Here is a 70,151-nt window from a genome sequence, read left to right on the forward strand (position 1 = left end):
AGGTTGATGTGACCCACTTCTATATACTATTGAATTTGATAGAGAACTGTTGTGACAAACACTCTTCTTTATAATAAGACTTGTAGTTCAAAATCCAGAAGAAGTATTACTGCCATAAAAAACACTTGTAATTGCTGTCAGCTGCGTAATTCTAGTATTAACATACTGCGGAATTGAATTTATTGCTGTTGCTTCAAGTGCAAATGCCCCATAAATTCTCACAAATTATTTGCCCCTGTGTGTGGCTTGGTAGTATACACTTTTTTGTTCAGTATATTTATAAATCTTTTTTTTCTTGCACCACTTTCTTCTGTGTTGTGACACATCTTGGGAGGTTTTATAGTTATGGTGCGGCAAATATTTCATAAGAATGAAAGAACACAAATTCTGGCTTGGCTGTTGTGCTTTTGTTGGTAAATGTGTTAAAAAATGAAAAACAATCATGTGATGTAACAACCCAGTGTGCCTCAAACCTGCTTTTATATGATCCCCAAATAAGGACGGCTTTATTGCACCGGGGATTTGTGGCAAACTTTAGTAGAGTACAGAATAAATTAAAATGGTACAAAGTATTGCAAAAGACTGCTGGATTGGAAAGGATCATGCACAGTGTGAGTGTGTTTTCAGTGTGTAGATTTGGGTGGTGACTTTGTTTTGAGAGGGTTTATATTCAAACAGCAGAGGAAGAAGCACCTACCTCACATTCTTTGGTAAAATAAGAATACAGCAATAATAAGTAAATAAATAAGTATCCAAAATAATGTTTGGTACAGAGCAAGAACAAGCTTTGCTTGTCCATGTGTCTGAGTCAGTGTGGGAAAGGCAGTTTGCCTTTGCACATTACACATATATATATATAACAATGGTGAACTGTCGTATTAAACATTAAATAATGAGGTCATACAAGTAGGAGCAGTGTTAGTTAAGTTACTTGAAAAAAGTAATTAGTTACTAAATACTGATTACTTCTCAAAAAAGTAATCCCGTTACCATCTTGAAATATTAGAGAAGCCAGCTCCATGAGCCTTTAACCACTGCCCCTAAATTTCAATAGCTGATCTAGTCTGAGGGAGTAACAAGGCTACTGTAGAAGTGCAGCCTGAGCAGCTGATGGATTTAGAACCAACTCTACAGTTAAGTTATTTATTCTCCAGGGTATAGTTATATATATATAGTTAGAGTTATTTGATACTATGTCTTGCACTATCCTACTGTATATTACTGTATACTACTATTCTTATTGTATATATTGTATATCTTATTCATCTGTTCCTCTGTCTCTCCTGCTGCTTTGAGCATGTACATGACAAAAGAATTTCCCTCGGGATAAATAAAGTTATTATTCTTATTCTTACAGTGGCTGAGGTGGCTATAGAACAGGTATGATAAACTGATTATATCATTATCAATGCTATGATTGTTGTACCTACCCTATAGGAGTTTTGCATAGACTAATGTAATGACACTAATAATCCAAGTCATGGTGTTTTCATTATTCTGTCTAAAGGGACTAAAACCAGTGTAGCTAAAGCCAGAGAGATGAGCTCCTGGTGATACGTTTAGTTAACCTCTTATCTCAACTGATCTAGCATTAGGCTTTTGTTTTAGCCACGTGTTAAACAGGACATGTTTGAAGAATAAGATTCTACATTTAAATGAAGTCTGATGATTTGTTTTGGAATTTCTGCAATTCCAGATTTTTCATCTGGGTGTTCCAAACAGACTGAGGGACTCTAAAACTAAATCCTAATCCTGACCCTACATTTGAAATGAGAGATGTTAAGAGCTTAATAACCATGCAGTAAAGCACAAATTAGAGAGCATACAGTGGGGTCAACTCCAGGACTGTTAAATTCTGATTTGATCCTTGTCATCGTAGTTTCCTAACTCACTGTGCATGCTGGTGAAGGCTGGAGAGAAAGGTTAGTGATATAGTTGTGCTGTTTACGATCTCTAACTGTAACTTTAACTCTTTCTCTCTCTGTCTTGTGTTACGTGGTTTTATACTTTTATGTTTGGATGTTTTTCATTTGTCTATTTTCCAGCTTGGCTTTTTTCCTAAGAGCTTGAATTGATAATATGTGGGTCTATAAAGCTCTTTGAACTAATCCAAAAAAACTGACTCAACTTTAGCAGTCTAAACATTCGAATTATCCTGAGTTTGAGTTTGATAGAGTTTTTATTTCCTTTGCAGACACAAGTCTTTTATATGTTAACTCCTAAACATTCAATTCCCAAAATGCAGGTCATCAGGTTTTGCTTAGGGTTACATTTTTTAGAAGCAAGAGTGTGGTACATTTCAATAACCTCTCATGCATTTTGCTATTAGCGTTTCATTTTCGGAAAACTGTAAATTTTTTATATAGAACTTGGATGTTGGAGGTTAAGCGGCTCTGAGGCTTTGCTTTTGTTGTGTTGTAATTGTTCTTGTAAATCAGCATGTGTGTTGACCACATGAAAAAAAGATCTGTATAGTAAACACGGATCCTGATTAGATGCACTCTCTCTCACCTCTGCCTTTGATAAAACTGTGGATCTGCAGTCTGACTCGGCCTTCCCCCACAGTCCTGGCGCGTTGTCTGCTTTGATTCCTCTGTTCTCCTCCTCTCCCGTCACCCCACCGTCACCTCGCTCTCCCAGGCATTGGTGGTTTTTCTCTTCAGCCCCTTGGCTCTGCTTCTGCTTCCAGTCTGTGCTGTCTGGCTGCCCAGGAGTCCTTGCATGTTCCTGCATCTGCAGCTCCTTCTGGGCTGCACACCTCGCCAGGGAGGATCCCTCCATAAGCCCTCCAGGAAGAAAAACAAATGAAAAAGCAGTTGCTTTCTTTAGGGTGCTGAATCCACAGTTTTACTGCATATCAGTCATTCTCAAACATTTGTATTTTTTTCAAGCAGTAGTCAGCCACACATGAACACTGAAGCGGATTTTGTTCGCTGTAATTCTTCATATTATTCATGCTGGTTGTTGAAAGAAGCTTTTACTCTGATCTTTCTTCTGGTAGGTATTTAAGTTTATCTGGAGCACACATGAGGCTTCAGACAAAATATGTATCTGCAGTGGTGAGGCAGTAAACAACAGTGGGATTTTATAGAATTTTGGAGGATAACAACATGGGTCTGCTACAGCCTGAATTACATCAGGATAAACTTTGAATGGAATACTGCTTGGAACGATTTTTCCCTTTTACTTATACTACACAAAAAATGCACAACAAAACATTCTCAAACATTCTTCTTCGACGGGTCAGAAGGGACCTAATTTGCAGATACTGTTCTGGCTGCATGCTAATCAGCCACATTAACTGATTTTCTATTAAAAACAAGTTATATAAAACCAGCTGGACATAAAGAGGTCACTGTTCAACATGAAGGGGAAGAAGGGTTACAGCAAGTGAAAGCTGGTTCATAAGGGCACCTGAGATTTTACGATGTGAGAAGAAGCGTGAATGTGGAAACCAAAGCTGTTTATTCCAGCTAAGTAAAAGCAATAAAACAAGAATTCACTGGGCGATAAAAAGATATTTTTCCAGTGGGCGTGCCCATTCTTGTGCCACACACAGATAAATGTGCACAGCTGTTATATGAATTTGAGGATATAACTACAATTGAAATGAAAATGTCTTCAATCTGGCAAGCTCTGTGGTCCACAGCTACTTTTCTATCAGTGCCACTAGCCTGGTAGAGATGATAACAAACTACAGGAAAATCATATTAGCGGTAAACAGATGCAGACAGCTACCATGTGTCTGAACCTCTGTGTCAGCGACACAGGACAGGTACAAACCCTTTTACCCAGGAGGCAGTAGCTGGAGGTCAGTGAGTGGCAGGCATTTTGTTTATCCTCTGCTCTCTGGGGTGACCTTTAACCCTGTAGCTGTCTGAAATCCCTCAGTCCTTTCATTTAAAAAGCAGGAAAGTATGTGATCCATGCTGCGATGGGGATCAAATGACACTTTCAAACACTGTGGGACACACTAGAGTTCTGCATGAAAGCCGGAGAACAGCTCACATGTCACAGCGAAAAAGGACAAAGATGATCAAAAACTGAAGTTTTTGTGTTCTGCCACAGAAACATTTACAGATGAAACTCCACTGGATTGTTTTCCCTACAATTCAAATCCCTGCTTGCCTAAACATTTCATTCCCAGTAAGTTGTAGGTCTGGGTAATTGTGCGAGCACAGATGAGAGCTCCATATTGCAAATCTGTGAATCTTTAGTGCCACCTAGTGTTGAAAGAGAAAACATGCAACAACTCCAATAAAGCATGTGTAATGTTTAGTATTTGCATTTCACCGTATCAGTTCACCTTGTTTTAAAACAATTTGTCAGTTTAAGACTATGTAGACCTATACATAACAGAATGAAGTGGAATATTTTAACAGAATCTTCATTAAATATGACTGCCAAATAAAACATACTAGTTATACTATATCTTAATGCTAGATGTTTATCATTTACTGTTTATCATTTACTGAGTGCACGTCTGTCAGCTAACCTAACATTGACTGACATGTCAGTGTCAGCACATTACTTTAAGTTGATTTTAAAAAGATGGGGACAGGTGCAGTTTGGGGACAGCAGGGCACTCCTTTCTCATTCCATGTTGTATTTAAATCCACTGTACTGCAGTGCAGAGCCAAAAATGATGTCATATTCTTAAACTGCACTGTAGGAAGCAATAATAACATATATGTTAGGTAATACATTTAAATGATGAATTGTACCTGCTGTCTGGCTCTGAATACTTGCACACACAGATGTGGTGTCTTTGCATCTTTCCACCTGGATGTTCGAGGACGCTGAAGCAAAGTGAGCTGGTCTTTTTTCTGAGTGGCGTGAGCTGATTACATCCTGTGAACCATGAGGGGTGATGTCCAATAAAATTTTGGAATCACCTACAGATCCGACTCTGTCACATCCCATGTTTGTATCTTTGGATGGATTGAAAGTCTCAGATATTGTGGGCTCCACTTGATTACTGCAGTAGATGGATGCTTGTGGGTTTGGCTGTCCCACAGCTTTGCTTTTATTGATAGAAAGTGAAGAGACCGACCCAGAGACTTTATCAGAGCATGCAGGAGAGGGAGAGTGGCTCCAGTGCTCTCCACTTTCTAACCTGCTGCCTTTGTATTCGGAGGCTTCGCCCTTAGTTTTCATTATGCTGACATTACATGAGTCGCCCTGATTATTAAGCTTATGTTGGCCTTCTTTGCACAGCAGTTCACTTTTCAAGTTATTCTGATTTTCTGTGCTGGAAGAGGGAGAGCTCCTGCTGAGCTTGTGTTGGCCAGAGAGAGCTTGCAAGACGGTTGCACCTTGGCTGACCCTCCGATCCAGCAAAACCTGCTCCTCAGCACAGCGGTTCAGAGAGAGAGTCTGTTCCTCCACTGAAGTTTGTCTTCCTCCTGACTTTACACCTCCGAGCGGAGCAGGAGTTGACATTACATTACCCGCAGTGCTCTGAGTCTCTGTGACCATGTTTACATGACTGTTTTTGTGTGGGTGTAGTGGCGGAGGGAGAGATTCAGCTGATGCTGCAGCCTGAGTGGAACTGCTTTGCTGAGCCAGGTGGGAACTTGGCTCTGTTTTCCCAAATTGCAAAGGCACAGAAGTCATTATTCTCTCAGTGGTAAGTGCAGGGAAAGACTCATTTTTGCCCTTTTGTTGTCTGGGTTGTGTACTCTCTTTTGCCTCACTGTTGCTTTCAGCAGCAAAAAAGCCCCGAGTTTTGCTCTGGACACCTTCTAAGGTCCCACCCTCAGTGTCCTGTCTCTGGGAGACACTGGTACCCGATAGACGCTCTATCTGGGGTTCGATGAGGGCTAACTGCTCATCAGATATGATCTGGAGGCAGATCTGGAGGTCTGCTGTGTGCACATGGAACACGTTCTGAGCAGCTGGTTGTACCTGGTCAAAAGGTACAATGTGACAAGGCACCACTGGGGTGTTTGTGCTAACGTGTGGTACGCTAACAGGATTCAGCACGTTTGATTGTGCTGAGAGTTGTATGTGAGAGAGTGGAGGGTTAGACTGATCATATGACGCAGCTTTAACGGCAGCAGCAGATGTCTGACTGCTCGCTGTGGTTACGGTAAGTGTAGCAACAGCAGGTGCAACAGGTCTGGGTTGCTGTGCAGATGTCGTACATTTCGAAGGCTGGATCAAAGTGCTGCATAATCCTGCCTGATAATCTTGCAGGCAGCTTGTGGTTATTGTGGTTGCTGCAAATTGTTTGTGCACTACAGCTACGCTACACGGCAAATTCTGACTGAGTCGTGATGTTGCAGCATGACAAACTGTTGAGACAAGCTGGTCCTGCGCGGAGCTGAAAGCATTCGTCTTCTTAAGATCACAAGTTAGCCCCAGCTGTGAAGCTGTGGGGTCTTTGCAGTTCTTTACACTCGTTGTGACCGAGGTCAAGCTGCGCTCAATGTGAGGAGATGACAGAACAGAGGTGAAAGTGTGGGCTTCAGTTCCTGGTGGTTTATCCACAACTTGCGGTGAAAAAGTTAAATCAGGTTCAGCAACATTGGGTAACTTGAGTTGGTACTTGGGCAGGAAGCTGTTCTTTGCAGCAGGGGGACTGGAAGCAGTTGCTGAGGTGCTAACAGAGGTTGTGTTTGCATTGATTATGCCCGACTTGAATAGAGGCCCTTTGAGCGGAGTATGTTGTGGATTGTTGTTAAGATTGATGTAAGTGAGGTTCGCTTCCTGCTGAGTGACAGAGGGTGTGGGATGAGCAAGCATTGTGTTTGGGTCAGTCTCCATCTGCAGAGGGCAAATTATTTTGTCATCAGTTCTCAGCTTTTTCCTGTCTGAAGGAATATGGGCTCCGCACAGCTGCGATGTGGAAACACTATGTTTTTTGTCTTCATTCATCAGTCTCCCAGCTTCTGATCTGTTCACACAGTCTGTTTTGTGACTAACCAGCGAGCCGATAGAAGGTAACGGCAGTACTGACAAAGACAGATTCCTCCGGAGTGGAGCTTTGAGAGCGAGGCATGATGAATTAAGCGAGCTAGTTTGTAGATTAAAATCCACAGCAGGGACAAAGGAGAGATTGGCAGGAGGGCCAACTGTGGTACCGTTGCTTGTCAAACATGTTGTCGTTACTGCCAGCGGTGCCCTTTTCTGCAGACCCTGAACAAGCTCATGCTCAGGGTTTGCTGAACATTTCCTGCCTTTGATAACACTGTTATCGCCACTTTTCTCAGCATTGTATAGCTTTTTAAATGTTCCACCCCCGTACATGTACCACTTGTTGTAGGCGAACTTCTGCGCTTTCTTCCTCCGGAACTTTCTGTTGCTCGATTCTCCACAAATGTCACCGCCATCCCCGTCACAACTGAGGCTGCTGCTCCACGCCTCCTCCACAGATGAATTCCTGATGAGACCGTCTGTTGCGTGGTTGCAGTCTACGGCTGTCTGCCGGACCAGTGGGCGGTGGGTGGATGATTGCTGGTTCGCAGGCTTGATCGCGAAACCTGTTGGGTTGATCTGGCCAGAGCTTCCCCTTCGGACTAGCGTTACATAATCCCTCTGATTGGAGGAGGTCGGGCTGCTTCTCTCGGGCTGCAGGAGGGTGACACTGAAGGGGAGGGAATTGCTGCGAGTCAAGGGGGCATGGTCCATGGTGGAGGAGCGCTGAGTGGGCACAGAACTGTAAATCCCTGGCTTCTTGTTTCTTTGTGACAAAACATTCTGAGTCTGACCTAATTTCATGTCAAAGTGAAACGAATCCTTGTACGTGTACGGCATGGGAAGGTCAATGCTTCCCTGCTTTGATAAAACGGTCTTCCGTGGTCTCACATTCTCCAGCTGTTTGTCCTCCACAACAGCTGTATTATCAGATATCAGCTTAGATATGCGCTCCTCTAGGGCCTTCTGCTCCTGCTCTCTGGCAGAGTCTTTGGACTCCTGTCTGCCGTGATCTGATTCTGTAGGTGTGCGCCTGGTGGCGGGTTCTTCAAGATGCTCTTTGGTGGATTCTGCGACTGAATCCATACTGTGATCGAGCAAAACACTGCCAGGGCTTGGATAGTGGTCACTAGTCTCGCTGAAGCCAGAGTCTGTGCTCTCGTGACTCTGCGATTTCCCTCTTGACACCGAGCTTTCCCACTGTTTGGAAAACAGTGTGGCCTCTTGTCTCTGAAGGGGAAGGTGTCTACTAACACTCGGTGGAAGTTTTTCACTTTCCTTTATTACCATTTCGCTTCCATTTGGTTTTGAGTTTTGAACTGTGAGGCTCAGCTCGTTGTCTTCCTGGACACAGCGTTGTGTCTTCACAGAGCAGACCTTTGGAGCACTGGCTGGACCAGTGCTTTCAGCAGCAGATAGTGAAGAGTCCTTCTCTGTGCTGCCTGGCTCTTCACCGCATTCCTCGAGAGACAAACTGGAAGTGCAAGTCTCTCTTGAGCCAGACATGCTGTCTAAGCTGCTCTGCTCTGACTCCAGTGAAAGGCGTGCATGTGCCTGGGTACGTCTGTGTTTGTAGAGGTTACTCTGAGTCTTAAATGAAACTCCACAAGTGGTGCAGGGGTAGGGCCGCTCCCCCGTGTGGCAGCGCAGATGCTTCTCCAGCACGCTGGGCTTCATGCAGTCCCGTCCGCAGTGAGGACACACGTGCTTTCCTGCAGACTTGGGTCTGGCTGCGGGAGCAGCAGCTGCCAGGCTCAATCCCGGCTGAGACTGCAACCCACCAGCAATATGGAGCGTGAGGATGGGAAATGTCTCCTTGGTGTAGAGCGGTGGCATGCCCAGATGGAGTGTGGCTGCTTCTGGAGCAGCTGCAGGCGGCTGAGGGTAAGGCTGCGTGGCCAGAGCAGGCACTGTGTGGATGTAAACAGCCGTCAGGGGAGCCTGGACATCCATCCTTTTCTCTGCCTGCGCTGTGACGGAGCTGATGTGCACCGGAGCACTCGCCAATCCTGGCTTGCCAGTCTCCATGGTAACGCTGCTGCTGTCGTGATGTACCAGTGGCAGGTCTCTAATTACCTGTAAGATAAGAACAGTTTGCATTAGACCTCCGCTTTGCGTTAAATTAAAAGGGGGCAGGAATTTTGCTACAGCTCACTTAAACAGGAAAATGTGATTACTCCTGGAGTACGTTTTGTTCTTTAACTGGTGACCAGCCCCAAGAAATGAGCACAGTACTGATGACAGATATGCAATATTCTCCAGGACAGATGGCTTATAAAGCAATTAATCCAGTCTGGATTTTGCCTGATAAAAATCCAGGGAGATGTGTTTTGCAATATAAAAAAAATGAAAACACACTTGGTTCTGAGTAATATCATTGTGGTAATGAGCAATAATATCCACAGTGGGAAGCAAAGGCATTTCAAGCTCTCCTTTTTCATTTCAGTGGCAGGTTAAGATGTGCTCTGCGTGTGGAAATGAGAGTCGAAACCATGGAGAGAAATGTGCACATACGTGCATGCAGTATCACAGTGGGGTGTGTGTGTGTGTGTGTGTGTGTGTGTTGGGGCGGGCTTTTATCTCGCCAAATCAAGTATGTCTGCTGGCATTAGCTGTTACCTCTGTCACCAGTCTGCATCAATTATAAGGCATACCCTTGATGTTCAGAGTATCATGTGGCAGCGTTCGGTCCTGACTGACTGTCATATTGGTGCAATAATCAGATCAAATCAAATCAAAGGGGAGCTGTGCATTAGAGTGAGAAAATTTCATTTCCTGTTGCTGTGATGGTGATTTTGCATAATTCACCCACAGAAGTACAGTTGGCACTCGACACGCTCTTTTGTTGGTTGTACAGCATGAGCACGCCCACGTCAGAGACTTTTTCTGGTGCTGTGAACTGAGGAAAGTTGGTCTCTGTTCACGTTCGGCTGAGTGAGTGAAGAGCACCTTGTGAGTGTGTCTTACTTTTACAACATTATTCATGGAGCTCGACCCTCCTGCTGTAATGTGCTTTCACTTCCTTGCCGTTATGTAAATATGTCATATGGTGCACATGCTGCAACTTCATGTAGGAAGAAAAATGAAGGGAGCTTTCATTCTATAAGCACACTTAGTCTAAGTGAGAGATAAAGGTTAGGGTTTAGTGAACATACACCTTTCTCATATCTGGAACACCAAGTGGAAAAGCTTGCAACAGCCGACTTAAAACTTGAAAAGTAACAACTTGTAATTTTTGGATATTTCTGTATTTATTATGATGTGTCAAAAAAAAAAATTAAATTCCAGCCCTAACTCTGGATGGGTTGTTACTGACCAGATGGTTGTTAAGAAGTTAAAGATGTGTGAGTTAGGTTTAAGAAGAAGTTGCACTGTGCTGAAACACCAGCCTGTGCTTGCACTAAGAACAAAACATCACAAAAATCTCTCGACATGGGGACATAAAGAAGACCTATTAAATGTTTCTGTGGAAAGTGAAAATGTCATTTCCAGTTATGGATGTGACTTTATAAAATGAAAGTTTGAAAAGAGGAAATATCTGACAGTGTTGCCAGCCATCATAGTGTTTAGGTAAGAACAGCACTGCCAGAAACCAGAACTTAGTGTGTTTAACTAGGCCAAAACTCAGGCGCAACAACTGAGAGAAGAAAAAACTGCAGAAGACAATAAAGCAGAAGTCACTTACCGTCTCGCTTTACACTCCAATCAGTGATAATTATCCAGTCTAAACAGCCGTTCACAGTGAACCGGTGCATCCTCTGTGTACCTGCTCATTTCGTGTTGCTCTGCCATCTAGCACCTCTCCAATCTGATCTTCTCTCACGGCTCTTTGACATGAACTGTTTCTTGTCACGAGGAAGCGGAAGAAATGCAAATGAGAGAGAAGATGCACTCTGAAAGTGGTGAGGCAGAGAGGAGGGGAGTGAGGGAAGGAGAAGGGCTGGCTGGCTGGGTGGGTGTGTGTGACTGTCAAACAAAGACTTCCGGAGGACAAGTTGAAAACATAGATTATACAGAAAGAGATCAGCGGGAGTGAATGAGCGGTGAGGCCCTAAGCACAGATGGAAGGATACGAGGCTAACACAGTTGGACAGAAAAAAACAAAGTGAAAGCAACGGGCTAGGACAGAGGAAGTGCAGTGACAAAGGCAAGCTTACCTTCAGCGGCTGAATGACTGACTTTACCGTCAACAGTTTGAGGCAGTACCTGACTCCTGGTTCACTTATATGCTCGCTGCCCCCCACCTACTTCCTCCCACACATCGTATTTCATACACCCACATACACAAGGGTGCAGCAAAGCTAATGTTGATGTGGCTGCTTGGCTGCACGTGTGCTGCTCTCACTCTCTCAAGCATAGAACAAATGGATGAGTTGTGAGAGGTTGGAGTGAATTTCCCTCCTCCAACAACAGCCCCCGTCAGACAGCATGTATTATTGTGCAGAAGTACATGAGTTCACATGCACGTGCTTGTAAAGCAATGCTCGTTTATTCCTTTTGGACTCCATAGGTTTGCTCCATATATTGTTACTGGTTTGGTGAGACTGACTGCATATTAAGAGACAGATTGTTGACTGTATTGATCTGTTTCAGACAGAAAATAGTGAGGACATAGGAGTTATTTTTGGCAGTAGCTCTCCTTAGCTTGAACCAGAGTAAACTGGCAAAGATAGGATGTGGTGAGTTTGTTCTCAAACAATGCAGTGGAAAACAAGTAGAAATATCTAATGGTGAAATTTTCTACCATCGTTAAAGACTCAGACAACAAGCAACACATTAGATCATAGCTCTTTTCCTGTGGCTGCACACCGACCCTTCAAATTCCTACATAAGTATGGAAGACTAACAATGCCAAAACTATGACTTAACACATCCATCCGCTTCCGCTTATCCTTTTCAGGGTCGTGGGGGGCGCTGGAGCCTATCCCAGCAGTCATAGGGCGAGAGGCGGGGTACACCCTGGACAGGTCGCCAGTCTGTCGCAGGGCCAACACACAGGGACAGACAACCATTCACGCTCACATTCACTCGCACATTCACACCTAGTGACAATTTCGATTATCCAATTAACCTATCCCCACAAGCTGCATGTCTTTGGACGGTGGGAGGAAGCCGGAGTACCCGGAGGGAACCCACGCAAACACGGGGAGAACATGCAAACTCCACACAGAAAGACCTGATGGTGGAATTGAACTCAGGCAACAGTGCTAACCACCGTGCCACCGTGCTGCCCTGCCCTTAACACATGCATCCTTAATTTCTATTAATTTTCATTTGGGATGCATCACTTTTATACATTTATTTATTTATATTTATTTCTGCATTTCGAATAATTAATTTCAGGGTTGGTGACAAAATGCATCGCAGGTGGCTTCACACTACCGTACCTATGCTAACAGCAAGAAAATGTCGTTACCATAGCTACGGCACCAGATGATGGAGATGATTGGATGCTTACTACATTTTAAAGGAGCAGTCCAACATGATGTTAACACAACCTTCAGTATTCCCACACTCCCTAACAAAGCTGATATGACAGTGGTAGACTACGGACCAGTCATCATTTGGACCAAATCAAACATTTGACCTAACAATAAATAATTTATACTTTTTAACATTAGTATTTATTTAGACATATATATATATTGCCTTAAAAATGTTTATGGCCAGCTTATGTGTTCACACTGTACATGCAAGTATTTACTAGTTCTGCCAGTGCTCTGCAACTGGGCTAACCACAAAAAACATGGGTAAAAAAATAGATGCAAGGAATTTTGCAATTGTGGGTAAAAACAAACTAAATGTGGACAGGTGAGAACAAAATCAGAGTAACGTGTAGTATTTTTTAACATCCAGATATCAGATATCAGATATCAACAACCTTTTTTGTATTGTGAATGCTGACAGCACAAACATCTGAATTCACTTCCCACTAAATAACAGGGTGCAACTGACCAGACTGATACATGTGATTTGAATTCATGGTTTTATATTGTTTAAACAGTATCGGATGCTGTGATCGGATAAGTCCTTAAATCCTTAAATACTGTCCTTTATTAAAGATTGTTCACTTGTCCTCTTTTGTTTTATTCTGTCTTCACTTTACAGTTCTGTATCTTTGGTTAGGTTTAGTTAAACCAGTTCAGTATAAAAATACAAACTAATGTTGTTTTGTATTTTTAAGTTGTTCTCAGGCATTAGATTTTTATGAGTCTACTGGCCAGTTTTACAAAAAGTACTTTAAAGTGACTATGCAGTCCATGTATTTAATTACAGGCCGTGTTGGGCCTTTTATGAATTTGTTACTATGACGATGAATACACACAAGCAAATCAATCCACTGTTAACACAAAACTATTGACTACACATATATATTCAGTTTCTCTATGTGTATCTTAATATATATTTAAGCAACCAAAAACATCTCTAATGTTGCCAGTTCGGGCCCCGCCCACCAGCTACTCAAACATTCTGTTTGCAAGAAGCAGCCAACCAGAACAAAGTTGGCTTAAACAAAGTGGGAAGGGAAACTAAAATGGCGTGTTTCATAATATATAACATAATATAAACTACATTAAGGCCTGCTATAAGACACATGCGACACATGCAGGTCGCCCCCTGAGCCACAGTCGCCCCGTGGCTCAAGGGGGTTGGGATGCGTATCTGCAACCGGAAGGTCGCCGGTTCGATCCCTGGGCTGTCTGTCCTGGTCGTTGTGTCCTTGGGCAAGACACTTTACCCTACCGCCTACTGGTGTTGGCCAGAGGGGCCGATGGCGCGATATGGCAGCCTCGCCTCTGTCAGTCTGCCCCAGGGCAGCTGTGGCTACAACTGTAGCTGCCTCCACCAGTGTGTGAATGAATAGTGGCATTGTAAAGCGCTATATGAAATCCAATCCATTATTATTATTATTTTAAATGGGAGTCTTATACAGTCCAAGAACAGAAAGATGGAGTTGGAAATTAGCAGAACAGGTCCCCTTTAATGAAAATCTTTCTTTAAATGCATTAATATTGCTGTCAAATCCTTGCTGCTGATATTCTGAACATGATGTCATCACGTGGGATCAGCCGTGTAATTATCAGATGACATCTGCTGTTAAAAAACAAAGTGTTTTTCTATCATTCCACCGCCACAGACTCTAGCCAGTCTCCAAGGCAACTGGAGGCTGGTCTGCTAAGAGCATGGTTTGTGTCGACATGGCAACAAGACACCTCCTACCACGCATGTTTTCTACAGTCTGCACACTGCCCTGTAGGGCGGAAGCACAGTTTTAGTGCATGGTTTTAAAGCCCCAGTCAGATGAAACAAAATCACAGTGTGTGGATGTGTGCAGGAGTCTGCTGAAAAAAAGTCAGCAGAGGTCTGATGATGTTGATAAATTGTTATTTGGCTGTGTTGTTCAGGTTACTAGGATACAAGGTTGAGTCGAGTTTTACAGCTGATGGTCAGCAGTGACAAGAGACAAACAACGTGTTCCTTCTGCTCCTGCTGGCCTCTCAGCTGCCGACGCACAACATAGTTTAAGAGAGATGGTTGTTTTGTTGCAATGTAGACTTTTATCCATGTGCGTACAGCTGCTCTTGGGAGTGTCTGACACATGCTGAGTCACACCGTGGATGTTGGCATAACCACAGTAGTACCAAATACTTCTAGAAACAACAGCAATAACAAAAAATGTTGTTGTGCAACAAAACGTTAAATAGACATTTTCAGCCCCACTCCCCCTTCAAGCCAGCTTAATTCTAAGTGGTTGTAAACGGAAGATCTGAACAACAGGTAGGTGGGGCTTTTGTGCTCACAGCATGACCTTTGTGCCTAAGTTGACAATATCAGGGATATCTCCTCTCACAGCATACAGAGAGTAAAAAACCGTCAGAAAGTGTTTCGATCAGTGTGAAGCTCAGACTTCACTCTGAGCTTTATTATACATGCACCGATTTCATTATTTCAAGCTCTTACCCTGTTAAATATGAGCATCCACCACTGGAGCAATACAAGAAATGACAGAAAACAATCGGCTTCCTTCAAAATGTACCTACATTGCAAGATATTCAGCCTATTTCATCGGTGTTTGATGGGGGTCATTTGAAAAGGTCTACCTTTTCCATAACAGGTTTCCACCATCATCCGTGTAATCTGTATGTATTACACTGCATTTTTGGCTCTTTGTTTTTGGCCAGCACTAGCGGTGATGAACCACATTACAGGAAGTGGTAACTGAGCATTAATGTGTGTGCATGTGTACGTGGGTGGGAGTCGCTGCAGGCCTATAACCAATTACATGTTCATCTTCTCAGTAGCTAAAGCACAGCAGCCTCATGTCCCACTCTTGTTCACAACCAGCTGCCAAACACTGACACTCCTGTCAGTGTAAAAACTGCAAACCAGCATTAATCAAAGAATCAGAAAGTGATCCGAAATTTGACTCTTTTCTTTCCCTTTGTGTCTGAGATGGTGCTCTTTTGCACCCTCTGCTGGATCAGGGGTGACAAAAAGTCTTGAATGCATAAATAGAACGTATTTGCATTAAAAGTGTTAGAATTGTGTTAATAATATTGTTGTTGTTGTTGTTGTTTTTATTATAGTGGTGCAGAGGGCGGCCAGAATTAGCCATGATGGATAACCTCTTCTCCACCACGGCCAGCCAATCACAGAGCCAGTTTTTCTAATCAGTTTATCCAGTTTCCTGGTGTCACCAGCTTTGATCTTGCTCTCCAGCACACCAGCACAGCATACCAGCACAAATTAGAGACAGAAAATCTCATCTCACTGCAAATTTGGAAGAATCTCACCTTCCTTAGAAAATACAGCCTGCTCACCCGTTTCTTGTATAAAACATCTGTGTTGATGGTCCAGTTCAGCCTGGTGCCTGAGTGGATCACCAGGTACTTGCATCACATCAACATCCTGTCCCAGAATAGAAACAGACATGTTATAAACGTGCTTCTGAAGCCTATCACCATCTCTCTGGTCTTCACTTGCACATTCAGAAGCAATATAAGTACTATAACTTTTGATTGCCTTTTAAAATTCTGCTTTGTTGTTTTTGCAATATTTCATTTTACTTACCAATTTTGCTATTGGTTGTAATGATATTTTCTCCTCTGGCTGCTCCCTTTCTCACACCAACCCTCTGAATGTCCTCCTTCACTACATCCATTAAACTCCTCTCAGGTCTTCCTCTTTTCATCCGATATCCATTATCCCTCCTCTGCACATGTCCAAACCGTCTGTCTTGCTTCTCTAACTTTGCCCCCAGACTGCTCAACCTGAGCCGTCCCTTTGATATACCCAACTCTGCCACCTCCACCTCCTGTCCTGCTGTTAGTGTAACTGTCTCCAAACCACACATAACAGCAGCTAATCTTGTAAATATTTCCTTTCAGTCTTGCTGCTATTCCTCTGTCACAAATCACCTCTGACACTCGTCTCTACTGACTCCACCCTGCCTACACTCTTTTTTTCTTCACCTCACTTGTGTACTGTCTGTTGCTTTGGATGGTTGAACCCAGGTATTTAAACTCATCAAAATTCACTACCTCTACCCTTTGTATGCTCATCTTTCTATCTGTCTCCCCCTCATTCATACACATGTATTCTGTCTTGTTTCTACTGACTTTCAATCCTCTTCTCTCCAGAAGAGCTCTTCAGGCTCTCTTCCACCTGCTCTCACTATAGATCATGATGTCATCTGCAAACATCATAATCCACTGAGACTCCTGCCTGACCTCATCTGTCAGCCTGTCCATCAGCACTTCAAACAGTTAGGATGTGGATCAATCCCTGATATAATCCCACCCCACCTTGAAACCATCTGTCACTATTACCCCCGTCTTACTGTCTTAAAATATTTGTGTAAACTGGTGGTGGTCAGAGGGCCCGGTGGCGCCAGTGTCCGGCAGCCTCGCCTCTGTCAGTGCGCCCCAGGGTGGCTGTGACTACAATGTAGCTTGCCATCACCAGTGTGTGAATGTGTGCGTGAATGGGTGGATGACTGGATATGTAAAGCGCTTTGGGGTCCTTAGGGACTAGTAAAGCGCTATATAAATACAGGCCATTTACCATTTATAATGTTTAAAATGTATCAGTTCTGCAGATGAATTTGTGAAATTCTGCTGTACAAACTGACTTTAAAATGCAAGATTACTGTCAGACTTAAAATGACCCATTGTTTGGCATAAACTTTTTTTTTCACTGGCTTCTATCCACAAATGTCTTCTTTGAGAATCGTCACACAAGTCCATCTAAAACCTATACCACGACTTTCTGATGCAACCCCAAAAGGATCTTTGTCTATTAAAAACGGGGTTTGGGGTATAAATAACTGTTAATGTATAAGGCATTAGTGAAATGAGAAATATTTTACAATGTGCTGATTTAAATAATTTAGGGCACAATGTCAGATATAGTAAACTGACAAACTTAATTTTCAACATCTTTTCAATACATTACATGTTCTTTTTTATTTAACTTATTCTAATCAGCATTACCTTCATTTGGTTTCAGGGGTCAATAAACCATTAGCTTAAAAGGATTTCTAACTGTGATGTATCAGATTAAACGGCTTTGACTAGCTAAACGTTATTCTATTATTATTTTCATTTGAACAACAAAAAGCGGCATAAAGGGTGGCATTTTGTATCGGAATAGGCCAAAACCTTAGCCAGAGCCCCTGAGCAAGATGGCGGCTCCAGAAACGCATCACGCGGATATTACGTTTTTCTGTATGGTGACGTAGTGCGTAAAATACGCAGTACGTAACGGACGTTCGGATCAAGAAGCGCACTTGGAACTTTTAAGAGGGTTGGATGTTTCATGTGTTTCAGTGTTAAAAACAGAAAATTTTTAAAGTTATGTTGTTAAGTAGCATATACCGCTTCTTTTGGACAATGCACACGCTCATGGTTCCCAATTAACACATTGTTCTTTTTTAGTTCTGTAATTGCTGTAGCAACAAAGCTAACGTTGTTAGCTGCAAGGCTAACACATTCATTCATTCCTTATAACTGCCACACTGTTAGCATACCTACAGCTAACGGTGTTCGCTAGTATTGTGATTTGACATTAACCTAATCCGCTAATATAGACCTGGGGCAGGTTGTTGACATTTTGTTTTCCACTTTAGTTCACACAGTTGTCACTATTTACGACCCGGTTTAGGTGACAGTGACCCAACATGTTTCGTCCCAAACCGACTCTGAAGGACCGACAGCACCTGTACAAGCTTATCATCAGCCAGCTGCTCTACGATGGATACACTAGCATCGCCAACAGTCTCATCAATGAGGTGAAGCCACAGAGCGTTGTGTCTCCCTCTGAGCAGCTCATGCAGCTGGCAAAGATAGGTAAGAGTTGAGACCTTCTTCTGATCTTGAAAAACAGCATCTTGGGGTGGAGGATACCTAAAAGTATTTTGTGCAATTAAAACAAACAGCCGACACCGACTTCATAGCTTTTGCTTCAATTATAAGACGAGCTGTTTTTGAAGTGAAACAAATAATGCTAAATTCTGTCTTGCTTGAAGAATGCACTCTTTCACTTCACCTCAGTAAGACTTTTGGGATCATCTATCAGTCACACTCTTCTCTACTTCTCTGCTATGCATGTGTTGCTTGTTTGCACTGGTCTTATTTGACTGAAAGTGAGAGTCATTAGTGTGCGCCATACTGCAGCATCATTTACAGTTGAAGAATTTTCTTTTGCATCCTCACAAACACTCATGTGGCATAACCACAGTTTCCAGCTAAGTTAAAGCTTTTGCAAACATATGAAAAGAGGCTGACGTAGTAGACGTGGCAGTGTGAAACGCCTCCAAACTGCTGACCTTTTGCTTTTAGCTTCCTCCTATTTTTCCTGCTAGGCTAGGCTAGGTTAGCTCCAGTCTGCCACCTCTGACTGACATATGCACAAAACATGTGCTAAAAAGTCAGCTGTGTCGTAATGGCTGCAGTTCGCCCTGGACACCGTCTTTTCCCCCTCTGCCCTTAGGACAAAAATTCAGGACTATAAAGCTCAGACCGAACACACTAAAACAGCTTTAAAAAGAAAAACATAACTGATTATAGAGTGAATGACTTTCTTTTAGGGCAGATTTTTTAAGTCTTCTACTGGTGCTACTTTTACTGGTTTTATTTATTCTGTCTATCTAGTTATCTAATCTCCTCTATCTGGGGTTAAAATCTCAGATTCTCAGGCCTTTGTCCCAGTTGTTTCATCCACATCTTGGTTTTGGTACTGTATGTCTTCAGATCCTAACTACAACCTACAATCCATTACAGGGATGGAAAATGACGATAGTGCCGTTCAGTATGCGATCGGTCGCTCAGATACTGTAGCCCCGGGTGTTGGCATCGATCTGGAATTTGACGCAGACGTCCAGACCATGTCTCCAGAGGCGTCAGAGTATGAGACCTGCTACGTCACATCTCACAAGGGCCCTTGCCGCGTTGCTACATACAGTCGAGATGGTCAGCTGATCGCTACAGGCTCCGCTGACGCCTCCATCAAGATCCTGGATACTGAGCGCATGCTGGCGAAGAGTGCCATGCCCATTGAGGTGAGGCAGCTCAAACAGCACAGGCATGCTGGATGTTTTTAAGCCAGTGCACTGACATTTTTTTTCATTTCCACATACATCAGGTGATGATGAATGAGACGGCGCAGCAAAACATGGAGAATCACCCTGTGATTCGGACGCTGTACGACCACGTCGATGAAGTCACCTGCCTCGCCTTCCATCCCACCGAACAGATTCTGGCATCTGGCTCCAGAGATTACACCCTCAAACTGTTTGACTACTCCAAGCCCTCTGCAAAAAGAGCCTTTAAATATATACAGGTCAGATGAATTGTTTACAATCCAAAGTGACAAAGCTGATGTATATAAATGCAAATCTTTGTAATCCAGTTGTCGCCTTATCGATTTACCCACAGGAAGCAGAAATGCTGCGTTCAATCTCCTTCCACCCCTCAGGTGACTTCCTGCTAGTGGGGACGCAGCACCCCACCCTGCGCCTCTATGACGTCAACACTTTCCAGTGCTTTGTGTCTTGCAACCCACTGGACCAGCACACAGACACCATCAGCGGGGTCAGCTACAACCCCACAGCTAATAGCTATGTCACCTGCAGCAAGGACGGCAGCATCAAACTGTGGGACGGTGTCTCTAACCGCTGCGTGACGACCTTCGAGAAGGCACACGACGGAGCGGAGGTGTGCTCCGCCATCTTCTCCAAGAACTCCAAGTACATCCTGTCCAGTGGGAAAGACTCGGTGGTCAAACTTTGGGAGATCTCAACAGGCCGGACTCTGGTCAAGTACACAGGTAGGGAGGATTTGCTGTTATTCTAAACTATGACAGTTGAAGCATTCACAGTCACAGGTTTGCTGACGCAGAACTTACCTACAGTGAGCTACTTGCAACATTTAAAATCTATACAAAATAAATGTTATAACAAGTTTATGGCATATTCATATTTAAAATTCCAACACCATAATGATAACATGACTCAAGCATTACATTTATCTAGTGTGCATATTAGCTGTTCATGCTGAGACATATGACCAGAAATGTAGTTTATAGAAATGTATTGTTTCTGTCACGAGTGTAAAGAATATTAAAAGAGAAAAAAAATGCAAGAAATAAAGTAAAACAACACAAACTAACCAACTAAAAAAATCTGCTCTTTGGCTGTTTTAACAAAAGTTTATTTGGCACGAGGAGTCAGACCTCTACAACCTTCAGCATGGACGTCATTTCTTTTTTTAGTCCAGCGCAGAAATAAAACTTAAAAAAAACAAAACTGAAAGCATCCACACAGCACACACAGCTCCTGACTGAAGCCCAGCTGTTAACACATTGCGATGTTACTCAGCATGTATATTTCTATATTTCACACACGATTGTGTATCATATTGGCACTATTGAACAGGATTTCATGTGGATCATGTGTTTGCCGTCCCTGTGTTGTTTTTTTCTAATGATTTTTAATTTTTAGTTTCATAACTGTGCTGTGGATGGAAGCAGTGGCAAAGCTTACTGTTCTCCAGCTACTGAACGGGTGGTTTGATTAAAAATTCTTATTAGGATTTAAATTACAGAGGTTGGATCGCACTTACAGTAAGGAGCTTTAAAATGCGCTTTCTCCCACATTGTGTGTGTGTGCGTGTGCGCGTGTGTGGAGGAGAACATCCAGAGTGTTATGTTTTGCATTTTTCCCTTAAGATACCTAAATGGATATATGCAGTGTTTCATCTTGATAAATCATGTGTTAGTGTGCCATGCTTGAGTAAAAATGTTTTTTACTCCTATTTATCAGCTTTTAGGCACTGTATTGTAACGTCTCCATCAAGCATGATCATAATGCAGTGGTAGTAAGGATCCTATTTGTCAGTCAGCACTAGAGGTCGCCTTAGTTTAAAAAAAATCACTTATGATGCCATTTTGTCCGTCTTTTAATTTTTTTATGATAATGAAACACATTTAATAGTGTTTAATTAAACAAATCAGAAGGAAATAATACACAGAAAAAAAGAGACGTGGTGCTCACTTCTCAGCTCAACACTGTAAAAACCAGAGGAATGAGCTGCAGTTACAGGAGAGCCACTAAAATGACACAAATATGAGCTGAATGGACTTAACCTGGGTGCTCGTTTGTCACTTTGTCACATGGTCCACATCGCTTTGTAAATTTCACGTGTTATTCTACAGTTTTATGACGTGTGTAATGCTCTGAAAGAGACAAACCACTTATGGTAGCAGTATTGTAGCATGGGAACTATATAATGTTACAGTAGAGCCACAGTCAGTGGAAGTGAGCAAGTGTGCATGGACTTTCAAATCAATAAAAATGGCAGATTAGGGAAGAAAAAACTAAATAGTTTTTTAGAAGTGGCGTCTCAAACTCTTAATATGTGTAAAACTCTTCCATATGTGCAACAGTTCATGCTGCAACACTGCTATCTGCACACACGACCCTTTATATTTCTGCATCTCCTCACTGTACTTGTCATTTCTCTCGTCTCAACACACTCTGCAGATACCATCTGCACGATGTTATAAATATCTCATCTATAGAGGTTTTGCAGGCACGTGACCCCTTATCACTTCCCAACCATTTTAGATATGTAACATGTCAAGCGAGTACTAAACGTCATGGAGATGAGATAAACTATGGCAGTTATAAGTAAACAAACAAATGTATATTCTCGTTATGTGGAAAAATCAGGAAAGGGAGGGCTGAAGATGGATGTTAACTTACTCCCTCTGAGTGTGTTTATTGATGCTGTGAAGTGCAACCCTGGCACTCTCTCTGACTTCACGCCACACACTTTATATCGTTATGTTATCAACAGTTATACTGGATGAGATCCAAAGGCCTTGGATGCTCACTGCTATTCACAGCTGTTACTGAAACTATATATTTATTCTCCAAATGGTCATTTTGTAAAAATGTCAATTAAAACTTCAAGTATTTTTTTAAAAAATTTCTAAGAGATTTCAAAAAAACGCGCCTTCTTGTAAGTGTCTCCATTTCAACAGCTTAGTAGGAAGTGTGTCAGCATCCTCGTGGCTTAGTGCTGATCCTGTTGCTGTGACAGTGTAACATCGCCTATGGCAGGCTGTAACATTCTCCCTCTGATAGAGTCACAGGCTGCATGCAGCTTTATTTGGACACTTTAAAATCATGGAATGTTACAAGCATTCTGCTCCTGATGAAAATCATCAGGATTTTCATCAATCAGGAAAGAGAAGTTTATGATAAGTTTGTGTGGTTAAGTGCGTTTAGTTGAAAGTGCTACAAGCACAGTAAAAAGTGCATGAGGTCCTCCTGGATGTGATTTATGTTGGTCATGAAAACCATTTCTGTAGAACAGAAGTGATCAGTGCTGTCATCAAGGAGTTTTTATCACGAGATAAGTTATGCTTTATTTACATTCACCAGTATCTGTTTCAAGTAATATTTGGCCATTTAACATTGAACATTTTGAGAATAAATATATAGTTTCAGTAAAAGCAGTGAAAAGGAGCTAACGGAGGCAAAAACAGCAGTGCTTGCTGATGGAAAATCAAAAAAATCCTCAATAACTCACGAGAGAAATGACAAGTACAGTGAGGAGATAGAAATAAAAGTGTGTGTGCAGATGGTGGTGTAGCAGCATGAACTGTTCAAGATTGTTTATTTGATACGTGCGTAGTTATACAAGTACAACACACAGTGAAGTGTGTGTGTTATTTATTTTTTATTCTTCTAAGCTGCCATTGTTAATGATTTGAAAGTCCATGCCACACGTGCTCCCTCGCAGCCTGTATCGCTTTGATGCTCTTTGGCTTGTGAAGACTACACTGCCCCCTAGCAGAGCAATGCTGAATTAATTTTTCTAACTGCAGCGAAGCAGTGAAGAACTTGTTGTCAGCTGCTCGGATTGCGTTTTACTTTATTGCAATAACCAGGTCATCGTGTCTTCACTGGTTTATTTTCTGTGATGCTACATATTACCTGCTGTTAGGACATCAGTGTGATTGAGGTGTTTTAAATATACAGTAGCTTTCAGCTGCCAGTGCTGGATCTCAGTAAAAATAAAAACATTTCACTCCCTTTCCTTACAAAGTACAAGCTTCATCACACTGAATCAGATTATGAGGAATCGTGACTGTTGCGTCTTCGACTGCTGTTCTGATAAATGTTGCAAAAACTCCTGCCAAATCAAGAGCCTGATGACGCTGTGTTGGAGGGTCTGCAGACATGTGTTGCATTGCCACTTCCTTCCTTCTTTGTACAAATGATCATAGTTTCAGATTTTCTTGTGAATGTTTATCTGATAAGAAAACACTTGTGGCGTGCTTTGAGAATTCGGGGGTGGGGGTTGCAGACACAGTGATGTAGTAATGCGTTGTGCTCAAAGACTGGAGGGATTTTTTTTAGTGGTTGGAATTTCTTCAAAATTGTTAATGTGGTTTTGATTCCTTTCTTAAGGAACATGTGGGCTTCAATGCCCTGCTTATTTAACAGTAATTAATAACTATAGATAAATGTGTGGCCTATACACAGGCTACACATTTAAAAAAGTGTAAATGTAAAAATAAACCCCACACATTTAAAAAAGGGTTACCCAGGAAACCAGAGCCTAATTGTATAATTTAGTCTACTAAGCATCAACTAATTGGAAGGTTTCTGTTCGATCCTCGGACAAGATAATGACCCCAAGTAGTTTTCTGATGCATCCAGTGCTAGATTTAGGTGCAGAAAAACATGCTTGTGTGAATAGTTGTGAATGAGGTGAGTTCAGTTAGACTAGACAAGTGCTGTAAAAGAAGCAGCAGTCCCAACTACACAGCTGCCCATCCATATGCTGGTAGTTATATTTTTGCTATCATATAACAAGTATATTATCTACAATGCTGCGTGCTAACATTCAGCACTTATGCATTTGATATTAGCAGGGAATCGGCAACAAATGATTAATAATTACACCAGCAACACTGCCGTGATCGCTCTCTGTGAATGTCCTAAGTCTACAAAATGGAGAAAACTGGGTAACCTGTATCTCAGTAGGAGTCAGGACTCAGTAGAGTTTGGACAAGTCATCACTGCTGGAGATCTTAGTGTTATAGAGATCACATTGATTTCTACTGGTAACGCTCTAGGTCGGAGATGTGTCTGCATCTGTAATGAGATCTGCAACACACATCATCCCTGCAACTTCTATCCTGACCCATAAACACGCTGTCATTTAGCCTGTGGAGAATATTTCTCCATCTTTGTGCTGTTCTTACGGGAACGGGGACAAACCAATAGCATTCATGCATGCACAAGATTGCAATGTGGTTCATTTAGAGTTATGCAATCACCATTCTTATGGTGGCAAATTAACATACATCAGGCAGCTGTAGGTACACAATCAAATGCTGTACTACATGAATAGTTCCTGCAGTCACCACGTCATCTCCATGTCCACTTCCATCAGTCACTGGAGACAAGAAGAAAAAAAGTTCCCGGCTGCTCAAAGACAACCAGCAGCTAAGTCAAAGTAAACTTTATTGCCATGTCAGTACACAGTGTACACACAGTGCAAATAACAAAACATGCTCAGATGCCAAAATTTACAAATATGAATGCAAAATAGGAATATGTAATCCATATACCGATTGGAAAATATAAACTATGCAAAACATTTATGCAACATATAAATTAGATTAGGAAAACGTGCAATAAAGAAGAAACAGCTGATTAAGCTGAATATAATGCCTTGACTTTAGAGGTATGACCACGGCAGGTGTCACGTGCATTCTTCAAGGTCAGTATAAGACTGGCAGTCTATGTCCTTTGGATAAAGTGTCTGTGCATTAGTGAGTGTTTCTATCAGTCGGTTATTGGAGGGGTGTGGCAGTAAGGAGGACTCTGGTAGGCAGCGTGGGCTTGAGAAGCCTTTCGGCCTTGGGATAAAAGCTGTTGCACAGCCGCTTGTTAACTTTTGCCTTCTCAGGAATTGTAGTTTCTGCAGCGATTTTTTTGTTGAGGAAATGGTGTTGTTTGTGTGAGACATCTTCAGTTATATGGACACTGACGAACATGATCCTCCTAACAATCTCAGTTTATGATGAGTGGGTCAGTTCTTCCTGAAATCCAACATTAGCTCTTTAGTTGTGTTGACGTTGAGAGATTGTTGTCTGTGCACCAGTTTGACAGCTACTGGCTCGTCTTTATCTGCGGACTCATCGTTGTTGCTTATCAGTGCTAACGCAGTCGAGTTAGCAACAAACATGATAATGTGGTTGGTGTTATGTGTTGCTGTGCAGTTGTGAGTCAGCCGAGTGAAGAGCAGAGGAATGGGTACACAGCCCTGTGGAGCTTCTGTGCTCAGTGTGATGATAATAGAGGTGTTGCAGCTCATCTGTACTGCCTTTTTTGCGAATGGCAGTCAATGTGACAGAATCATGTGTTGATCACATAAATAACATGTCTACTTTACAAGCCACAGCTGATATTTTGGTGTATCAGTGCAAGCTTAATTCAGTCAGGGCCACTGTAGTCAGAGGTGATTATTAGAGAGTCGTAAAACCCACTATTCTATGTCCGCAGTGGAAAAGCAACGGTGAAGTAGTGGCAGCAGCACAGAACAGAGCAGGCATCATGAAAGGAGGAGCTACGTTTGAGGTGGGTTGCAAAGTGGCTTACAGTTAATAGTCGGCACTTTTGGTTATTATTGTGCAAACTGTGTTGTCATCATAGTTTACACAACTTGAGGCAAGCTTGACTTGCTGCTCTCTTCTCCTGTAAAAGATTTAAAACGCTTGCTGAAAAGTTTTCTCTAACTATTGCAGCTCTCTTGCTCCACTTCTGGAGTGAGTCATCGTAGAAACACCTGTAGGGTCCAACCTGTTCAGTCTCAACAGTTTAGCGACAACCAACCAAAATGATAACAAAACACACCACCCACCAGCACTCACAGAATCACTTTTGACACTCGCCACATGCGTGAGGGCAATAACAGTGAGCATAGACTGGCTGGAATCCAGCTCAACTGGCATAAACTATACAATTTATCAATTGCATGTGTTTTGTGGTAGCATGTCTCTGAGAGCTGCCTACTCTCAGGAAGGGATGTGCAGTGCATCTAAAAAGATACATACTACAGTGTGTTACACAGATACCACACATGCACAGAGATGCTCATTATTAAAGGCCCAAAGGAAAACCTGTTTGGAGTCAGTGTCTGTGATTTTAGGCAGTAATAATGTTGTTTCTGTCCTCAGTTCACTTTGTTTCACCATGACATCATTTCACCAATGAGACAGTTTTTGTTATGTGAAAGTACTGAATTGATTCACATCCATCTCTCTGTTCTAACGGACAGAAGCTAAAGTGAGCCCACACAGCAAATATCTTGTTTCTCTGTGAGCGCTTCCTCATCGGTGGTCAGGCCCTGGCTGGCATCTCTCCAACCCTTGACTTATTTTCTGTGTTTGAGTTGGACTGGCTGTACTTGGATGTTTATAGAGTAACTCGGTAAAACACAATCTGGCCTTCACTGTTATAATTTGAGCACTTTAGTTTTTGGGTATCGGTTGTTCGTACTCATGATAGCTGATAAGCTTGGGAAGTGAGGACAGTATTTATCAGTATATCAGCTGATATTTACTTAAAGTACAGCGAAAATGATTGCAGCAGTATTTAAAGTGGAAGTGTTTTGTTTTTGTTTTTTTTTCTTTAATGCTCGGTTACTTAGAGTGACCTGTCGGGCTCATCTGTTGCAGGCGCGGGGCTGAGCGGGCGTCAGATGCACCGTACGCAGGGCGTGTTCAACCACACGGAGGACTACGTGCTGCTGCCCGACGAGCGCACCATCAGCCTCTGCTGCTGGGACTCCCGCACAGCCGAGAGGAAAAACCTGCTGTCTCTGGGTCACAATAACATTGTCCGCTGCATCGTCCACTCACCAACCAACCCGGGCTTCATGACCTGCAGTGACGACTTCAGGGCCCGCTTCTGGTACCGCCGCACCACCACAGACTGAGCCACCAAAACAAGAGGGTGTCTGACTCTTGTGAAGCCTTCCCTGACCTCAGCAAACACTCGCAGTCTTCTTCAATCATTTTCAGTTCAATGGAAAGAGGACAGTGGAATCAGAGGAACAGTGCGTAGGAAGAAAAATAAGTCATGTGGTTTTCTTTTTTATGACCTATTAAAGAGTGTAGAAACTTCAGTGGTAACACTCTTCTCACATTTCTTAGATATCATTCTGCAGGTTTGATTTATTTTCCGCTTTTATATTTTGTGTATGTCCTTATGTTGTAATTCAGATTTTTAATAAACAATTCAAAGGAAAAAAGTGTGTTCTATGAATTTGATGGTGTAACGTCTCTCACTCAGAGCTTATAACACAGTCTCAGTGATATCCTGTCGATATTTTAAGAACACAGTTGTTGCTGCAAAAAGTGAGCGGCAACCTGTCAGGAGCACCAAATGGACACAACGCGCAAACAGCCAGAGCCACTTTGCACTTTCTGTCACAGTTAAGCTTAAGAGATCCCTCTAAACTTTCTTGGTCTTATCTTCAAAAACAGGAAAGAGGGGAAAAAGAAGCAAACTTCTCAAAGCTCCTGTTTTCCCTTCTCTAGTGTGGCCTTTGCCCTCTGCCTGGAAGGTCAGGCTGCCCCATCGCCCCTCTGCATTCCCCACCTCTCCCCGACCCCGCCGTATGTCGTTCAGACAACAATAAGGAAAGTCCCAAGAATTTGTGCTTTCAACAGTCACTACCCCCATTTTCTTGGCAAACCCGACCAAACCAATCAGTCACAAATATAGAGAAATGTTCCATATTTAAAGCTAAAGAGGAAACACAATAAAAGGCAATGAGAAAAATTCCCTCAGTTAGTTGGAAGGGCAGACGAGTGGTGAGCTGGGTACTTCTGCTTTACAAGAAAAGTGGAGGGGAAAGGAAGTGCAGAGTGCTATGAAGATGGGTTAAAACATAAAGAAAAGCAGTGGGTGGGGCACATGTTTGTGTGAGTGTGTGCAGGAGTGTCTCTCTGACCAATGGGGCTGCGGGAAAGCGGCTGAGTTTCTCCGCCCTGTGTAAAACAGCCGGGCTCACTGTGACAGCTCAGACAATATGCTTGTGAGGCACGGAGGAAGAGGACAGCCCGGAGACTTTCCACACACACACACATGCTTCACTGGAACTGCGACTCTCGGCAGACGGATTTATTTCTCTGTGTGGATGCAGCTACTTCCTTAACGATCATGGTGAGTGTTGCAGCTGCTTCTGTGCTTCAACAGTTACTCAGCTTTTACTTTGTAATGCAGCATCCACCCTGTTGTGTCCTGCCATCCAGAGGAATGTGCCCGCAGACCACCTGCTTGTCTTTCGCTTCAAGTCGCGGTGTCGGCTACCACCACCTATTTCTACACACACCCCTGTGACCTGCTCTACTGTAGGCTGTAACCTGAGTCCATCCTGACACAGAGCTGAGAGGGAAACTCTAAGAGCCTCATTAACACAAAAGCCTTTAGAATACAATAGAACAGAACAGAATGCCTTTATTGTCACTATACAGTTGCACAGTGAGATACAGAGCATCTCCTACTCAGTGCAAACATGCTGGGGGGGGGTACAGTTCTGCAGCGCTATATACATATGGACAGTATTAACAGAGGGAAAAAGATATATATATATATAAAATGTACAAATATACAAGAAGTTGCTCAGCCGCAGAAACTGGGGATGTGAAGCTGGATATTTTCAGAATGATAAACCCAACAGACACAAGCTCTCATTATTCAAACTATCATCTGATCGCTGAAACTTCACGCACTGTGGAAAATCAACTTTCGTGGCTTGATTGCATTGCAACCTCAGCTCACTCATCGACTACATGTTACAAAAATAGTTACTGCAGCAACTAATGCAGTGGTTTCTAGATATGTTTGTGGTTTTCAAGCCCAGACACTATGATTGTTTTGAGTAGGGCTGATGCAACGTCAGATTCTAACTTAATGATTATCTTCATTTTTAAAAAATCCCTATAATATTATCCTAATATCGATAGAAAATTACAGAAATAAGTGTTAGTCAAGTTATTGATTTGTTTGTTGTCTTTTTTGGAAACTGATTAAACTCCAAATACAAGTGAATGGTGAGTCAGTAACCAGAACTCTCATACGCACAAAAAGAACAATTACACAGTCATTTATTATTGTAACAGCTCAGGCTGAACAATTTGGAGGCAAAGTTAGAGGGAAGGCTGAGATGGGTGAAGAGGAGGAGGAGGAGGTTCATGATGTAGTGAAGGAGGCGATGCTGAGACAGGGTGAGATGGACGCGGACTTTCTCCTGTAGTGAGGATCATATGTGCGTAATTGACACTGTGTCCTCCATTATCATTTTATTGGAGCCTTTATTTTGTGTGCCTTTATTGTGAAAGGAGGTCAATGTGACATTTGGGAATATGCTGAAGAAGTTCCAGTCCACAAAAATCAGACTTGGTGGAGGGCTTATGCACACTTTAACGCTTTAATTTGTTAGAAAAGCTATATATCTTTTCTAACACACACTGTTTTCACACCTTGGCTCATGTGATTAGGTAGAGGATCAGTAGGGGGTCCATGACCCTCTTGGGGACACTCCCATAGGGCTTAAAATCTGGGACTCTCCACCAGTTGCTCTTAGAACTGAAGAAACTTCTCGGATGAGAGGTGAAACGTCTTCAAGGAAACTTAAAGAATTCCAGACACTTTTCTTTCCAAGCTCCGTAGACTACGATGACCTGGATGACTGAGAATCTTCACAGTCATTAATATAGGCCACACCAGGTGGGTAATGAATCCTACCATTTCACACCGTATCACGGTTGTCATCGTGTATTTTCACCATTCTGTCTCCAGAAACGAGTGTTTGTTGAAGCACTCTGAGAGTTGCAGATCAGGGGAGCACTGCGGCCAACAGCAGATGTGGAAAGCATTAAAGTGAGCTGAGAATTCTGATCCAGTTCCTGCGTTGGACAGTTCTCAGGCCAGTCGGTGTGTTAGGTTGGGTGGTAGAAAAAGTTTAAAAACCTCTATATGATGAATGAAACAGCAGAGCGCAATCTTCCCAAACCCTATCTGGAGTTAACAGTGGTGGGAAAGGATATGCATCATTCTGACAATCCCTGAGCGAAGCAACCAGTTTGACTGTGCTCATCTTATTCATCTTCCCTTTAAAAATACTGTCTGGCTTGGCTGATGACTAACTCTGTTTAAGCAATCGAACTTCCCTTACATAAGGGTTGTTTTATATCCGATCCACGCCTTTATCAGGCTGCAAAAAGCTATTTTGGGCTGCCTTGTGTTTTGCTTAGTGCCTGTTTTTATCATCTGAGAACAGTAGTCAGTGCACAGTCACAGAGGTTTACACAGCAGGACGCTGGTGTGGAGAAGTGGCAACAACATCACCCACAAAAGGAAGCTGATCTAAGTTTCTTGAGCTAATTTAACCCCTGTGATCTCCAGTCATGCGTTTAACTCCTGAGGACTTTTGAGGTACTTTGGGAAATCATTAATAAACTGGGTAACTGGATCCTCCTCAAACAGACTACAGTACTTACTAATTACTACAGTAATGATAAATGAGTGGATCCAGCTCATTTAGTGGGAGGTTTAGCTGAAAACCATAACTAACAGTTCAAGCTGTTCAAGTTTGTAATAGCAAAAAGGTAGTTGCGAAATAAAAAATTAAAAAACAAACCCATCAGCTACAAACACGAGGAGAATGCTCATGGTTGCTCATGCCTTTCAAGCCTTTTTTTCATATGTGAGGGAATTTTATGATGTCTTCCCGCTTATTGCTTTGGTTTCTACTCCCATCAGTGAGGAGCAATAAATAAAACTGAGCCCACAGTGTGTTACTGTTTGAGCTAAAGAGTTAGATGTGTTTATGAAGTCGTTTGAGGCCAAATTAAGTTTCTCTCCCAGCTTGCTGAGCTCCCCCAAGTGACCAAAAAACAACTTATGCCACTACCAAAGAAGTATTATAGTAGCCAAAGCAATAGCCCTACCGAGATGCACGTACTGTAAATTGTAATGTTAAAAAATAATTTAAAACTTTCTGAAATGAAGTGAAACACAAAAGAATGTGAAGAAAAGGACGCTAAAGCAAACGCTCTGACAGATATCAGATGTATTAGTGCCGGGCGGTACTTTCATGTAATGGAAATTTATACCACAAGAGCGTGACTGAAGCATCCTACGTCAGACAACAAATAGTGGTTTATATAGAGCCTGACTGATATAGAATTTTTCAAGGCCAATACCAATATTTGGTGATTTCAATATTCAAATATACTGCCCTACATTTCATTTATCTTTAAGACACAGAGAGTATAAATATCTGCTGTCATAAATGTCAGCAGATCAGCCAACATGCAGCCTGCCGATAAAACAGCAGATTTTATTTTTTTTAATCAGACCTTTGAGTTTCTCTTCAAAAGTTTGTTTTGGCTTATTGAAACATTATCATCTAATACAGCGGTCTCCAACCCCGCGGGCCAAGGACCGGTACCGGTCCGTGAGTCGTTTGGTACCGGGCCGCGAGAGTTGAGGCTCGGGCGTGAAATTTATGGTTTTCAGGATTTTTATCGGTTTTTATCGTTAACTCGGTTTCCCTGGGTCTTTTTCTGCGTGCTATGAATAAATCTTCTTCTTTTGGTACCGGTACTAGTTTTATTTTGTTGTATTTAAGCGACACCTCAAAGGCCGGTCTGTGAAAATATTGTCTGACATAAACCGGTCCGTGGCGCAAAAAAGGTTGGGGACCGCTGTTCTAATAAACTGAATATAATGTTAATTTCATAGAACACGCTCACACAGGTCTCATGAACTCAAGATTGTATAACCTTTGAGGTAAGTATGTCAGTAGTATAGTAGCGCCCCCCACCTGCCCTAAACTCTGTGGCTTCTGTGGTATAAAGCTCATGTTAAAGATATATTCTGTCATTTAAGTCCCCCGGTGGGGATTTTTGTAAATAAACTGAGCTATGTTTACTTCCCAGTGGCCACACTTGAGCTCATGAGATCATTCTTGATTTAGGAAACAATATTTTAGTTCCTCAGTTATCAGTGAAGTCACATATGAAGTTTACTACATTTCTGCAAATTTCACCACCAAAGAACATTTAAGTAATCCCTCTGTTTGCATGCAAGTCTCTCCCTTTTTGTACTTGAGCGCGAAAAGTAAAGAAAATACATCGATAACATGAAATGTGAGTGTTTGACACCGGAGGGCTACTGCAAAAATGAGCTGATACGGTCACCTTGCTCTTCACTACTGCAACTGTACTAATGTATTAAAATGATCCCAAAGCAAAAATATGTTGAGCAATCCCGTAGTGAATATCTTTAGTGAGAGAAAATGCAGAAGATGAGCATGAGGAAGTGTGACTATAAATAAAACCAGAGTGCAAGCAATGAGATAAGTTCCTGTCAGGGAAACAGTGGGCCTGCAGCCTGAGTGTTATCTGTATAAATACTCCTCACTTTGACCAGCCTGTCAACCACTGTTTATGCTACACCTCTGCAGATGAAAGATGCATCTCACCGTAGTGCATTTGTAGTCTGTATCACAGAGGCGCCCCCGCTGATTTTGAACACAGCCCCGCTATTAACGTTTTGGTCATTTTAGCACTTTGGTTTTTCAGATCCACAAGTGGTTTGGACATGAACTGCTAAGTTATCAGGGTTTAACTTTAAGCTTTCTAATTAGAACATTTGGTTTGCAAGGTACATCTAAAAACTGTGTCTCTAGACACAGATTGGAAACAGCTGTTTGGTCACAAGTCAGGAAAGCACTGCTGGAGAAGCATGACATTCTTGATAACTTTGAATCGCGTTTTAGGAAGTTGCACTCCACAGAAACGGCTCTCCTTAAAGTCACAAATGACCTTTCGATGGCCGCAGATAGCGGTGACTGCTCAGTCCTTGTTCTATTGTCCATATGAGGCTTACTGTTTTACAGCATATTCTTGTGTAGACGGTAGCTCGTCGCGAATAGAACACTTTTGGTGTCAGTGGAAACATTTTGGTCAGATGTAGCTGAATTTTCATGCAGTGTTCTGCAAGGATCTGTTTTAAGCCCCTTGTTATTCTCGTTACATATCCTGTCATTAGGCCTTATTATTATTAGTTTTATAATAATTTCCTATCATTTGCATGCAGATGATATCCAATTGCACCTCTCTTTTAAACCTTGTAAATTGGATAAACTATTTGTTCTAATGGACTGACGAACAGTTTTCTGCAGCTTAACACAGACAACACCGAGCGTTGCTGCAGAGAGCATTAAGCCCCAAATTAGACAACGTCTGGGTTCTTACTCATCCACAGTAAAAGCTACTGCTCGCAAACTTGGGTCAATTTTTGATCAGTCTTTGACTTTTGATGTTCATATCAAGTCTGTGACCCACTCTTGCTTTTTCTATTTAGGTTTTTTTTTTTTTTTGCTAAACTCACGACTGACGTCTCCAAAGGTGAATTGGAGATGCTTGTTTGTGCATTTTTCTCCTCCCAACTTATTATTGTTATTGCTCTTTTCTCTTGTCTGTCAAAGACTTCTGTAAATCACCTTCAAGCTGTCCAAAATGCTGCAGCAGGGCTTTTAACTCACACTCATAAATTCACGCTCACTCTTACATTTACAGCCTTACGAGGAGAGGCCCCCACTCATATCATTAAGCTACTTTACCCTCATTCTCCAAACCAGATCCTTAGATCCAATATTAGTGGTCTTCTGGAAACAAAGTGGGATCGTGCTTTCTAAACCTTATCGCCAAAACTGTGGAACAGTTTCCCTCCCCCTCTACGCACCATTGACTCTGCAGCTTCTTTTAAAAAACAGCTGAAAACACAACACTTTGCAAATGATTCTTGTCTTAAAAGTGCTATCTGAATACATTTTACTTAAATCTTTTAATAAGTAGTGAATTAAGTTCAACCATGTATCTTAATGTAACAAAAGGACTTTTTTTTGACAAAACTCACTGACCAATACTCAGATCAATGGAAAAATCCAATGAACACAGTGAAGATCTCAGAGGGAGAACTGCTGATTTACACAAGTCTGAAAGATCTCTTGAGCCATTTCTAAACTGCATATTTTAAGATCAAACAACAAATAAATAAACAGATACAAGTTGTTCGGATGCGTCACCGCTTTATTGAAGACTCACACCTGCCCACGCTTAAAGTGAGTCCAAAACAAATTCAAGGTTGAGCACTCAAATTCTTGTTTAGAGTCATTTAAAGGTTTATGCTGTACAAACAGTAAGCCTCATATGGACAATAGAGAAACTGCAGTTTTTAACACTCTGCAGTTGGCTTCAATTTTCAGCCACAGACGCTGCGCTTGTCAAGTGAAGTTGTAGCAGAAAAACCACATCGGCAGCATCGAATTTCCAAATGGTGTAGTAAACGCTTCTAATTTGTAAAAGGAAATATTTTGTTTCTTACTAGTTTTAATCCTGGGATCAGGTTTAACAAAAGAATCCAATAGTTATTCCATCAGTAAATTTTTCTGTCGAGTATTGAAACTTTAAATGTCTAATACTTTTCTTTAGTTTAGTCATAGATCAGTCCACCAAAAGCTGCTTGGAAGTTTTCATTAGTTGAGTTTTTGACATAGTTCTCACCAGTTCCCATACAGGAAATACCAGGGCAGCTGCAGCGAGTCAGTGTCACTGCCACAGAGTCTGTGTTAACCTCCTCTTGGATTTGTTTGGGTTGGGGGAAGGTTGACAAAAGAGATTTTCCACAAAGCACATCTGAAGATCATCTAAGATTTGAAAAAGTGATTGACCAGAGACAGATTCCACACGTGTCAAATGATAATTTATGAGGATATTACACTTTGCTTTTTCCTCCATCTGTCTGCGTCTGCACACACACACACAAACACACACACCGCCCCCACCAACACTGTCCTTGTTTCTGTGGGAAATTCTAATATGTCATATTTACAAGCTGACTTCCTGTACACATTAAAGACAGGAGTTGATCTCAGCTATGTCTCATCTCCAACACTCCGCTCCCACCACTCTGCCTGGGAAAAGAATTTTTGTTTCTTAAATCCTAGTGCATCTCTGGTCCTGTGTAACAGATTTGCATTGAAGGTATAATGGACGAGGCTCTGACCTGACCCCGAGGTCGTGTCTTGGTCAACCAAAAGGGGGATGTTCCCACACTAGGAACTGATCCTAAGCTTGTTCATGTTCCACCGGCTCTAAAGGTACATAATACTACATAAATACTACTTGCACGATGCTCTTTGGCTATACAGGAAGAAAAGTTCCAGTTACCTTTCCAGTGTGTAGTACAGTTACAAAATACCCGCTGAATGTGCGTCACTGGTTACAAAATACTTGGGCAGTAGAATTATGAATAAACACAAGAGGCAACAAGTTTCTATATGAACTCTCTCACAGCCTGTGAGGGACTGCATTTTGACCACTGTGACCTCACTAACAGTTTCTAATAGTAATGAAGATTTGTATCTTCATTTGTAGAAAACTGAAGAAACCCTTTTACAAAAAGTAAATGAATCAAATGAAAACGCTGGCCTTGTTAGAGTTTCGAAGAGTCCAGTAATGGGGCATTGGAGAGCTCTGAGACAGGTTGGTCTGTCGACCTACGTGCCTGTTTCTGAAATCCCCTCACTACTGCAGATAACTGGCCTTCCTTGACTTAGTTTTGCAAAAGACCTCTTCCTGTTAAAAAAGAGTTTGTCCTTCCCACAGTCACCATGTGCTTGGTAGTCAAAGACTCAAAGGCCCAATCGACGTGACTACAAAAATAGGCCCCTCCCTCCACATGGCACAGCTTTAAGTTAAAGTTGGAAAAGTTGGACACATAAGAGTTTTTTATATTTGTGTAACTCATGGTTGTACTTTGTGAACCTAAGCCTAACTTTATTGTGCAGTCAAAATTTTCGCTATGAACCAAATTTTTACCCAGTTGTTTTATACTCTGTTGATTAAAAATAGGTTTGGGGTTCAGAGGAGCATCCTGGCAAATATATGACCTGTATTTTTGGACCTAGCTGTCTGTCATTTGTGATTAATAATGCTAAACCTGGTAGCATCAGCTATGCAGCGAGTTGTTTTTCAGCATGTATTATAGAGTACTTCAATGGTGCAATGGCAGTACAAATTATGTTTAGCAAGCCAAACAAAAAAACATAAGGGTGCTAAAAAGAGGAAGGAAAGAACAGAGCTGTGTACCGCCAAGACTTTTAGCAGTGTTGTCACCGACTTTGCAGAGTGCAGGGTCTGAATGATGACGTTATGATAACCGGGCAGTCTGTGTTTTCGTTGTTAGAAACGACTGAATTGTTACCACCTATGCTGAAAATATGCACTCACATTGTAATACGTGTGTGTACTACATGCATACATGTAGAAGCTGGTCGATTATAAATAATTGACTGTGAAATTCTATAACTGAATGTTCTGCTTGTGAGGACCTGTGGTTAATGAGCTTCTCTCTTTTGTTCCATACATGCAGTTGTCTTTGTTACATTAGCAAGGCTACATCTGTTTTGGGCTTTTGATGGCATAGTTGAAGAAGAGTTTATAGCGCAAGCTAAGATCAATGTCCCTTCCCTGACCTCTGACGCCGGTTGTTGTCTGAGTGCTGTGTCCGTCCTCAGGCCCATCACAGAGATGTGAGCATGTACCATTTGTGTCATATATCTGTGGAATAACATCAAGAAGTTTCCTTTCCTTGAACTACCAATCCTGGACACCAGGCTGTTTGCTTAAATAAATCTAACATGTTACCATTTTGAGACAGTGGCAGTGTTTCACATTTAGTCACGATGCTTCCTGGCATGACAGTGACTAAAATAAATGCGTCATTTTTGTGCATTGGTATTGTTGTTGTTGACCTTTTAAAAGAGGTACAATGACATCAGTGTTACCAATTCAGTTTCACTTTTTTAACAACACTTTAATCTATGCAATCTATACAACAGAAATAAATGCATCATTCGAAACGTGTCAGATTTATTTTTAATCCAGGACGCTCCGTGGGGGGAGGTTTGGAACAAGATTGTGACATTTTATCTTTAGAGTGCACAATGTACAACCGCTACAACTCGTTGGCTTCTACACCTGACTTTTAGTAGCCACTGCTTGCGTTGGTGAGCCAGTGAGCTGAAGTTAATTTGTGAACAGGACAGAGAAGAGATGGGAGAGGCAGAGGCAGCTGTCCAGCTGAAGTGCTGAAGCCCAGCTGTCCACGGGCATGATCTGCACAAGCAGGCGCGTGCAGGAATCCAAAAGAGTCACAGCTGAATCTGACTTTGTCACTATATTCGGGGATCACCACACAGACACAGAACCAGGGCCACAAGGCAAGGACGGACGAGTGCATGTGCCCCCCGAGGACGAGCGACCTATAAATGTCAGACAGCGTGTCATTCAGATAATGGCTATATATGAAATTTGGCCACCGACAACTAGGTCAGTCTTTTTACATGCATTCATGGGTTATGGGTTTTAAATATACAGAGTTTGGATAGTTTATAATGAAGCTCAGCAGTAGTCCTCTCAGGATAATGTGCACATGATTATTATAAGGAGAAAGTACAAAGTAGATCGCAGTGCCACGGTGCCTGACTGTCATCTGACCCTGTGTATTTCACTTGCATGTCTGTAGCATGACCCCGAGGATTAGGGAGTTTGCTGAGGCTTGCTGCATGTGTCTGTGTGTGTGTGTTGACAGGGGGCCGTGGTCTGCTGTGGTCAGTGTGCAACACAGGCCTGCATCCCAACAGGTGCTGAGCGTGTTGGTCTCTGATGTTGAATGGGCTCTTTGTTTCAGAAGATTCCCCCTCAGAGAGAGGGCAGAGCCAGCAGAGCACCCCTGCCCCAACCTCTCCCCGCACACAGAGTTATCAGCGGGAGGTGATGTCGGTGTTTGTTTATCCCAACGTCTATGCAACTGTGTTTGAGTAACCCAGCTATCCTTCATTAAACGTATTAGCTTTAAAGATTAGGAGTAGGTGTGAGCAAACAATTTAATAGCATAATCTGTAATCCTCAAAGCTTTTCAGAAGATTTTCAGTCACAAGCTAGTGGGAAATGTCTGATGCTGAGAAATTACACCACCAGAAAGACCCAAAAACTGCACTTCCTCTAGCGGTCATCTGACTCTCAAAAAGCGAGTCGATTCCCATAGATTCTAATGTTTAAACAGCTTTAAAAAGGAGGTTACAGCAGTGGAAGTGGTAGTTTGTGATTTTTGCAAAAGGTATGAAAAATGTTCCTAATCAGTGTTAAAAGGATTAATTTTACTGCTGCCTATGTTTCAGATCATAAGCTCATTTTAAATACTTTATATTCTGTTTAGTGTCCAGCATTATATTCAGTAAATCATCTGTTTGTAATGGCTGATGTGTGGGCATCATGTATCTCTGAAAATAAACAGAAACACAGGCCTGCATCTTGGTTTAAAAACAGTAAATTCAAATATATAAATAAAAAAATAAAATCAGCTTTTTATTATGAATATTATTGAAAAATGAAGGTAAAGTGTGAGCTGGTTAAACGTGTTACATTCAGTCAACTAATCTAGGTGCTGCTGAGCCGTGCCTGTTTATTACACCACACCAACAGCTTTCCTTGTTGAAATGCTAAAGAAGTTAACAACTGATCTTCTCTGCATCACACATGCTGACCGAGCTGTTAAGTGAGTGAAAAGTCATCTTTTACCATTACACATCACTGAAGCTTATCTACTTGCTAATGCTAACTGTGTTTCCACACAAAGCTCAGATCGGAGCTGATCTCAAAGTAAAGGCAGATCCAGCGTCATCTTGCCTCACATGCTGGTCTCCCACCAGTTTACCATGAAAAACCAGAGGTTTATGCACAACCTGCATGTGCAAATCACCAGAAAAAAGTTGTTCTCTATTTTTGCTTAGCTCAAGTCAGTGTTAACTAGAGACTGATACGATGGATAAAATATTTTAAGCACTGCTGTATATATGGCCAGTCCACTTAACTGCATCAACGCTTTCCTGAGTTTACTGGCTAAATCACAAATTCTGCATGATAACATTTTAAAAAGGAGGTTTATCTATGGTTTGATAATTAGTTAATGACTCGTGAGAGACATGTCGTTAACCAAAAACACTCCTTTTCACATGCCTTTTTAAAAAATCTTTTCAACTTAAAATCTTCGAGTCTTAAAAACATGATTTAAGACACAACCAAATGATATCAGTAGCAATGTCCACGTCTTTGCTTCCAGGCAAATAAATAAGTGGTTTGGCTCTCCATGCTCCTTTCAAAATTGTCGAAGTGAATTAAATTTATAGATGAAAAAACCTTTGATATGCATGACATTCACAAGAATTGAAAACAGAGTCATAAGCTAAGTTAGTGCCTGCATTCTCTTTCTTCTTTTGTGTTTGTGGCTGCACAGCATACCACTATTTGCTATGCATTCAACACTGCCCATTGGTTTTGGTTTAGGTGTGTGTGTGTGTGTGTGTGTGTGTGTGTGTGTGTGTGTGTGTGTGTGTGTGTGTGTGTGTGTGTGTGTGTGTGTCACATCTGTGTTCTCATACTGAATGTCTCCCCACAACACGGCTACCACAGAAAACAAGGCTGACTAGGCTTAAGTTGCAAGAAACTCTCACACACCACATGTTATATATACACATGTCACACATAGAAGAGCTGGGTAGTTTTATGGAATCGAGAACTAATGATGGCTAACAATGCTTACCAATGCTTGGCAGCGGCTTAACTACAAAACATGCATAAGACCTAGCAGTCATTCTTCTTTTATAAAGTCTAACTGGGATTCAAAACAAGTTTAGCAAAATGTATCGCCTACAAGAAGAAGCTTTGAAGAAGCTGCTTTTCTATTTTTCTCTCGTTAGGAAGCGCAGTCTGGAAGTGAAAGCAAAGAAACAGGTCATTGAAAGAAGTTAACAAGTTAATTTATCTCTGAAGTCTAAGTTATGGCAGGTAATAATTCTGACCCTCACCATTTCCATCATAATAAGTCATCTTAGTTTCTTTTCCAACTATTGGTAATCGGGAACAAAACACACGTATAAGTGATGCATATCAGAAGCTGTTAACAGTATTTTTTGCTTATTCCTAAAACACATGACTATGGCTAGGGTAGGGTTTGCAGCTGGGCTTGGCATTGTTGCCATTGAAGAATTAGACCTTCAATCGGGTTATGATTTTTTCCCTGTGAGCCTGACGACTGAGTTCTACTCACATTTTGCAAGAGGAAATACCATTATACGTGACCACAGCCTATTTCCTGTGTGGTAGTACCACATGCAACCTTCTAACCCTTATTTCATTTGTCTCTCTTTTTTTGTTGTTGTTTAGAACCAATTAGCAAAGGCTCTGTATGACAACACAGCAGAGTGTCCAGATGAACTGGCCTTTAGAAAGGGCGACATCCTCACGGTGATAAATCCAAACGTGGCTGGAACCAGCGGGTGGTGGATGTGCTCTCTGTATGGACGACATGGCCTGGCACCTGCAAACAGACTAAAGCTCTTACCGCAGATCGTGACACCAGCAGTGCATGAAATGCCCAGGTTAACTCATGGTAAAACTGATGACAGCGTGCAAAATATCTACCAGACACCCAGCATCCCCAGAACCACCACCAGTCCTGCTTATGAACGCATGGACATGATCTACAAGGTCCCCTCTGCTCACTTATTGGCTTCAAAAGGTCCAGAAGCACCAGGATTTATGCCCAGCACAGCAGGAGCCGAAGCAAACAAGGTACAAGTAGTTTTTTTTCTATATTTAGAAAATAATTTTTTTGTAGTTTTTGGAAAGGAGCTCGTTGTAGCTGATAGCCAGTCTGTTTGTCCAAGGTCAAAGTCATTCATGCTTCTTAGGAAGTGTTAATGCTCATGATTAGAGAGGTAGAAATGTTGCAGAAATGAAACCCCTGCTGACAAAAGAGCTTGCAGATGGAGACCAGGGGCCTCTCCATGGGGACAGGCATGCAGCACTGGGGTCTTTATGGGCCTGTAAAAGCCAAACAGACACAGACTTCAGACACTTTTAACTGCAAACAGCAGCCCATGCTGACAGGGACCCCAGAAAAACAGAAGTGTCTGTACGGCTGCTTCTGCAGCAGAAGGAGGGGGGATATATTCCCGCATGTTCACCATTTCCTCTCCTGCTCCAGGGAAGTCCTGTTTCTCTCTACAGTAGCTACTTAATTGTCATTGAACAGCATGGTTTTCATTACAGAGCTGCATTAATTGGCAAGGTGTATGAATAATAGCACTTTCAACAGGCTTCAGAGCAAACACTGTCCCCATAAACGTGTTAACGCATGTGTCAGTGGGGGAAAAGTGGCTTTGATCAAAGCAGAGCAAATGCTGCCAGTCAACTCCAGTATTACAGCCTGACTGTTTTGTCTGCAGCGTTCATCCTTCAGTACAGCATCCAGTCCAAATGGGAAGGTGTACGATGTGCCGAACCAACCAAAAAGAGCTTCCCTTTACAATGTAAGAATGTATCAAAGTCAAGATAACTTTAGATGATACTATTTGAGTGGGCTTTGGTCCGACAGCTTCATTTTCTTTTTATTGTGCTATTCGCAGAATACAACGCCTCCTACACCAATGCCACGAAAGCAAGTTCTGGAGAAGGGCCTTAACTCTCCTGAAACTTTAAGGTGTAGCAGTCCAGAAGACTCTTATGTAAGTTTCAGATGTTTTAGAGGATTCATTTCTACAGAAGAGGATTAGCGCCACTGAGAAAAAAAGTGGGCACGTCTTTTTTTTCTTTTCCAGAATTCTGAAAAAAAAAGGTCAGGATTCTGAGATTAAAGTCAGAATTCTGGAAAAGGGGACAAAAGACGTGCCCACTTTGTTTTTCCAGTGGCCCTAATCCTCTTCCGTAAATTTCTCTACCAAGTCATTCATTTCTTAATATCTTTCAACGGTTGATATGGTTTAGATTTGGTTGATTTCCATCCTTTTTATAAAATTTTTACCTGTTTGGAACATGAAGCCTTTTACCAAAAAAAACCAGACGTAAACATGTATGAAGATTTCTTTTGAAATCTAACATTTTGTAACATTGGCATTTGGCCAAAACAAAACTAGCATGGCAGATGTTAAGAGGTTAATGAAGCAAGGATTGGTGCCTTTTATAAATGTGGTCTGTTAGTATTTTTAAATATAGAAAATCAGTCAAGACATCAAAATTAACCTGCCTGTTAGTCTTTTGTCTAACAAAATACTGCTGATTATTAGGGTAAGGACATAGATCTGACTTATGGCACTGGGATGTTAGCAGCAGATCTTTTGGGGTCGATGAAGTGCTAATTTGGGCCTTTATGAGTCAGGTTTGTTCCTGCACATCCAGAAGATGCTTCATTGGATTGGGTTTGGGAACCAAAAGTCCCAGGGCACTAACTCAACTGTCAGGTTTCACGCAAAACAGATGTAGGACTTGTAGAATCACTTAAGTGTTGAACAACTTTGTTCTTGTTCACAGGTGTATCCAGGCCCACCACCCCCTTCTCAGGACCCAAATTATGACATCCCCATTCCATCAGCCACAGAATCCCGAATCAAAATGATAGATGGATACAACACCCTTCCCAGCCCTCGCAAACCTGAGTGGATCTATGATGTGCCAGTGGGACCTGAGAAACAAAGTCATGGCATCTCTGATAACTTGTCCTGCAAATCAGTTTCCAGGCAGATGTATGACACTCTTCCAGCACATCGAAAAGAAAGTCCACCTATACTGCTTTATGATATACCCAAACCAAAATCTCCTGATATCCAAATTACACCAAACGTTTACAACAAACTGCCATCCCTGAAGCCTACAGAAGAGTCTGTATATGTGGTTCCAGCCAAGGAAGAACTCCTCATCCAAGGTGTCACCGATCAGCCCAATGATCAAAAACCCCTAGAATGCAGGGGTAACTCAAGCAATGATTTTGAACTCCAAAGAGTGCGTCTGCAGCGGATGAGGAACTTTCTGGTCTGTACAACCTTTCACGGCATTCAAGAAAGTGGGGAAACTGCATTGCGTGAAGATGAGCAAGGTCGAAACCAACATCTGCCTGCAGCAGATAATCAAAGAATCAGCACAGCCTCCAGCTCTTCCAACAGCTCCTGTGACTCTCTGGCCCTGAGCTCCTCTTCCCCTGAGCTTCTGCGAGAAGTAACACTCAGTCAGGATGAGGCGTGCCGCAAACTGCTGGACTTGCAGGAGTCTGTTTGTGAAGCTGTGCCCAAACTCATGGACTTTGTCAGCAGTCATTGGAGGTGTAAGGGACATCTGGAGAAACATCTCAAGGAGATCAAAGAAGCAGCCGAGTTGATTGTATGTTCTCTGACATGCTTCCTAAACTTTGCCCTAGATGTTAAAGGAAATGCTCGTCGTTTGACTGATGCCAACCTGCAGACCAGGCTCTGTAAACAGCTCTCCATCGTAGAGGATTCAGGTGTGATTTTACAACAAACAGTGAGTAATCTGAATGCAGCCAAATGGCCTCTAAACAAGCTCAGTCAGGAACCGGGGAAGGTCCAGACACCTGACCAATTGGAGCGCTTTGTTATGGTGGCAAGAACTATTCCAGACGATATAAAGCGCCTAGTATCTATCATCAACGCCAACGGCAAGCTTCTGTTCCGAACGCCTCAGCGAGATCAAGAGTCTGTAAACACCACGGATCCTCCAGAAAAAAAATGTCCTGACAAAACCAAACAAGAAGGGGACTTAGCTGAGGATGACAATGATTACGTAGAGCTGCAGGTATCAACTTCTGTTCCTCTGTCATAATATGACTTTTTAGCCACAAGAAACCCATGCTGCATACTTATTAATATGTTGCCTTTGAATTTTCCTCAGACTAAGGAAGACGAAAACAAACAGCGGGAAGTGCAGAAGGAACCTAAAGAGAATGTCACACCAACAACAGAGACGACGAAGGTATGTCTCCTCATTAACTGACACAGTCCTGTACAACAGACTTTTTTAATTTATAAGAGGATTTCTGGTCTGAAGCAGACAAACCAGTCTAGAAGGCACGGCCATGTTTACCTTTATTCTGTTTCTCCCCTGCTCAGGCCAAGCAACACTCCTCCAACTCTGGCAGTGGCACCGAAGAAAAGGAATTATCTTCCATGTCAGAGCACTGTAGACTTTACTTTGGTGCTCTCCAAAAGGCCATTGGTGGATTTGTGGGAAGCCTTCAGGATGACCAGCCACCAGAGAAATTCATCTCACAAAGTAAGCTGGTGATTATGGTGGGCCAGAGACTGGTAGACACTTTGTACAGGGAAGCCCATCGTAAAGGGTCTAACCAAAGTCTCCTGTGTAAGAGCAACCACCTGTGCGCTCTCCTGAAGCAGCTAGCTGTGGCTACCAAGAAGGCGGCACTGCACTTTCCTGATAGGCAAGCTCTTCATGAAGCTCAAGAGTTCGCAACGCAGCTGGCCCAGAGAGCACAGCACTTTCGGCTATCGCTTGATCTCTGAGAGTGAGCCTACAGTATCAAGCATACAGATCTGTGTGAAGAAGAAGGTTTTATTCATCAGTCATGTAGCTATTTCTTTTATTAATCATTCTTATAGTGTACAACTTCTGAGCCTAACTATGCTGTTGCTTTAGCTGATGAATGCAGGTTGCTGTTTAAATATTAACAACTGCAGAAAAAAGCCGGCGGCACAGGTTATTTCAAAAAGGTATTGCATTTGTACTAAAAGGCAGTATCAATATAAATTGCACATTCAAGATGCTGTAATTAAGCCAATGTTATAATGCATTTTAAGTACAGAGTATAAAGTATTTTTTCTATATTTACGGGAAATGTATATTCTTTGCCTTTTGTTGCTTATCTGTTTTGTCTTGTTTGTTTATTTTACTATATTGTGTATGGAATATATTCCTCAGAGTAGCATGTTGTTACAGTCTACTTTTTGTTAATATCTATGTAAATATTTCAAAAAACAATTGTTATGCATTCCCAAAATTTACTTGACAAAAGACTGAGTACAACATATGTTGAAGTTCTGTTGATATTGAAATAAAAACACAGACACACACAACTGAAAACCTTATTTTTCTGCTTTTTTAATATGTTATAGAAAATAGATTTTAAAAATAGATTTAAAAAAGGGACTGGAAATGAGAACATTACAGCCCTACAAACTGTTCCGCTAGTTATCTAGTTCTTGGTATTGAAATGATGCTTTTGCATGAGATCAGAAGGGAAGATTTGTATTCTCTTTCTACCTGTTTGCCTGGATGTTCTTTTCAGTACTTCTGGGTTTTTTTCACTCGCTTTCTCTAAGCTAGTCAGCTTCTGTTCTCTCTGTTTTAAATTTCGGTGGTATTCTGTCATTCAGTCTGCAGAAATTCATGCAGGGCCAAGCACGCAACAAAACACTCTGGGGGGATTTACCGACCATGCATTAGCCCTTTAAAGCATGAAATAAATGTCAGAAAGGTTAATGGTATACAGTTAGTATAAAGGTGAAATTAAATGCATGAATATCATTTATATGTGATACATATCATCAGCTTAAATTCAAATTCAAATATAACTCTAACCATGAGCACCACAGCCACTGAGCACAAGCCCACCACAGTTCTTTACTGAAAATGTACGCAGTACGGAAAGCTAACCTGTTACTCCTTCACGAAACTGCCGAGCGTTTTCATGCAACTGCTGAGTAAGGCCTCAGTTTGTTTTTTGCAGGACAGTTCACAGTATGAAAAACAACTTCACATCATATACAGATCTGTTATCTGATTTATAACAGCAGGACGTTACACGTAAGCTTGAAATTTCCACTTTATCAAATGTCACTGAGCAGTCCTTCCCTTACCAAATCTAACCTCTCTTCTTCCTCTCCCATCCTGTCTTTCTTATTTTTCTCCATCTCTGAGTGAAGATCTGGCACCTCTGAACGAGGTTCCAGATCCACTTTAATCCTCAGAATGGTGTCATAAATCATTTTGATGTTTGAAGACTTGCAGTGATGGCAAATAAAAACTTCCCTCTAATGTGTTAAACCTAAAGTAACACACTTGTTTTGAAAATGTGAGGAGTAGAAAGTAAAGACGTTTGTTTAAAAATGTAGTGAGTGAAGTAAAAAGTTTAGAAATGAATAAATACTTAACTAAAGTACAGATAATTCTGAAAATTCTACCTAAGTACAGTAACAAAGTATTTGTACTTTATTACTTCCCCCCCTCTGTGAATGTGTTACACAATCCTCCTAAAAGTATCATCCCAGCTCAAAATCAGACCCTGCAACGCTCAGAGAAACTGCAACAAACTCAAAATCAGCTACACTGACATTAAAACGTAATTTTTCCCACTTCCTGATTTCTTAGTTACTTTGTTTGTTTTTTGCATATTTGTCACACTTAAGTGTTTCATATCATCAACCAAATTTTACTATTAGACAAAGATAACCTGAGCAAATAAAAATTCAGTTTTTAAATTATTTCATTTATTAAGGGAAAAAGCCACCCAGACATACCTGGCCTCATGTTAAAGGTTAAAGTTAGATAAAGACACATATGGGTTGTTTAGAAGGGTTGCCAGGAGAAAGTGCGCCAGGACAACTCGACTCGTCGCACACAAATGCCCAAAAGCCAGTAAATTATTATTTCCTATATGTTATACAGCCATTTTTCGTTAACACTAATAGAATTAGATTGTGGGTACAAGTGATGGAAATTAGCTTTCTCTGAATCATGGCTCTCCCTTAGTAATAGGGTGAGGAGGTCAATCATTTGGGAGCGACTCAGGGTAGAGCTGCTTCTCCTCCACATCGACAGGAGCCGTCTGAGGCTGTCACCTCCTGGATAAGTTTCTTTGGCATGTCCGAGGACATTTCCTCGGACATGCCAAAGAGCTTGCATCTGTCGGATGGCCTGGGAACCACTTGATGTTTTTCCGGATAAGCTGGAGGAGGTGGGAAGAGGGAGCTGTGGGCTTCCCTGCTTTGCCTGCTGCCCCCGTGACCTGACTTCAGATAAGATAAGGAAAATGACTGGATGATGTATGTTTTGTTATTTTAAATTCAAACTTTTATTGAAGTGGTTATCATGAATTTTAGAACAGCATGGATCATCTATAATTCACGTTAAGTAGTAAGTAAAGTTTTTTTATGTAGTGCTTTTCACAGACATAACAGTCACAAACAAGTCAAACACAATATCAAAGAATATCAGCAGGAGGCCCAATTAAACAGAACAGTTTAGTTGTTTCTATAAGAAAAAAGACTAAGAGGCTACAAGAAAATATAAAACCATATAAACTTGTTAATTAGACATGAGTATTTACCAGACAAGCAAAGTCCCAAAAAATCCGACTGGCTGCATTTTAGGATAAGTCGAAGCCGGTGTCCAGGAGTTTAACCCACACTGGAGATTAAACATCAGGATATTTCAGTCTCTGCTGCTTCAATACTGGACCTTATTTTAAAAATCTATTTTGAGTTTCTTTTCCTTCCATTTGTGTTATAGTGAAATACGACCATTAATGGCGTAATTGTTATATTTCTGTCACTGAAGCGTAAAAACATTTTTACACCCTGAAGTGATTGTTAGACGTCCGAGTCATTACATAACAGGAACTGGGTTTGGGATGCGTATACTGTCTTGCCTAACTGTGGACTGTGCACAGTAGTTAACCTTTTACCACCCACTCTTCTGCTTGGGTACAGCATTTTGAACTTACCCTTTAAAACCGCTGGTAGTATATAATGTTGTGTAAGAACACAAAACAGTGATTTATCAATATTTAGGTACCGACATTTGTTTAGATTTGTACTTTATGAACAAAATTAGAAGTTCCTCTGACCATCTAGATCAACCAATGATGTCCTGGTGGAGTGGAAGGGTGCAAACTTTAACCTTTTCAATCTAAAGATATTCCAGTATTGCTTATCTCATTTGATCTTATCTTAAATTCACATTGTTTATATCATTGCTTGGTGTTGGTTTCTTCTTTTTCTTGTAGTTTAGACAGGTTCACACATCACTATGAGTTCTTCAGGGTAAACAGTATTTACAACCTTCATTATTTTAACCAGAGCCTCGAAACACTCTCGAAAGTTGTTCCTTTTCTGGCTTCCTCTTCGGACAGTTATTTCAGTTTTTTCAGTCAGGACTTTCTATGGCTTTCCATTTAGAGGTGCATGCTTCTGTCTTACAACATCGTCACTCCTTTATTTGCTTCATCTGAAGGTAAATGAATTTGCTCATAGAGAGCAGATTGTGGTTGTGCAGATTGTATGCAATTGATAAACAGGTACAGGGCTATTGGTTCAGAATGACTGATTTATTAACATATTCATGGTGGTAAGAACAATATAGGCCAAATCAAAGAGTAATTTTGCATTCACACTTTGGTTTTTTGTGCAGTTTAGGAACATTGCCAAGCACATATTAGTAAATGCAGTCCATAGTTCCTGAAGTCCTGTTGTTTTCTCCCAGCAGCCCTTCCAAACAAGCCTCTTGGAGCCATTAGAGGAACTGCAGTTTTTGGTACTTTGACACTGGCTTCAGTTTCAGCCCCAAGGTTTGCTAATGGGGCGTATATCAGTCACAACACAAGTTTCAGTTTTAATATATTGTTGTATGGTTTGAATTTTACTACCAATTCATATTCTTAAGACACACTGAAGACTTAGTTTGGCAAACTTAGTTTGCCGTCCAGGATACTGTAAGTCGAGCGATTGTAGTTTACATTGTGAGATTTTAAAGGACCACGTGAAAAGCTACAAAGGGTTACATAACAACTTCATAGTTTTTAGACTTGTGATATGCAGAAAAGACAAAAGTCTCAGCCAAACACAGAAAAGACTAGGCCTGGAATCAGTGGGGTCAATATCAAAAAGTGCTGAACAAAAAGGAAAAGTATTTATGTTCACTCTATTATAAAACTTACAACATATAATATAAAAGAATACCAGGATTACAAACCTCTTAACATCCACCAGGTCGCTGGAAACCCAGGGGTTGAGTTTGGTTAACCACCTCTTTCTACAGTATTTGCACCTGTCTTTAATGTAATGTGTAGATTCTAAAAAATGCCCGTTTAACATGTGGCTAAAGCAGAGCCACATGTTAACCAGTTAACTTTGTGACCTCTAGGGTCTAGGATTATGGCCACCTAGACCCTAACCCTAACCTGTTGCTGGTCACCTAGTTACATGGTTAAGAGGCTAATGGGGGAGGGGGCTCACAAATGTTTCCAGATCTGTCGTAGATAAATTAGTATTATTTACTTGGAAATGCAAGTGAAATTCTCATACGTGTTTATGACAAAAAAGAGTGTACTAACCACCGAAAGACTCACACGTGCAGTTACTGATTGGATGCCGCCCTCTGTTGACACTGAATGGAAATGACTTTATTCCCATATTTTTGGCTGCTTATTCACTCTTAACCAAGCTGATATGTTGTGAACATCTGTATTTATACATTTCCGAATCATTAAAACATCTAGAAAGATAAGGAGAAATCCAAGGTTAACTGTTAAGTTAAACCAAGTAGTTCACAAGGCTTAGAACCTGTTGTATCATTCATAAACACATTAATTAATGCATTGTTACAACAAGCTGGTGAGACGGTGGTGGGCTTGTCGATAATGAGCTTTGAATATTCAAATAGCTGTCATTTCTAGATCGGTTGTTCGATTACTTCTAACACGTTTCCATGTAGCAGATGGAAAACTACCACACTGCTATTAAGAACACTATTTTTGCACATTGTACAGAGACTCAACTTTGCACCCTCGCTCACCCCCTCCCTCCACAAATCAGGAAGGAACGCTTTCGCACCCAAAGAGTGAAACTTGCCAAGATAGTTCACATCCAACCTTTGCCAGCGAGTTCTCGAGGCTAGCTTCTGTCCCATTAGCTTTTGCAGCTCAACACCTTAACTCAACACATTTCATAAGTAGGTTTTAGAAATGTGAAATTTTGTTAAGGCCATACAGTGATTCCCAATCTCACTGCTTCTAGCTTTTAACCTTACCATAGCATCTCTACCCTAAAGTCACAAGATAATGAAACAGACAAACTGCAGCCTGTGGCAACAGCCACAGAGTCATGAAATAAAATAGCCATCAATATATTTGGATTGATATCACATCTTTTTTGTTTTTTTAAATAAAACAGAACTACCTTCCACATCCATATTTTTCACTTCTTGCCCAAATCTGATCACAAAACTCCAGTGCTAACGGTAGTTATGTTTTATATATAGTCTCTGTATAAAAGGTCTTTAATTTTCTGATTCTTTTATTTAAAAAAAAAAAAAATTCAGGCAAACAATAACAACAATAATAACAAACAAACAGCGAAGCACCGACAGTGTACTCTCTTGCTTCTCTCGTGGGCCTCTCGAGCCTACGTGCCTGTGCGTCATGTCGTCACGTGCTTTCCCTCTCGCTGTCCTCCGGTACAGGCTAAGGATCGCAGTCATGGCTTCGTGAAGCGACACATGGCATCTTGAAGCCATGAACCAAATTAATAAACACAACAAACATCAACAACTACTCACCGGAAAGCGGACACATTTAAATAGCAGGCGTGTTTGATTTCATTCGTAATTACAGCAACTCCGGTAATATCTGCAGCTAGCAGTCAGTCACACTGGGGGAGAGGCACACTGCAACCTCCCCCGGTTTATTTTCCTATGATACTCAGTTTTCTTTACCGTCACTTTTAAGTTTCTTTTCTAAGAGAAGCTCGACATGGGTGTGCAAGGTTTCCTGGAGTATATTGAGAAGCACTGTCCCAACGCGGTGGTGCCGGTGGACCTCCAGAGGTTGGCCCGGGGGAGTTTGGTTGGAGGTGGCCGGCAGAGACCCCCTCAGAGTCCGCTGAGGTTGCTGGTGGACGCCGAGAACTGCCTCCATCGGCTCTACGGGGGCTTCTACACCGACTGGGTCTGCGGGGGCCAGTGGAACCACATGCTGGGCTACTTGGCCGCCCTCTCCCAGGCCTGCTTCAACGGGAACATTGAGCTCCTGGTGTGCTTCAATGGCGCCCTGGAGAAAGGCCGTCTTCACGAGTGGGTCAAGCGGCAGGTGAACGAGAGGCAGACCGCTCAGCAGATCATCAGCCACGTCCAGAATAAAGGCACCCCACCGCCCAAAGTCTGGTTCCTGCCTCCCGTGTGTATGGCCCACTGCATCCGACTTGCTCTCCTCAAGTTCCGCGTCGGGGTGAGTGGAAACTCGGCCCGGCAGTGCCTGCCTGTTGAGCTGTGGACACAGCCCGGCTCTGAGTTAGCCTGCTAGCTGCCCACCATGTCACCACGGGCATCCTGACCCACGATGCGATGCTGTTCCCACATTTAGACAAGTTCTAACCTGCTGTGTGAGGGTGAGCAACTGCCGTGGTTGACTAGTATCCAACAGGTTGCTGGTCTGAGTCCCAGTTCAGATCCTCTGTCAGCGATCACTGTTTGTCCTCCCAACTGACAGAAATAAACAGAGTGAACAAAAAGATGTCCAGACAGGTTTGGCATAAACTGAACAAGTCCCTGTTTCACTGGAAGAACATAACTTCATGGCTGAGGTTTAAATAATCTTAAAACAAACAAACAAAACTACCAATTGTGAAGATGCATTCTGCGCAGTTAGAAGAGCAATGAGCTGATGAGATAAAGTAGATGAGGAAGTTCTGACATTGTCTCTGCCTCCACCTCAGCAGTGCTGTAATTCCCACCACACAGCTGCTCGATTTGTTGGAATCTGGTAAATTAATTTAGTACGCCACAACTTCACACTTACATTTAAGACTTGCAGCGTGAGTTCTTTTTAACACACACACCAAAAACAGTTTATTTTTTTGTCATCAGTTTTCTGGCTCTTCAGAGCAATGATAGCTTATTTAGTCATTGCACTAAGTAATGTGTTGACAATCTGGCTAAACTGTTCACATATTTGTACTAATCCTAATAAAGATGTCATACACAGGATCTTTCTTTTAGTAGCCCGTTCTAGCGTGACCACAAAGCAGACAGCAAAGTGAACGTGAAAGTGTTGTGGTTACAGTGATTCTGCTGTAACAGTGAATACAGACAGAAGTCTCCAGTCCTACTGGTACATGTTTATTATAAGTGGAATAAGGCTGTAACATGACAAAAAGTAATCAAGTTGTGTTTTGTATTGCAATTTGTAATTTTCAGTCTGCCCACGGGATGATAACAGTGAAATAATAAAAACTAACTAAGAATAAGTAACTCCAGTGTGAAAACATATACGGGACAGGAACAGACTTATGAGCAAGGCTCACTCCCCAAGCAGCTCACACAAATGTGCACGTGCTCCTCGATTGTAGTTTTCTTCCTGTGCATGTTCTTTGAGTGCTTTAGCACACTGGTGTCTGTAAAGGGGTTTGTTTTGAGGCGTTAGCTCAGTTCTTGTCTGTGGCTCTCCTCAGGTTGTCCAGAGTGTGGAGGACCACCACCTGGAAGTGATAGCCTTATGCAGGAAGAGTGGCTTCCATGGTCTGGTGGCTTACGACTCGGATTACGCCCTGAGCAATATCCCATACTACTTCAACGCCCACATCCTCAAACTGAGCCGCAACGGCAAAAACCTCACCACCAGCCAGTACCTGATGCACGAAGTGGCACGGCAGCTCGATCTCAGCCCCAATCGTTTTGTCATTTTTGCATCGCTTTTAGGTTAGTGTTGTAGTTTGAGCGAGTAATGTTGGTGGAAGCGTTTGCCCCGGTGAGGCTGACTGATACGCGTTTTCTTTTTAACAGGGAATCACTTACTGCCTGATGAAGACTTGGCTGCCTTTCACTGGAGCTTACTTGGTCCAGAGCATCCCTTGGCATCTTTGAAGGTAAGGACTTTCTCTGAGAGCTGCGAGATTTGTCGGCCTTGTGCTTAAATATTACCGTTACTGGTTATTTGTTTGCTCGTGCAGTGCACGTCCTTGACTGATGGGAAGGAAAAGTGCACATATTTTGCATTGAAAGATATGGTAGTAAGCGCCAGCGACGCCTAGATTGAAGTAGCTACCAGCAACAGCGCCGGATATCGTTGATTGACATATGACCTGGTAGAAAATAGAGGGGTTACCTAGGCAACTGCACCCTGGAATGTCTGCAGGTGACCAGCTGTCAGCTTCTGTGACCAAATTTTAATCACCAGTTATTAGTTAGACGCGAGTACTGATAAAGACTATGTGACATCACCCATTTGAGCGCACCCCCACTTCAGACCAGTAGATGTGTTTGCATGGACTTGTGTCCTGGTTATAATAAGGTTTTTGAAGTATGTAGTTGTTTTGTTAGCACATGTAAACATGATCATATTATTTAAAATCAAACTTTAATCGTTCTTTTTTGGTTTTATTAAACCTGGATTTGGTAATGGGACTCCAGGTCCAGTCTCCCGCCCAGTAAGTTGGCTCTCAGATTGTTGTACATACACTGAGCTTTGAAACTTTGGTTATGTTTAATGGTAAATGAACTAAAACTTCTACTACAAGTCTCATTCACCCAGTCACACACGCATTCATACAATGTTTTTATCTAGCACTTACACTCACACCAGGGGCAATTCTGGGTTCAGTATCTTGCCCAAGGAAGGTTTAACACATGGACTGGAGGAGCCAGGGATTGATCAACCCGCTCTGTCACCTGAGCCACAGCCACGCGCCTTGTTTAACATCACTGCTGTCATAAGGAAAAGCACACTAGGCTCCCTTTTATGATGCTATCCTGGTATTAGTACCAGCAAGTTTCAGCAGCTGCACTCAGGTAATAATTATAGGTACATCTACCTATTTGTTTGTGTTTCTTGACATATCACACCTGCCTAAACTAACATCACACAGTAACCAGGATACTAGTATTTATTATGTACACAGGACATGCAGAACCTGAACATCTGTTTTCCGTGTAAACAGCGTTTCGCATATATGATCCAGGATAAACCTCATAATCTGCATACCCGGGTCCATGAAAGTCACAGGAACCACAGTGCTGTGTAGAAATATCCAGAGCATTCCACAGTCACATTCAAAACAGGCATGTGCTTAATGAGTTTTATATCTGTTCTGTCACCAAGCTTGTTGTATTGATTCTGATGGTGCCTGTATGACTGTCCAGATCCCACAGAGTGTTTCAGAGCCATGTTTTGCAGGATTGGAAATCAGTCCATGCACAGTTTGACACGGACAAAGCCTCTTTGCTCCAAATAACAGTCTGACTTCTCTTTCATATAGTAATGAAGCTGTCAAAATGCTCTCAAGTTGACAGCACAAGATTCAGATTCTGTTTGTGGTGCTGCGGTTGAGCAAGTTCACGTGGACGTGTATGCATGTGCACATGATTAAAGATAAAAATACAGTTTCTAAGTTCTCCCCTTCGCCCGTTATATTGACACATAAATGTAACCAGCCTCACTTTCATTAATTCCAACTTAAGTGAGTTCACTGTAGTGGCACCAGAGAGTCTAATGAATAAAGTTCACTTGACGCTGTTACGCTGAAATGATGCACAACATAAAGCACAATCTAAGCTTTTTGTACACAAGTGTTACAGTAGTCAACATTTCAGTTTGATGTTGACATATTGCAGACACATCTGGACATGTTCACAAACCAGCAAACACTGCTGAGCCTGAATCCTTCTCAGAAATACATTACTTACAGAGGAAGAATACACTTTTACTTTTGACTTAAAGCCCCAGTTGATCATTTGTGCTTTTGATTCTTAACCTTCCCTCTTATGCATTGAAGGGTTATATAAGTTTTGGCTGCGTTCAGGACAATCTCTCTTTCACAGGTGCGTGCCCATCAGCTCGTGCTTCCTCCCTGTGATGTTGTAATCAAGGCCGTGGCCGACTATGTCCGCAGCATCCCCGACATCACTGACCTGGAGACCATCGGCAAGGACATCTTCAAGAATTCACAGGTATGAACTTTCCAAAAGCACTTTGAACAAAGTTTGAATGTTTTGCTCCACCCTGTCATCCCCTCTACCCTTGGTAATGCAAACAGTGAGATATTTACAAATTCATATGATAAATAATTTAGCTTTACAGTAAGTGGTTGGACCAGCTAAAACAGTATGCATGACACTGTATTTTACTTATTTTCACCTCAGAGCTACAGTTCTATTACTCACCTTTTCTGAAAATCTTGTGAATGCAATAACGTAGGATTTTGAAATTCATACCGTAGGTGTATCTGCTTGGAAGCTGATCGGTAGCACTGGCAGTCTCCATTATTTCATATGTTTAAAATTTGTCCTCATGTAGTTCGCCCTCCTCATACACAGTCAGTGCCCGGTGGGAAAAGAAATGATATAGATGAGATAAATGAGCAGTTCTCCTAGTGCAGTCACGTTAACCTCCGATTTAAAACCGCCAGTCAGAAATATCATTCTTCTGTTTTCTATTGATTGATGATGGATCAGTGAAACTGCTCCACAAACACTAATTTGAAAGCATGTGGGACTGAACCTGTGTTTATCAAGTTTTGCTTATATGTGGTTATGAAACATGACACTCTAGGGAAACAGATTCCATTTATTATGAAGCTCCAAATGATGACATTTAATCCCATCAGTGAGCTAAAAATCCCTTTGATTTTCAGGCAGTCACAGTCGATTCCTGATCATCCTTTAATAAATCCAGTTCACATCATGTTAAAGTGTGATTCTTTGTGACTTTGAATTGACTGAGCAAGAAAAAACAGCCGTGAATGGGTCATGGACCTAGAGCCAGCTAAAAAGATCATGTTACAGTCTCAGGAGGGCTTGTTTTGAGTTGTAGTCCTGTTGACTGAAGATGCAGAACTTCCGTGCTCTAAATAAAATCAGTTGATCTGCCAGATGTGCAGTTAGACTGCATGTGCGTGCCTCCTTTAGCATACACTACACCACAAACAATAGAAAGCTTTGGGAAAATTGATTATGAAACAGGTTCTTACAGGTGGTCTCTCTTAGTTATGGCTTCAGTTTGGTATTAAATCTAGTTGTATGGCCAGTTTCTCTCTGCTGACTCCTTTATTTTGGCGACACAGACAGATAAGTGATCAGAGTCAGATCTGAGCTGTGGCGGTGATAAATATGTAGTCGCAGAGGATCCAGCGGACTGCTCGGAAAATGGGAAGATGATGATGTGGTCTGGTCAGGTTATTGAGCGTGCAGTGATTGATTCCATTTGAGTTAAGCTATGTATATTATTTTTACTGCATGTTTTAGTAGAAAGTGGTCAAAATCAGGTGCACCAGGATAAGAGGAATAAAGAATTTGCTTGTTTGAAAGTGAATTTGGAGATTTTTTTTATTTTAGACAAAGAAATACTCTGCTCTCTCATTTGTTTCTTTTAGTCTTGCACTGATGACAAAATCTTCCGCTTCAAGAAGGCAGTGGACTACTACTCAGTGGCCAACCAGCCCCAACATTTACCTCTACAGTTGGGTGGGTTTTCGCCTCATCTCACCATACTGAAAATTTTGGAGTTTGGGTCAGCAGCACTGATCTGTCGAGACGCAGTGCTGAAATTCAACACTTTAATATATCATTTATGATATTAAACTGCAGAGTTTCTGCTTTAACTTGAGTTTACATCAGAATTGTGTTGGAGATTATACTGTGGAGGTATGTAATAACGACAGGAGAGGTCTCAGTGTCTCACTCCAACTTTATTAACTGACTCTCAGAACTTCACATACAGTAAGCGCCAAAATCTCCACCCCAGCACTTCCCTTCAACGTGGGTGTGAGTGGAGCCACCTGGTGGTCCGCCACACATACCCCCCCCTGAACACACAGTTAGGTCTCTATTCAGTCCGGGACCCTGGGCCTAAGCAAACGGCCCGAACGACTGAACCTGGGAGGGAGAGAACAGGCAGAGGAAGGTCCAACCTGTGAACGAGGCTGGTGAAGGCGAGCAGGAAAGGCAGAAGGAGGCTCAAACGCCGGTGGTCCGGGGGTAGTCCTGGGGGGAAAACCAGAGTCTGTCAACCCCATCGAAGGAGGGTGGCCACGGTGAGGGGCCTGGGCCGGCACTACATTACTGTTGGGTCTGTTCCCACAAACCCGCTAATTCTAGAGACTTATTCATCATGAAAGAAAACAAGACAGTCAGCGATCGATCGATTACTTGCGCAAGGGAGGCCTCATCTGTGTCCAGCACGAAAATGACCCTGACGATGGCCTCCTCCTGCTGCCTTTTATTGAGAACACAGTTCACACAAAACAATAGTACCTCCCCTCATAAACCCCCTTGGTTACAAAGACAGGGCACTGTATGCATTTGTGTGTGTGTGTGTGTGTGTGTGTGTGTGTGTTTTGGGAGTGCGTTTGTGTGACCAAAAGGGTCATAAAAGCAGGAAGCTTACAACACAAGAAACAGATCTTTCAGATAGGATGTATCTACAATAAAACCTCCCCCAGCACAGAGTGGTTAGAGGTGTTCAGGATCAAAGGAATGGCTTTGATCCTACTGCTTGAACTAAGACTGTACAAATTTAAGAAACACAATGGCAACATTCAACAATTAGACCTAACAATTACTGTCCGGAAGAACATGTGCAGGTTTAAGTCTGTCAGCACACACAGTCTCCCTTCTACCTCCAAAATCCAAAACAAAATGTTTCTGGCCCGGTTCGATAACCCTGAATGGGCCGTCATACAGCGGCCGGAGCGGTGTCCTGTGGGCATCGTGCCTGACAAAAACAAACTTAGCAGCCTCTAAAGTCTTTGGAACAAAAGTGTGAGGCACGCAATGGTGCACCGGACCAGGAACCCGAAGCGAGTGCAAAAGCGGGTTGAGAGATAGCACCGATGGATCGAAGCAGGGAGGAGGATTCTCGGGCAAGAATTCTCCAGGCACGCGGAGGGGCTGACCAAACACTAGCTCAGCTGGGGAAGCGCCGAGATCCTCCTTAACCGCAGAGCGCAGCCCAAGCAAAACCCACGGGAGGCGGTCAACCCAATTGCCATTGTAAGGAGGCGCGAAAAGCAGCCTTAAGCGACCGGTAGAACCGTTCACACATCCCATTAGCTTGCGGGTTGTATGCGGTTGTGCGGTGGACTTAAGCCCCCAGTCCATCAGCCATGGCCGACCAAAGCTCGGAAATGAACTGGGGGCCTCTGTCTGACGTAATGTCCGCAGGTGGGCCGAAACGTGAGACCCAGGTTGACAAAAACGCCTTGGCCACCACTGCTGCGGTAGTGGACGCCAGGGGGACGCCTCCGGCCAACTGGTGGTCCGGTCAACAGTCAAAAGGTGCGTAAAACCTTGTGACTGTGGCAGAGGACCCACCAGATCGACATGCACATGATCGAAACGTTTGCCGGGTATGAAGAGCTGCTCCAGGGGTGCCTTGGTGTGTTTATGAACCTTCGCACGCTGGCAGGGAATGCACGCCGACACCCATTCCTTAACAGATTTGCGAAGGCCTGGCCAAACAAATTTAGAGCTGACCAGTTTAACAGAGGCCCGGACCCCCGGATGAGAGAGAGCATGTACCGAGTCAAAAACTTGACGACGCCAGGAAACGGGAACCACTGGGCGAGGGCGGCCGGTGGAAACATCACAGACCAGGAGGGGACCACCGTCCTGCACGGGTCTGTCCTCCAGTATGAGGCCCGTCTGGGTGGATTTAAGCGGGAGGATGTCCGGGTTACCGCTCTGATCGGCAGCCATGGTGGAGTAGTCTATGCCGAGAAAGACGGGAGAAACCAGCGCACGGGACAAACAGTCAGCCACATGATTGGATTTACCAGCCACGTGCCGAATGTCCGTGGTAAACTCAGAAATGGCTGCCAACTGGCGCTGCTGGCGTGCGGGACATGGCAAACGTCAAGGGTTTGTGGTCCACGTATGCGGTAAAGTGACGACCCTCGAGAAAAAAACGGAAATGACGAGTCGCCAGGTGGAGCGCCAGTAGCTCCCTGTCAAAAACGCTGTAATTGCGTTCGCTGTCACGCAGCGTACGGCTGAAAAAGGCGAGCGGTTGCCAGACACCCGAGATTCGCTGTTCCAGCACCGCACCCACCGCTATGTCCGATGCATCGGTGGTCAACGCAATCGGCGCTGAGGGGGATGGGTGGGCCAGAAGGGCAGCATTAGCTAGCGCTGACTTAGCATCAGAAAATGCTTGGATGCTTTCCGGAAACCAGTCAACGGAGTCATTAGCCTTCTTACCTTTTAACGCTCCATAAAGGGGCTTCAGCAGATGCGCCGCTCTGGGGAGAAAACGGTTGTAAAAATTCACCATCCCCAAAAATTCCTGCAGTGCCTTAACATTCGTGGGACGTGGAAATTTGTCAGGCAACGGAACCGCGCCCTCGGCGGAAATACGGTGTCCAAGGAAATCGAGAACCGGCAACCCAAACTGGCATTTAGATGGATTAATAATCAGTCCATGCTCCGCCAAACGCTGAAAACCCTGACGCAGATGGAACATGTGCTGCTCCTTCGAGCTGCTGGCCACCAGTATATCATCAAGATATACAAAAACAAAGGGCAGCCCGCGCAAGACCGAGTCCATCAACCGCTGGAAGGTTTGGGCGGCACCTTTCAGGCCAAACGGCATGCGCAGAAACTCGAAAAGGCCGAAAGGTGTAATTACGGCGGTTTTGGGGACATCCTCCGCGCGCACGGGAACCTGGTGATATCCCCGTACCAAATCGATCTTTGAAAAAACCGAGGTCCCCGCAAGATGGGCGGAAAAATCTTGGATGTGGGGAATACAATAACGATCGTTCTGTGTGACATTATTAAGACGGCGGAAATCCCCACAAGGTTGCCACCGACCATCAGATTTAGGGACCATGTGTAACGGGGAAGCCCAGGCACTATTCGAACGCTGTACGATGCCCAGACGCTCCATGGTGGCAAATTCCTCCCGAGCAACAGCCAATTTGGCAGGGTCGAGGCGGCGCGCGCGCGCGAACACCGGGGGCCCTACTGTAGTTATGTAATGCTCCACCCCATGCTTCGTCACAGTGCTCGAGAAAGTGGGGACAGTGAGTGAGGGAAACTCAGAAAGCAAACACTGAAAAACGTCACCCGAATCTACTGAGTTAGCATGCACCACGGGCTGAGCACCCCAAGTCAAACAGGGTAATGAGGAAAATGACACAGCATCAATTAAACATCTGTTAGCAACATCAACCAGCAGTCCGTGAGCACAAAGAAAATCAGCGCCTATTATAGGCACAGAGCTAGCAGCAACAACAAAGTTCCACTGAAAGTCACGGTCATGAAAGCAAACAGTCACCAACCTTTCACCGAAGGTTTTGATGGGAGAGCCATTAGCCGCTGTTAGCAATGGCCCGCAGCCCTCAGCTAGCCTGTCTGAGCCAGACAGAAGAAGGCTCTTCTGTGAGCCGGAGTCCACCAGGAAATCCTCCCCGAGCGTGAGTCCTCTAAGAAAAGCAGCCTTTCCTTGTTGCCAGCGGTCGCGGCTGCTACAGAGCGCTGACATGCCCGTTTCCCTGGGTCTGGAAACTGCAAGGCGGGAGACAGCGCCGTGCCTTCGCTCCAAAACGCTGGTGATAAAAGCAAAGCCCTTTTCCGTGGTGCCGCCGTGCAGCGATTCCGGCCACTGTGGACGAGTCGGAGGCCCCCTGGAGCATTGGTGAGGGGGCGGGAGAAAACGCTGGTGAGTCCTGAACAATCGCCTGGACGCCGAAACTCCTGGTAGCCAGGAGGATGCGATCTGCCTCTTCCGCAAGGGAGCGGTAATCCTTCGTGGCCAATAGCGGGGAGTTGGCAAGTCCAGCGCGCACTGGAGCCGGCAGCTGTCGGAGAAAGAGGTGGGTGAAGAGAAATCCTCCGTCATCCGCGCCCAGCAAGGACAGCATGCTCTCCATGAGCTCGAGAGCGGTGCCGTCGCCCAGGCCCGCGAGGGAAAGGAGTTTCTCGGCCCGCTCAGCATCAGAGAGGGAGTAACGCCGCAGCAGCAGCGCCTTGAGGGCGGTGTACTTGCCTTGGGCTGGGGGTCCCAGAGGAGAGTCATCACGCGGCGGGTTGAGAGCGGGTCAAGTGAGGCCACCACATGGTGGTATTTAGTATCGTCGGCTGAAACTCCACGAAGAGAAAACTGAGCTTCTATGTGCACGAACCATGGAGGAGGATTGTGAAGCCAAAAATCCGGCAATTTAAGCGCCACAGCAAATGCAGCCATCGGCGAAGGTGAAAGTCCGGCGGCAGCCGATGCTTCCAGGCCGGAGCTGGCTTCGTCGTCGAGCCTTAGCATGTTCGCTACAGGGGTCACCAATGTGGAGGTATGTAATAACGACAGGAGAGGTCTCAGTGTCTCACTCCAACTTTATTAACTGACTCTCAGAACTTCACATACAGTAGGCGCCAAAATCTCCACCCCAGCACTTCCCTTCAACTTGGGTGTGAGTGGAGCCACCTGGTGGTCCGCCACAATACTTTTTTTAAAAGTTTCCATTAAACTACTTTTTGGGGGCTTAAAAGTTCCATCTGTTCTGAGAGTCGCTGTATGCAGTAGATAAAATGTCATTATAAAGTATAAACAGTAAATTTTATTTATGGGGAGTTTAACACAAAGTGTTCAAAGTTAAGAGGTTAAAAAAACCCAAAACTAAACTGAGCTGATTGGACATTTCACTGCTGACCAAAGCAGCGGGGCAAATGCACTGAACAAATATGAAGGAGGGCTCTGCCCGCCTGTGTTTTCCATCTTTTTATACAGTCTGTTACTCATATTCAGATAGATGTATCAAAACTCACTGGACTAAATTTGATCATTTAAACAGTGAAAGAGCTTCTCAGAATAAGACGGTCTGCAGTCCACCTGCTCAGCTGCATTTTCTTTGGCTCTGTGTTCAGTTCTATTTGAACCTCTTCTGGATCAAATGAAGTACTGCTCCTGCACCGTTCTTTGCACATAGTGGCCACTATCAAATTTCAGTGTGAATGTGATGAAGCACAGAGTCTAGTTGAATAAAATATCTACGTTTGTAACTGTAGAAGTTACTTTTCATATGAACTAGAGGTTTTGTGTTTGTTTCACAGTTAGACCAAAACACACGGGGGTGCCAGCCGCAGTGCCATCTCCAAAACTACTCGCCATTCCACAGGCGCCGCAGCCTGACAAACACGGGGTAAGAAATCCAGCCAGTACCACAGCAACATACTTCAGCTGCCTCAGCTTTCCTGATGCTTCTGTGTCTCCTCCCTGCTTTCAGGTCCAGCACTCGCACACAGACGCTGTGGTGGAGAGCAGCCAGTCTGTGGACTCGGTTGAGAAAGCTCTCCCAGAGCAAAAGAGCTTCAGCAGCATTTCTCCTGAAGGGAGGTACACTCCCCTGTATGAGAGATCCTCCCCCATTAACCCCAGGCAAGCCGGCAGCCCCAACCACGCAGAGGCTCCTTTCTTCAATGCCTCCTCCACGTCGTCTTCCTCAGAGAACGATGAGAGCTCTGGCACAACTGCCAAGTGAGTAGAGCACAACATGTCCTCACTGATGGTGTGCCGATTCATCAGCGGCTACACTGACTGTTTGAGATCAGCAGCAATGGGAGAGGACAAAAGTGAAGGTAGCTTTATCCTGTTCATATTCAGCTAAAGTTAGGTTGTGCTTCTCTGTCAGGACCAATGGACCCGGCCTAAAAAATACAGTAAATTTGCTTTTGGCAGCTTTTGGCTCTTTTATGTGCATATTCAATAGAACAGCAGCGTGACCCCAGCATAGAAAAGAGCATGCATCAGTGACAGATATCACATTAACACAGACACCAGCAGGAGCCAGGTTAGAGATGGTTTGCAGCTTTTGAAGAACCTGCTCTACCAGTCTGGGTGTCATCTGGATCCGCATATGAGCTTAGGGTTAGAAGGTCAGGGATACAGTTAGGGTTAGAGTGACCTCATGTTTGGGTTTTGTAGTCTTTATAGATGGAAGCAAAAGATTCAACAGCAGAATAATACACGGAGCAGTGGATGGTCTCGGCTGGCTCGCTCTTTCTTCCTATAAACAATCCTGCTGCCATCTGTATCAGAGAAACACGACATGACTGAAATATTATTCATCAGCCCAGAGCAGATTCTTCGGTTGCTCAGTTGTCGTGTTCTGACACCGATGTGTCGATTGTAGGTTCTTTTGCCAGTGGACTCTGGGCACTCTGTCTGGTCTGTGGTTAAATAGCCACAAACTGCAGTAAACAGACACATTTCAAGTTTTTGACACAGTAGCTTTTTCATGCGATCAGAACACACAGGCCTCCCCTATGCACATATCACCGAGCCTTTGACTGCCATGACTTTGGCTACGTTCACACTGCAGGTCTTAATGCTCAATTCCGATTTTTTGATCAAATCCGATTTTTTTGTCTGCTTGTTCACACTACAAATAAAATGCGACAGCAAACGTGCTCTAGTGTGAACCCTCAAAGCGGCCCGCATGCGCAAAAGAAGACGTCACACACAACTCGCTCTGTTTAGACCCAGACCAAACAATATTGTTTGACTGATGGCCCTTAATATAAAGACTTCGGACTTTACGTTTCCAAATTTTTGCTTTAAGTTATTTTGTTATTTACATAATAATGTAAATAACCTAATAATTATCCTTGTTGCTGTTTTAGAGGAGCGGTGCTTCAAAGGATAATCTGCAGATTTCTGTCAGAATCTGCAGATTATACAGTATAAATAAAATGTTCACGTTGTCTTCCCAACAGTTTCACTGACATCTACACTGGATGGCCAGGAAGCGTTCGTGATGTCTTCTCGGACGCTTCTCCGGCGCTGATAATTGGCGTCTGTCTTGTGGCAGTGACGTAAAAGACGGGTTTAATGCGACATGACCGTTCACACAGCAGTCGCTTTCTAAAACATCGGATATTTATCGGATTCAGTACCACATACGAAAGTGACCCAGATCGGATTTGAAAATATCGGATTTGTGCCGTTCACACTGTCATACCATGATGAGATATGGGTCGCATAGGGTCAAAAAAATCGGATTTGATGCGCTTTCGCCTGCAGTGTGAACGCAGCCTTTGTCACCAGCTCAGTTTTCCTCCTTGGACTGGTTCCAAGACCAAGAACCCCTGCGCTTTGTTGGAAATGATGCGTAGGCAGGTAGTACATGACAAAGTACAGGGTCAAAGGTTTCTTAGTAGGATGTTGTACCAAAAAGATTCTAGTCATTGTGAATGGCAGTTTATTTGACTTGTGGCTGATTGCTGTAACAGACAGTAATGTTGAACACTTACCTGTAAATGCAACAAACCTGTTTCCCTGTTCTAGTCACGTCAAAGAAGAATGGCACAAAAATGGACATGCTTCTCACACTTCCAACACACCAGAGAGAGGTGAAGGGGTGAAAGTGAGTCTAGCTTAACCAGTACTACATATTGGTTGATGGGGAATCTGACTGTAGACTTGATTGAACATCCCCACGCCCCCTTGTGTCCTCAGACTGACCTGTGTGGGACCTCTGCTGTGAACCTGGGGTCACAGGATGGAGATCTCCAAGGCCTGAATGCACAAATCCCCTCCCTGCTCTCCATGCCCACCAGGAACCATATGGACATTACCATCCCACCTCTCCCTGCCGCGGCCCCCGAGGTCCTGCGGGTTGCCGAGCACAGACACAAGCAGGGCCTCATGTACCCTTACGTCTACCACGTCCTCACTAAGGTCACCGAGACTGCTTTTATCTTTGATGTGTTGTATTTGGCATATTCAAACTCTGCATGTTGGTAGAATGTGAAGTGCCTGTGTTGAGCAGCCTTTGTCACTGTCCAGCACTGATTTAACAGTGTGCCTTTGCAGGGAGAGATTAAGCTGTCTGTCACCATTGAAGATGAAGCCAACAAAGACCTGCCTTCAGCAGTGCAACTGTTTCGACCTATCCGTCAGTATGTTTACGGAGTGCTCTTCAGCCTGTCAGAGGCCAGAAAGAAGACTGAGAGACTTGCCATGAGGAAGAACTGCCTCCCTGAGTGTGAGTCATGATCAAACAGCTCCTATATGTCTGTGTTTAACACTGTAGTGAAAACTCACGGATGGGAATTTTGAGATTGGAGCAAGACTGAGAGCAGGGCTCTACACTTCCACTGTGTTTTTTCCCTCTTAGGGGTACTGGTTTCAAGTTTCAAATAATGAGGCTGGTGTAAAATGTGCCAACAAACATGCCTGTGCGGGCTCACTGTGGGGCTGTGTGCACAAGGCAAACCCCCACTTGGGCCCACAGCAGCCAGGGCCCTTAAAAAATAGTAATGGGGACCTCGAGAGGTAAAACTGTTGTTGGGCAGACATGGGCCAGTGAGTGTTTCTGTAGGCAAACAGTATGGGTTGCACACAGAATTCCTCTTAGGAGCCCAAAAGAAGCAAAACCGCTATGGGACACACGAGGGATACGCTCCATGGACCCCAAATAGGTTTTCTGTGGGGTTTTTTGTTCATCCACAACTATTGAGTGTGGGCATGCATGGGGTTGTGCTGGTATAAGACAAAGAGTATTTTGAACTGAACCATGCAAAGCTACTCTAGTACGTGTGGTCCATAAGTCGAGCTCTTTTGTTGCATTAGTTTGTTATCTACAGGTGCACCAGTAGCAACTGTGTCGGACAATTCTTAATTCTGATTTGGATTTTTTTTCCTGAGAACTATAACTCTTAACAAATTTTCAGACTGTTCATACCGAGTCTGCTGGCTTTGTGGCTGGCTCTGAGCTCCAAACAACTTCAGCCACTTTTACTTTGTCAGCTTATTTAGGATATCCAACGTCAGCTGCATGAAAGTGATTCAAGTGTCTGGTTAAATTTGTTGCTACAAACCATTATGTGGTAGTTCTCTGTGACAAAGTGGGTGAGCAGCTATCACACTTGTATAATTTCATTACAAGTTCATTTTCCACACTACAGTGGTCCTCCGTTTATTGCGGGAGTTAAAAAATCCGCGAAACTGCGAAGCAGCGAAAAGTGAACCGCGTTATAGTGAGGGACCACTGTACATCATGTTGTTTTTTCTACCATACATGTGCGTATTTGCTATAGCTTCACATACTAGACTTGGTTTGTTTGTGTTAGCATTATGTTGCAGTTAATATCAAAGCATGTACAAGTCATAATTTGCTGTAGTTTATCTTATTACCTTGCAGGTATAAATATTGTTCATCTATTCTTTTCCAATTATCCATATCAGGGCGTGCGGGGCTGGAGCCTATCCCAGCTACCACGGGGCGAGAGGCAGGGTACACCCTGGACAGGTCGCCAATCTGTCACAGTCGCTGTCAGAGAGACAGACAACCTTTCACACTCACATTTACACCTATGGGAAATATAGAGTCACTCCTTAACCTAACCCCACTAACTGCATGTCTTTGGACTGTGGGAGGAAACCGGAGAGAACCCACACAAACATGGGGACAACATACAGACTCCACACAGAAAGACCGGGCCTTTCTCTGTGGAGTCTGTGAGGCAACAGTGCTCACCACTTGGCATTGTGTCAGGTGTTTCCTGACCTATAGTGCTAGTGATGTCATTGTTGACATCACTGGGCTAAACCAAGCAGAAGGGTCCTCTACTTTTGTTTCGTTTGTTTCTTTTATTGTGTATTTTTCTTTTATAGGGACCCATTTAGCTGTGTTAATGAGCTGTGATTGTTTAGTGACTGTTATGAGATTTTCATATGTACATGTTAGATTTACAGGTTTGAGCTGTTGGTACCAGCTGGACTAATTAGCTGTGAATTGACAGACCTACATAGAGTCAGTCAGAGGTCGTTTCCGGTGAGGAGATGATGTGTGGTGCTGCTTTTTTGTGTTGGTTTGTTTAATATGGAGGTCTAACTTTCATATGTCATGGAGAACACTGTAAATAAACTCCTCACCTCGGGAAACTATTTCTTTTACCTGCCTACCCAGACTACCTTACATTGTGTATTGTTGATTTGGGTTTACTTTGGCGAGCTTTGTGTCTTCTTCATTCAAAGTTAATAACTCGATTACAGCCATAGCCACATGCTAACCACATCTGGCTGTGTGTGTGCGTGAGGTTTGACTGGAACCTCTGACTCATGATCAACTTGTAAATAACAGCTATCGAGCCCTAATAGTGATATAAAGATGGCTTTTAAACGTATTTTTTTTACATGCTAGAAAAGTACGAATCGTTCACTATTTTTTGTCCTCCTGCAGACACACATGTCATGGTTAAAGAGTGGGCTGCCTACAAAGGCAAATCTCCCCACACTCCAGAGCTGGTGGAGGCTCTGTCCTTTAGGGAGTGGACATGTCCCAACCTCAAGAAGCTGTGGTTGGGGAAAGCCGTGGAGGACAAGAACCGCAGGATGAGGGCGTTCCTGGCCTGCATGCGCTCTGACACCCCGGCCATGCTGAACCCCGACAACGTCCCCACGCCCCTCTTAGTGCTGTGTTGTGTGCTCCGGTGAGTAACCACAGTCTGACAGCTGGAAGCAGTGCGATGCTAAAGTTTAAGGGAGTGAGGATTGATGAAGACGGGCTCGATCGGTTCCCGCTTTCTGTAACCCTGTTAATCTTCTGTGTTTTGCTTCAGGTTTATGTTACATTGGCCAGGAGTAAGAATTTTGCGTCGTTACGAACTTGACGCTTTCCTAGCTCAAGCACTTTCTCCTAAACTTTATGAACCTGACCAGCTGCAGGAACTTAAGGTGATTTTGTAGTCTTGATTATATGAGGAGGGTCTGAGAACTGCATCCGGGAATATCTCGGCTATAATCTGCTGCTCAGTCAGCCGTTCCCTTGCTTTGTATTCCACCTCTTTCTCTTCTCTGGACACTCCTCATATTCCTAACAATGTGCTCTGCAAAACACTGTGTTGTAGAGCGCATTGTTACTGAAGCTGTAGCTTTGTGTTAAGAGATGTATTTGTAGAGCTTTGCGGGATTTCAGTAACGTGTGTGGATGGTTTATAAATTCAAGAGAAGCTGGATCTCTCTGATTTGACCCTTTTTAATTAAACCATCCACACGAGCTGTGCGCTTTCCTCCTTGTGGTCTCTGTGTGTGTAGCTCCCCTCAGCCTGTGTCAGAACATCTGGGTTGTGTGTGTTGGCTTTCTGTCTTGGCTCGATTAGCTTGTTCGTCGCTGTGTTTTAGCAGCTGAGTGTGAATGAGCTGCTTACACCTGCTCTGTGCTTGGCTTTGCAGTTCCCCCGTTTCAATCTGAATGGTCAGTAGGGCTGTTAGAGGTTGGTAGTTTTTTTATTTTCATTTCAGCATTTTATAAGTTTTTCATATTTTGCGTCCACAGATTGACAACCTGGACCCTAGGGGAGTCCAGCTGGCTGCTCTGTTCATGAACGGCGTGGACATGGCTCTGTTCGCTAATGACGCATGCGGGCAGCCGATTCCCTGGGAGCACTGCTGCCCGTGGATGTACTTTGATGGCAAGCTGCTTCAGAATAAACTCGTCAGGGCCAGCAGGGAGAAGGCCCAGCTCATCGACCTCTGTGACGGTCAGGTAGATTCAGCCGCACCAGTCTCAAGTCAGCAAAATACGCTGCAGTATCAAGGTTGGGATAGGGTTTTCTAATGCTTCTAGTGTATTTGAGCCTGCTGTATTGCCATTAATATTGTTGTTGTAGCTTAATGAGTGATGCTAACTTTACACTCTCAAACCTGTGCTGTAGACATTCAGGGAATCAAACAGTTGAACAAAACAAACCCTAAACTGTGTCCTGTATGGGGTTCAGAACATATATAACACAGAATACCATTTGCCCAAACATAAATATTAACCCTCTGGGCTCTATGGTGGCCATTTGTGGCCACGAACAAGCTGAGAGGGAGTTTTTATGTTTTTGCTCTCCCTGCACAAAAATAACAATGAATTATAATCAATGTTGATGTGAATCAATTACACCAGACTCTACTATTAATAATACAAGAAATTCCAGTAGCACTGCAAATACATAAAATTGTGAGATTTGAGGTTGCCTTCCAGCTAGTGCAATGGACAAACAAACTGGTGTTTAAAGGGTTAAAATTGTAAAAAGTAATAACTATTTTATATTTATGAAAAGAACTGAAGTTAGTTAAAAGCTTTATGCAGAAAAAATGGCAAAAAAAACCATAAAAATAATAAAAATTACAGACCTAATCTGTTGGTGGACACTTTTGGCCACGAACAAGCTGAAAGGGTAGTGATTTTGAACAAACCCAGAGGGTTAAGTATATGCATCCACGAGTGCTGGTATTGGTTATTTACCTTTATGCTCACATTAGAATTGGGCAATATGTTCTAATTTTCCAACTGACCATCTTCAGTCCAACAACTGACTGTGGTGTGTGTGCAGAGCAGTCTTTTCCTATTTGGACCTACTTGTTACATGTGAAAATGATTAAAAGACATACAGTTATGGTTCGCATTGACTCATCGTGAGCATGAGTGCCGTGGTAATTTAGCGCTTTAATGATTTCTTTGAACTGGTCTCTCTCCAGGGTGGAATAATTGCATAGCAGCTTTAATGACTTTAAAAAAAAGGTGCACAATTTAGAATTTCCTCTAATCCACACAGAGTCAAAAATATAAATAAAAGCTCAAATATTTACATTTGCTCACTGTTTTAATAAGAGAGAAGGCCAAGGCCTATTAACTTCTCGTTAGAGATTATGATCGACTACAACAGGTTGTTTCTCTTAGCCAGCATAAATAGGATTTGTTTGACAGCAATCATTAGACGGAGCAATACTCAGAACA

General features: G+C 43.0%; 5 protein-coding genes across 9 annotated transcripts in view; 3 read left to right on the forward strand and 2 right to left on the reverse strand.

The window, feature by feature from the left end:
• Nucleotides 1–1,848: 1,848 nt before the first annotated feature.
• On the reverse strand, nt 1,849–11,069 carry znf831 (zinc finger protein 831). The gene is made up of 4 exons (XM_025907593.1): nt 10,604–11,069; nt 4,725–8,994; nt 2,502–2,786; nt 1,849–1,910 (listed from the first exon to the last, which is right to left on the reverse strand). Exons 2-4 carry the CDS (start codon nt 8,944–8,946, stop codon nt 1,849–1,851), a joined length of 4,569 nt encoding a protein of 1,522 aa, XP_025763378.1. The 5' UTR covers nt 8,947–8,994; nt 10,604–11,069.
• Nucleotides 11,070–17,573: 6,504 nt separating this feature from the next.
• Nucleotides 17,574–27,752, forward strand: cstf1 (cleavage stimulation factor, 3' pre-RNA, subunit 1). Of its 3 annotated transcripts, none has more exons than XM_013272151.3 (6): nt 17,574–17,724; nt 18,082–18,266; nt 19,200–19,477; nt 19,561–19,758; nt 19,854–20,244; nt 27,178–27,752. In XM_013272151.3, the coding sequence occupies exons 2-6, from the start codon at nt 18,098–18,100 to the stop codon at nt 27,435–27,437; spliced, it is 1,296 nt and encodes a 431-aa protein (XP_013127605.1). In that variant the 5' UTR covers nt 17,574–17,724; nt 18,082–18,097; the 3' UTR covers nt 27,438–27,752. The 3 variants fall into 3 exon arrangements, with proteins under 3 accessions (XP_013127605.1, XP_019214116.1, XP_019214115.1); XM_019358571.2 differs by lacking the exon at nt 27,178–27,752 and adding an exon at nt 26,003–26,071; XM_019358570.2 differs by having other exon boundaries at nt 17,674–17,771.
• A 586-nt stretch (nt 27,753–28,338) lies between these two features.
• On the forward strand, nt 28,339–45,522 carry cass4 (Cas scaffold protein family member 4). 2 transcript variants are annotated; one of them, XM_005452227.4, is made up of 7 exons: nt 28,339–28,669; nt 40,807–41,214; nt 41,871–41,954; nt 42,051–42,149; nt 42,952–44,226; nt 44,323–44,403; nt 44,541–45,522. In XM_005452227.4, the coding sequence occupies exons 1-7, from the start codon at nt 28,592–28,594 to the stop codon at nt 44,949–44,951; spliced, it is 2,436 nt and encodes an 811-aa protein (XP_005452284.1). In that variant the 5' UTR covers nt 28,339–28,591; the 3' UTR covers nt 44,952–45,522. The 2 variants fall into 2 exon arrangements, with proteins under 2 accessions (XP_005452284.1, XP_025763336.1); XM_025907551.1 differs by lacking the exon at nt 28,339–28,669 and adding an exon at nt 30,177–30,235.
• Nucleotides 45,523–50,779: 5,257 nt separating this feature from the next.
• The window catches only part of LOC100705327 (constitutive coactivator of PPAR-gamma-like protein 1 homolog), a 27,427-nt gene continuing 8,055 nt past the window's right edge, over nt 50,780–70,151 (forward strand). Inside the window, exons 1-13 of the mRNA XM_013272144.3 lie at nt 50,780–51,667; nt 52,890–53,136; nt 53,221–53,303; nt 55,255–55,383; nt 56,805–56,895; nt 62,476–62,564; nt 62,649–62,899; nt 64,709–64,787; nt 64,880–65,101; nt 65,237–65,408; nt 67,608–67,857; nt 67,987–68,101; nt 68,703–68,912. Coding sequence (XP_013127598.1) covers nt 51,194–51,667; nt 52,890–53,136; nt 53,221–53,303; nt 55,255–55,383; nt 56,805–56,895; nt 62,476–62,564; nt 62,649–62,899; nt 64,709–64,787; nt 64,880–65,101; nt 65,237–65,408; nt 67,608–67,857; nt 67,987–68,101; nt 68,703–68,912 — 2,412 coding nt within the window. The 5' untranslated portion in view covers nt 50,780–51,193. The remainder of the gene's footprint in view (nt 51,668–52,889; nt 53,137–53,220; nt 53,304–55,254; nt 55,384–56,804; nt 56,896–62,475; nt 62,565–62,648; nt 62,900–64,708; nt 64,788–64,879; nt 65,102–65,236; nt 65,409–67,607; nt 67,858–67,986; nt 68,102–68,702; nt 68,913–70,151) is intronic.
• On the reverse strand, nt 57,069–61,718 carry LOC112846992 (uncharacterized). Of its 2 annotated transcripts, none has more exons than XM_025907553.1 (2): nt 60,711–61,718; nt 57,069–57,414 (listed from the first exon to the last, which is right to left on the reverse strand). In XM_025907553.1, exons 1-2 carry the CDS (start codon nt 61,685–61,687, stop codon nt 57,261–57,263), a joined length of 1,131 nt encoding a protein of 376 aa, XP_025763338.1. In that variant the 5' UTR covers nt 61,688–61,718; the 3' UTR covers nt 57,069–57,260. The 2 variants fall into 2 exon arrangements, with proteins under 2 accessions (XP_025763338.1, XP_025763337.1); XM_025907552.1 differs by lacking the exon at nt 57,069–57,414 and adding an exon at nt 58,421–59,047 and having other exon boundaries at nt 60,098–61,718.

This window comes from Oreochromis niloticus, linkage group LG5, assembly GCF_001858045.2.
Source record: "Oreochromis niloticus isolate F11D_XX linkage group LG5, O_niloticus_UMD_NMBU, whole genome shotgun sequence".
Classification (NCBI taxonomy): domain Eukaryota; kingdom Metazoa; phylum Chordata; class Actinopteri; order Cichliformes; family Cichlidae; genus Oreochromis; species Oreochromis niloticus.

Coding starts and splice junctions, on each gene's coding strand:
- cstf1 (XM_013272151.3), top strand. CDS start 18,098: ATGTTTCGTCCCAAACCGACTCTGAAGGACCGACAGCACCTGTACAAG. Junction 19,478..19,560: donor AGAGTGCCATGCCCATTGAG/GTGAGGCAGCTC, acceptor CACATACATCAG/GTGATGATGAATGAGACGGC. Junction 20,245..27,177: donor GACTCTGGTCAAGTACACAG/GTAGGGAGGATT, acceptor CATCTGTTGCAG/GCGCGGGGCTGAGCGGGCGT.
- znf831 (XM_025907593.1), bottom strand. CDS start 8,946: ATGGAGACTGGCAAGCCAGGATTGGCGAGTGCTCCGGTGCACATCAGC. Junction 2,787..4,724: donor TATTCAGAGCCAGACAGCAG/GTACAATTCATC, acceptor TTCTTCCTGGAG/GGCTTATGGAGGGATCCTCC. Junction 1,911..2,501: donor AAAGGCAGAGGTGAGAGAGA/GTGCATCTAATC, acceptor CTTTCTCTCCAG/CCTTCACCAGCATGCACAGT.
- cass4 (XM_005452227.4), top strand. CDS start 28,592: ATGCTTCACTGGAACTGCGACTCTCGGCAGACGGATTTATTTCTCTGT. Junction 28,670..40,806: donor CTACTTCCTTAACGATCATG/GTGAGTGTTGCA, acceptor GTTGTTGTTTAG/AACCAATTAGCAAAGGCTCT. Junction 44,227..44,322: donor ATGATTACGTAGAGCTGCAG/GTATCAACTTCT, acceptor AATTTTCCTCAG/ACTAAGGAAGACGAAAACAA.
- LOC112846992 (XM_025907552.1), bottom strand. CDS start 61,687: ATGCTAAGGCTCGACGACGAAGCCAGCTCCGGCCTGGAAGCATCGGCT. Junction 59,048..60,097: donor TCGATTTGGTACGGGGATAT/CACCAGGTTCCC, acceptor GGAGGACAGACC/CGTGCAGGACGGTGGTCCCC.